We start from the raw sequence: 72,089 nt of genomic DNA, 5'->3' as shown, positions 1-72,089 counted from the left end.
GTAATAAAATTATAATTGCTAGAACAAAGAAAGTGACAAATCAACACTTCAGACCATATCTGAAGTATTACATTCAGTTCTGTGTGCCACATTTTTGGAAGGACATTGAGAAACTGAAGCATGTCCAGAGGAGAGTGTCAATGATAGAAGGAGGACTAGAAATCACATCATATGAGGATTAGTTGATAAAATTGAGGATGTTTAGTCTGGAGAAGAGTAGGAGGGAAATGATAGGTCCTTTCAAGTATTTGAAAGGATGTCATTGTGTCATAGGAAGGTTTTTAGATGTTCTCTAAGTAGTCTCAGAGAGCAGACTTAAGAGAAAATGAGTGGAATATACAGAAAGAAAAATTTTAATCCAATGTAAGTATTATGAGTGTTGCATATCGTCTACTGAGCATTGAGTTGACCTAGTCAATTCCTATCTTCCAAGTTAATATACACCCAACTCTTATGTAGCAAACATTGTGTGGTCATTTGATTCTCATCCTATAAGGGCTGAAGGTCTTGAGGGGCCCTTTATCAAAGTTGTGTCAGATAGGACTGGCGTACTAGGTGGACCATGAAAATGAGATGATTCCATCCTGTCTTTTCTTCTTTTAACTTCCCATGTGGGAAATAGCTCTCCTGTGAGAACATGAGGAGAAGGGAATACACATCTATATATAGCACCTACTATATGCCATTAACTGTGCTAAGCACTTTTTATAATTATTACCTCATTTGGTGCTCAAAACAACTCTGTGAGGCAAGTGCTATTATCCCCATTTTACAGTTGAAGAAACTGAGGTAAAGAGAGGTTAAGTGACTTGCTCAGGGTCACATAGCTAGTGTCTGAGGACGATTTTGAATTCAAGTGTTCCTAGTTCTAGACTTAGTGCTCTATCCACTGTACTACCAGCTGCCTTGCCTTCATGAGGGAAGGGCACCACCTTTCCCCTCACCCCAATAGCATGGTGTCTCCTGGTACATGGCAGCTAAATCAGGAACTCCAAAAGGTGAACTAAGCTTTGGACTTGGGCCCCTGACTCCCTTTTCTGCTTTTTATTTCTGTGATTTGGGGAGGTAATTAACAGCTTTCTTGAGATAATCATTTCCAGGCTCTGAGTCAGTCTTTGAGTTCAGCATTTTCAGAGATCCCAGGATGTTCATCAAGGCTGAATATATAATGGACCTCTCTATCTGCTTTTTGGCAAAGAAGATGGTTATTGACAGGAGGATGAGTCCAAATGCTGGACCAAGAAGGAATTATTTGAACATTTCAGAATTAAGGTGAAAAGTAAAATGTGTATGTATCAAGTATGATCCTATCACTTGCATAGTTATAAACTCTTCCCATAGAACATTCTATTCCATAGAAATAAAAAGTATATTTTTCCTTGATCCTCTACTTTGTTTATGATATGACCTTTTATATCTAGGTTATGTGTTCATTTAAACCTTAACTTGGTATATAGGGTGGGAGGTGTTGGTCTAAAATTAATTCCTTCAAGATTGCTGTCCAGTTGTCCCAACAGTTTTGTCAAATACTGATTAATTCTCTCTAGTAATGAGAGTCTTTGGGTTTATCAAACACTATGCTGTTGGGTTTGCATGGTTTGGTATATTGTGTACCAATATGTTCCACTGATCTATATCTTTTTTAACCAATACCAAATCATTTAAATAATTACTACCTTTTAGTACTGCTTTTTATTTTTAGGTGCTACTTATGGATCCCTTTCTTTCCCATTTTTTTCATTACCCTTGAGATTTTTGATTTTTTTTATTTCTCTATTTGAATTTAATTATTGGTTTTTTTCTGCCTTTATAAAATGTTCTTTTGAAAGTGTAACTGGTATAGCACTGAATAAATAAACTAATTTCCATAGTATTATCATTTTATCATATTGGCTTGATCTACCCATGAAAAATTGATATTTCTGCACTTATCTAGGTTTGCTTTTAATTTCTACAAAGAATCTTTTATAGATAGATAAATGTAATCCTTTGAATAAACCTTGGTAGATATACTCTCAAGTATTTTTTATCACTGCTGTGGTTATTTTGACTGGAATTTCACTTCCTATGTCACTTGCTAAATTTTGCTGGTTATAGATAGGAATGCTAATGATTTATGTGGTTTTATTTTATATCCTATGATTTCTGTGAAGTTATTAATTATTCCAAGTAATTTTAGTTAACTCTCTAGGGTTATGTAAGTATACCATTATATCATTTTCCCTTCATCTTTTTATTCCTTCCATTTTTTTGTCTTATTGCTACATTTAGCATTTTTAGTACTATTTTAAAAGTACAAGTGGTAATAAACATCTTTGCTTTACCCCTGATATCAATGGAAAGGCTACTAATGTTTCTCCATTATATACAATTTTTGCTTTTAGATTTAGATAAGTGCTATTTAACATATTACGGAAAGGTTCATTTGTTCCTATGATTTGTGGGATGCTTTATTTTTTTATAGAAATGAGTATTGGATTTGGTAAAAATCTTTTTCAGAATCTATTAATATAATAATATATGTTCATTACTTACATTATTAACATGATTTATTATTTGTTGTCATTCTTAGGTTGAATGAATATTGAATTCCTGGTATAAATCCAACCTGGTTGTATTGTAAACTTTTCTAATATATTACTATAGTCTACTTGATAATATCTTACTTAAAATGTTTTTATCAATATTCATTAAGAATATTGGTCTGTAGTATTTTTTCTTTGCTTTTTTTCTCCCTATTCTTTTGGTCTCCATTTACTTTTAAATTATTTCTTTCATCATTAAATATATGCATATTGTACCATAATCAGTAAATGATATTTCTCTAATATACAGGGTCAATTTTTGTAAAGGCACTGAAGTTGAGAGATATATAATTTCTTCTTATTATCAATTAATAACTGCGGGAGATCTATCATCTCCAATTTTTCTAAAGTTCTATTCAGTTCCTTAACTATTTCATTTCATATTTAGGTAGATTTGTATAGGGCTGAAAGGGGTACTATCATAGTTCCCTATCAAAGTTTTATCATATGGTTTTCCCTCCAATTTGATTAACTTTTCTTTTGAGTGTTTAGATGATATGTTATTAGGTACATATGTATTAAATATTGAAAGAATTTATCTGTGGTAGCTTTGATAAGATAATTTCCTGCTTATTTCATGCTATTATATGTATTTTTACTGTAGCCTTATCTAATATGATTATAATATTTATTTTGTGGAATTCATCTGAAATATAATCAATTTTGCTCCAACTTCTCTTCTTAGCTGTTTATGGATGTACGTATTTTCAATCTGTATTTGATTTTTTTAGATGCTGGAGAAAAAAAGTTGGAAAGCAGCCTGGCTGGAATTAGGTTTGGACCAATACTTTATGCCACATTACGCAATAAATTTCACAAATATACATGACTTTAAAGATCATACCATTAAAAAATTAGAAGAGAAGCAGATAATATACCTTACACAGAAAGGAATAACAGCTATATTCTTAACCAAATAATGGATAGAGGCAATCACAAAAGATAAATTGGATAACTTTGATTACATGAAATGGAAATGTTTATAAACAAACAAATGCAGTTCAGCTAGGATGAGAAGAGGCCAAATAGGAAAAGAAAACCTTTATATTAAATTTCTCAGATAAAAGTTTGGTACTCCAGATCTCTTTCTTAATACATATATATGTATTTATTACATATATATGTATATGTGAATAAATGTTTGCATATGTTATTTATAGATTATATGTGTGTGGTATATATGCATCATACGTATATATACACATCACATGTATATACATTACATACAAATGTCTGTAAATATGTGATTTACCTATGTTACATATAGGCACGCACATATGTATATGTATATGTATGTATATATAATGGGCAGCTAGGTGGCATAGTGGATAGAGTGCCAGGCCTGGGGTCAGGAAGACTCATTTTCCTGAATTCAAAGCTGACCTTTTTAGCTGTATGACCCTTGGCAAATCACTTAACCCTGTTTTCCTCGGTTTCCTTATCTATAAAATAAGCTAGAAAAGGAAACCACTCCAATATCTTTGCTAAGAAAACCCTAAAATCAAAAGTAATTCTCCAATGGACAAGTGACATAAGGGACCAACAGATTAAAAACAAATAGTTCTCAAAAGAAAACCTACAAGTTATTAACAATCTTATGAAAAAAATGCTTCAGATCACTAATAATAAGATAAATGGAAGTCAAAATAGCCCTGAGGTGTTAACTCATATCCTACAAATTGACAAGGATGACAAAAGATAGAAATAATCAATGCTATGGGAAGATAAGTACATTAGTGTATTGCTGGTGGACTGTGCATAAGTACAATAATTTTGGAAATCAATTTAGAATTGGACAAATGTGAATAAAATGTTCATGCCTTTTTACTCAAAGATTCCACTACTGGCTTATATATTGATAATAAGAAAGTCCCATATACATCAAAATATTTATAGCAGAACTTTTTGTGGTAGCTAAAAATTGAAAATGAAGTAGATGCCCATCTATTGAGAAATGGATAAACAAATTATGGTACATTAGTGTAATGTCACCATGCTATAAGAAAGACAAATGTGATGAATACAGAAAAGCATGGCAAGTTTTATACAATCTGATGAAGAGTGAAATAAGGAGAGCCAGGAAAACAATATAAACAATGATTAAGTTGATGTAAATGGGAATGACAGTCATAAAATAAGCAAATGTGAATGTTTCAAAATTATAAAGAATAATACTGGCTCCAAAAAAGAGATATGAAACATTCTATTCTTGTGTTTCATTGTACATATTTAGATTTACATGAGGTATTGATTAGTTTTGCTGATCTCTTCATTTTCTTTTTTTCTTTCTTCAAAAATATTATTTGTTTTATTGGATGATTCTCAACAAGGAGAAAAAATACTGAAAGAAATTATGGTGATAAAAATGAAAGATGCGATTATTGTCCTATACGTTGGACAAACAAACAGCAAAAATAGTCTTGATTAAAAGAAGTAAATCAGGAAACTACATTTTGCTGAAAATTACAATAAATGCTGAATTAATTTCAGTAATTCATATATGTGTACCCAATGGCACAATATCTAAATAAATAAAAAGCTAATCCAGTTAAAGGAAAAATGAAGAGTACAATTATAGTAGTGATGGTACTCAATGTGTCCCATTCAGTCCTAGATAAATCAAACTAAAAATAAACAAACAAACAAAAAGTTAAAATCCAGAATAGAATTTTAGAAAAGTTAGGTATGGTAGAAGTCTAGACATTATTGAATAAAAATTGAAAGTATAATACAATTTCTAAATTATATGTAACAGATTTACAAAAATTAACCAGGGTGTAAGAAGTACAAACAAATGAGGAAAAGCGGAAATAATATAAAACTTTTTTTATACTAACCAAAATGCAATGAAATTTATATTCACTAAAATATCACTGAAAAAAGGACTAAAATTAATTGGACACTAGATAACTTAATCATAAAGTATTGATAGGTTAAAGGACAAATGATAGAAATAATAATGTCATTAAAGATAATGACAAAAAATAAAACAATATACCAAGACTTTTTGTGATACAACCAAAGAAGTCCTTAGGGGAAAAACAATTTCTTTTGGTACTTTTATCAACAAAACATATCAATGAATTGGGCACATAAATTTTTAAACATTGTTAAACCTCAAAATAGAAGTTATAAAAATCAATTGAGAGAATAATAAAACTGAAAGTAAAAAATGAATCAAATAAAACTACAAACTTTAAAAAAATAAGAATAAACCATTAGCTAATTTGACTTCAAAAAGAAAGAGGAAAACCAAATTATCAACATAAAAATGCAGAAGGAGAATTCATAAGAAATAAAGGAGTTTATTCTATACTTTTTTGCCAATAAAACTAAAATAAATGAAATAAATGAATATTTACAAAACATATAAAATGTCCAGATGAACATAACAAAAATATATAATATTAATTTCGCAATTTTGGAAAAGAATTTGAACAAGCCATAAATGAGTTCCCATGGTGGGGGAAAACATGACTAGATGCACCATCAATTTATATCAATAATTCAAAGAAAAATTAATCATAAGATTACACAAACTGTATAAAAACAGAAAAAGTAGTCCTACCAAAAATTTGATTACATAAATATATTTTATGCAAAAAAAAATCAGAGAGGGTCAAAACAAAGAATGAGAATTATATAACAATATCCCTAAAAATATTGATGCAAATATTTTAAATAAAATAAATAAATTAAATAAAAATATTAAAACAAAATAAAATGAGGCTACAGCAATATATCACAAAGATTATGTATTATAACTGGGTAGGATTATATGAGGAATAGCAGAATGGTTCAATATTAGGAAAGCTAGCAATAGAATCAACCACATTATTGACAATAATTTGAAAAATTATCTTATTATATCGACAAATTCAGAAAAGTTTTTTGACAAAATGCACTACCCATTTCTGGTTAAACACACACACACACACACACACACACACAAGACATAAGAATAAATGAAACTTTCTGAAATAGGCTAAGAGCCAGCATTACACATAATACATATAAACAAGAATTTTTTCCAGTAAAAACAACTATATGCATTATCATCACTACTATTTTACATAGTTCTAGAATATTAACTATAGCAATAAGACAAGAAAAATAAACTGAGATAATAAGCATACTCAAAGAAGCACAATTATCCCTTTTTGCAGATAATATGATGATTTACTTAGACAACCTTAAAAGATATTTTTAAAAAATTGAAACAACAACTTCAGCAAAATTGCAAGTTCTAAAAATCTTTAGCACTTTTCTATATTACCCACAAAACCCAGTAGGAAGAGATAGAAAGTGAAATTAAAATTAAAATAACTACAGAATGTCTAAAATACATGGGTCTCTACCAAGGAAGGCACACAGAAGAACTCTATGGCTATTACCTCAAAATTTTATTTATAGAAATACAGACCTACATATTTGGATAAATATTAATTCCTTGTGTGTAGCAGAGCCAATATTTTTTAAATTACAAAACTGCTTAAATTGATTTGCTTGTTCAGTGCCATACCACCCAAACTACAAAATAATAATGTAATTCATCTGGAGGAACAAAAGGTCAAGAATCTGAAAGGAAGTAATGAAAACATGGAAAAGTGTTGTTGTTGTTGTTCAGTTGTTTCAGTCATGTCTGACTCTTCGTGACCCCATTTGGGGCTATGTTGGCAAAGATACTAGAATGGTTTGCCATATCCTTCTCCAGGACATTTTACAGATGAGGAAACTGAGGCAAACAGGGTTAGGTCACTTGCCCAGAGTCACAAAGCTAGTGTCTGAGGCCAAATTTGAACTCAGGTAGATTAGTCTTCCTGATTCCAGTCCCAGCAATCTATGCACTGTGGCATCTACATGTCCCATTAGGGAAAGGAAAGAGACCCAGTATTACCAGATCTCCAATTATAAAACAAAACATTATCATCCAAATGTTTTAGAACTGATAAGAGAATAGAGAGATCAATCAGTTAAACAGATTAGGTATATGACAAATAGAAATAAACAAATTTTGTTCCTCAGTGTCTGATAAATCCAAAGATAATCTCAGGTCCTAATCCATGAGGCAAAGATTCACTATTAAACAAAAACTGCTAGGAAAATTGGTGGACATTCAAGTAGAAATTAATTATAGACCATCACCTCACACCATATATTAAGATAAGCTCCAAAGCATACAAGATAGTTATAAAAATTCACAACAGAAAAACATTACAGGAGCAAGCAAGAAATTACTGTTCTGATTTATGGATAGTACAACAGTTCATGAACAAACAAATGACAGAAAGAGTAATAGAAAATATAGTTTGAATTACATATAAGTAAAAAGATTTACAAAAACAAAACCAATACAATTCACATTAGACAGGAAACATTTAAATGGAAAAAATATTTGCAGCAAATCCATATGACAAAGGTCTTATGCTCAAGATATATAAGGAATCAATTCAAATTTGAAAAATAAGATCAACTTCCCAAATGGTAAGAAGGATATATAGAGTCAATTTTTAAGGGAAGAAATCCAAGCTATCAAGTAATAATCATATGGGGGAAGATATGTTCCAAATTAGTAAAAAATCAGAGAAATAAAAATTGAAGCAACTCTCAAGTTCCTACCTTATATCTATCATATTAGTGGAGTTCACAAATAAAGAAAATAATAAAAGTTGAAGAAGTTGTGGGAAAACAGATATAACCATACACTGTTGGAGCTTTGAACAGTTCCAGTCATTCTGAAATTCAATTTGGAACTGTTCCCAAATGTTACTATATTTTGGATATTATTTGACCCAGCTATGTTACTGCTAGGCCTATAATGCAAAGAGATCAAAGAAATAGGAAAACAAACAAAATCTACCAAATTATAGAAGCTGTCTTTTGGTGGCAAAGTATTCAAAAGTAAGGGCTATACATCAATTGGGGTATGGCTGAAAAAATATGGTATTTTAATGCAATACTATGGTGCTGAAGAAATAGTAAAGGGACTGTTTCACAGAAACCCAGGAACATTTATATGAGCTGACATAGTAAAGTGAGAAGACCCTAGAGAAAAAAAATATGCAATAAAAATTGTAAAAACTAGAAACTTTGAAAGACTTAAGAACTCTGATCTATGCATGATATGATCCCAGATGATCAATAATGAAGAAGGCTACTACTACTACTACTACCACTACTACTACTGCTACTACTACTGCTATTACTACTACTACTACTACTACACCACACACACACACACACACACACACACACACACACACACACCTGACAGAGAGGTGATGGACTCAATGTGCAAAATGGGACATACAATTTTTTGTATATCTAATGTGAGAATTTGTGTTACTTTACTATGAAAATTTGCTACAAAGTGTTTTTTTTTCCTTTCTCAGTAGGAATGGGGAGGTGTGAAGGAAGGCATGTAAATGCTTGTTAATTCTTAAAAAGTGATTTCTAAATATCTTAGAATCTAATTCATCTGGCCTAGATAACTAAACCTCGTCAACAGCAGCTAGATGTTCTTTTTTTATTTCTTTACTTATCTTGGACATTAGTTCCTTAGAACTAATTTGTTTTATCCTTTCCACTCTAAACATCAGATTACTTGGCAGATATAACAGTTGAGAAGCTGTACTTTCTCTATGACATCTTTTACCTGTTGTCTCATCTCACCCTTCTAACAGTTGTTCTCACTCTCTATTAATCTCCTTTTTCCAATCCATCCTTCAAATGGCTGTCAGCAATATCTTCTCTAGTATCTTCTCAAAAACCTTCAGTGGCTTTTCATTGTCTAGCTCTAAAATTTTATCCTTTTGCCTAATATTTGAGACCCTCCACAATCTGAGCCTAGCCTTCCTCTTCAGCTTTATCTCATGTTCCTGCCATAGATTATACACTAGAGCCAAATTGGATTACTCTGTGAACCTGAATACTGACCATGCTTTCATCTGTAGTTGCCTCCCTTTAGCTTCTTTACATGTCTGATTTCTACTTATCCTTTAAAACCCAGATCAAATGATACCTCATGCAGGAAACCTTCCCTAATCTCTTAGTTCCCTGATTTCTTTGTCCCTCAGACTTGGAAATGAGATTAACCATTAATCAAATAAATGCTACTTTGATTTTTTACAACTCTTAAGTGCATTTAATATATAATATTGTATTTTGTGGTTCTCTATGTTTGCATCTTCTCCCCATCCCAACAGGCATTATGCTCTATAATGGCATGAGTCTTACCTAAAATGTGTATGTTCCCCAGCTTCAGATGGTGCATTGTTCCCCATGAACAGTGCAAGTGATTAATAAACATTTCTTTTTCACTGTCTGTTGTGGTAAAGATGATGGGTTTTGTGACAATTATCACTACGTTCACTATTTTCCTTCTTCTAGAAGCCAGTATAGAGTGTAGGATATTTCAGGATGCCCAGCTTTAAAGGTTACAAAGATCTAGGGAAGAGTGAGACATAGGATGAGACTGATGTATAACACTTCCTAGTTTCTGTGCCAATACCTTGCCATAAAAGTCTTTACCTTGCAATGCAACACTAAAAAGACAAGTAAACCTAATGCTGCTGTCTTGTGGAGGTGGTAGAAAAAGCCAGGAGTGCCTACCTGGGAGCCAAGACTAGCACTCCCTAAAAGAAACATGAGGAAGATGGTAGCTTTGAGACGTGAGTGCTGAGTGCTCACTTCTATTATTTGTTATTTACTTTGCATTCTATTTTAATTAAGTGCCCTTTGCTTTATTATGATGTCTTGCTTGGTTCATATATTCTGGCTTAGTTATTGGAAATTAGATGGGAATGAAGGCTCATGAAATATGAATTGAAATAGCCAAAAAGTCCAACCTGAAGCTATCAGGTTAAGAACCTAGGTAACACATCATCATCAATATCATCATCATAGTCATAACCATAGTCATAGTTGTAGTTGTTGTCATAGTTGTAGTTGTAGTCATAGTCATAGTAGTAGTAGTAGGAGTAGCAGCAGCAGCAGCAGCAGCAGTAGGAGGAGGAGGAGAAGTTGAGTTGCATTAGCCCTTTGAGGTTTACAAAGTATTTTCCTCAAATAATATTTTATTTTAAATATTATACAGATATTATTATCCCAATTTTATGGAGGAGAACATTAAGGTAAAGGTGGTAAAACTCTTGGCCCAAAATCACATAGCTAAGGCTGTGAACCAAAATTTGAGCCAGTTTTGCAAGTGACAAATCCAGGGGTCTTTCTACTATTTCTGGTCCCAGCTGACTAGTTTCCATAATAAATCTACCAAAAGGGTTCCTTGTCTCCCAGAATACTTCATCCATTCCACTGCAGTCTAAAATTCTGAATTTTTCCATGAAAATTTTATCCTCTGATAAATCACAGAGAGATAATTATTTCATAGTTACCATTTCTAATATTTGCCTCTCATTTATACCTTAAAATGACTGAGTTTATCAAATAAATTCTGAACCAGATAGAACAAAAGTGAAGTAATAGTGTCTTGCAGGCAATAATAAGATTAGCCCATGGTTTTGGGTTTGTTTGGGGGTTTTTTGCCCCTAAATTTGTGCTGTAACCAGAAGCAAGAAAAGTTTATCATTGGTAGCCATAATCAGCCAATGCTTCGGAAAGAAGCTACTTTTTGTGTCACTTGTAAGTGACTACCAAACTACTGTTTGGTAGTACTCTTTTTTCTTCTCATAAGATGTTTCATCAAAAAGGCTGAGTGGCTCAGTATAAAAAGTACTGTATTTGGAGCCACAATACCAGGGTTCAAATCTTTGTGTTGTTGTTAATTACTGGATGACCTTGAACAAATCATCTTGCCTTTTTGGGCCTCATTTTCCTTATCTATAAAATAAGGGAGTGGGATTAAGTGGCCTCTAAAATCCCTTCCAGCCCCCAGTCTGGCATCCTATGATCTTCATACTTTCTCCACCTAACCTCTTATGAAAACCACTTCTTTTTTAAGCTGATCTTTTATTTCCCTTATCATTTCATCATTAAATTAGTCATTACCTACCATAAAAAAGTGAGTGTTTGGGACCATTATTCCAGGTTAATGACACAACTATTCCTAGGTTTTTAAAACTATCTTTCCTTTTGAGAAACCCTCCAAACAGCTGTAGCTTTTTTCTTTGGACAAGAGTAACAATTGTCTCATCTTGCCAGGCCTGCAGCTGTACACATGCTCTCTAGTCTTGGTGATGACCATGTCCCTGAAAGTAGGCTACACAGAAACACAGATCAACCTATTTACTCAACTCAGTCCATAATGTTTGAATTACCTAATATGCAAAGCTGGGGGAAAACCCAGTCCTTTAAAAGTGAACAAGTTTTAAATATGCAAATAATTTAAATCAGTTCTGACCTACAAGGTGTTTGGGACTCAACAGCAAAGAAGTTAGTGAAAGCAAGTTATTTAAAGGAAAAATCAGTTAGACAAAAATGAATCACCTTTATATTCAAGTTAGTTCATATCCTGACCAAACTCTACAGGAAATGTATTTATATATTTATATTGGCCTCAACATTCTACCCGCCTACTTGGAACTTCAGCCAGTTTCTCAAGGTTATCCAAGCCTTGGGCATTTATATTTCAAACCCTGCTACTATCTACATGCAAACACCTTACATTGAATCCATCCGATATCTTTGGAACCATCATCTTACTTGCTAAATTCCTGAGAGACCAAATGTGTCTTCCAACTCCCCATGATCACCTGCCACCAAGACTTCCAAATAATTGCTCCCACCCACCCCTGTACCTTGCCAGCTTGACATCACCATTCTGCAAGCCCCAAGCTGCATTCACATCAAAAGACTGAATTCCCACGCCCTAGACTGCCAAATGCAAATGTATTCCATGAAAGTGCATGAGTCATTTGCTCTCTCTGGGTTCAACAGACACCAAAATACAGATAAGAATACTCACCACCAAGGCAATATTTGGGAAGTTAGCCGACATGGCTGGGAAGAGATTAATCACTCACAAAGAGACAAAACAAAATATTTGTATTAAGAAGAGAAAAAAAAGGATAGTGCTCTTAGTTATTTCAAACCAACTGACTAAATGTTTGTAGATGAGTCCATAATATTCACTTCCTGTGACCTCAGGAAATCACCTAACCTCTCTGGGCTTCACTTTCTCCAAAAAAAAAAAATGTTTAATCACATGGTCTATAAGGTCCTTGCCAAATTTAAACACTCTTAAGATAGTCATTCTCTGGTTGCAATTCAACATTTACTACTCAGATATAGTCACTTACTGTACTGCCAAATTCATAGCAGTCCAATCATAAATCTCTTACCTTTCAATTCCCAAAAGTATTTCAGAGTCTAACCCCTCACAATTACCTGCCACAAACAGAAACCATCAAAGGAGTACTCCCACCAGTTGCCGGTTTACTTATCCAGAGATGTAGAGTCCATCTGGAACATGTTACCTGACATTTATTTATTTATTTGCTTGTTTAATTATTTATTTGCTTATTTTTCTAGCTATTTTTCACTTCTTCTTATAAAGATATATCAATCTCCAAGGAGATCATTTTACTTCTCCTGAACTGACCTGCAAATTTTGGCTTGGTGGGCCTCTGAAGTCAACCAACTTCATCTTCTAAGTGGGTTTCTTTTAATGTGAAGACTAAATCTGTGCATGGGCAAATGATAAAACTAAACCTGAGTGAACAGATCAGTAAATACTGAGGGTTGTTATGAGGGGGAGAGATATCAAAGCTTTATTATTGTTGACAGTGAAACCCTGCTATTAAGTAAACCTCAACCTCCATGAAGCACATTACATGAATATTTTTCTCATTTTCAGGTCACTGAAATTGTTACCAGAGAATTCCTCTTTAAATAGTCCTAACTACTAACTTCATGTTTTCAGACTATGGAGACCCTTAATATCATTATACAAATATATACATATATATATATACATATATATATATATAATGTGTATATATATATATGTCACATGTATCTGTATGATAGAGAAGCCATAAGTTCTATTTTTAGAACTTCAGCTTTTAAAATGGTGGTGAAAGAGACTTAAGTAGTTGTTTTTACTGAAACCCAAATCTACCATTTGACTTGAACAGAAACCTACTATTAAGGCCAGAATTGGACTTTCTTTGTGTATTGACATGTTCAAAAAATAGAGGAAGAGAATAAAAAAGTAACTATAGTTAGAAAATGGGCACTCTGGTCAATAAACCAGTATGTTCCAGTTGAACGACCTGTTAGCCATTCCCTGTCCATGATACTCCATCTCTTGGCTCTATTACATGACTGATCCTTCATGGAACTATGAAAACCAGAACCTTCCCAAGGTTTGTCTTACTATATTGTGCTTCTCAAGAACTTAACCTTATTGAAAAGGTCTGAAAGTAGAGCAGGTATGGTGAACCTAAAGAAAGCATGTGGCCTCATATAGTGGTTCACACCCCTGATCCCTGCTTCCATGGAAGCTATATTCATTATATCTGTTGAGCTAGGGAGTTCAGTACTTCATTGTGCTAAGCATCAAAATTAACTGGCAACACTAAGTTAGATATTAATGTTGTAAGCCCCTGTGAGCGGTTTGGGGGAGAAGGGAAGGGCACCAGGTTGCCTGAGAGGCAAAACAGCTCAAGTTAGAAACAGAGAAGGTCAAAACTCCAGCACCAATTGGAGTAGGCTCATTGACCCATAAGTAGTTGGGACCTGGGCTAGATAGGGAGATGGGAACGAAGGAAGGAAGGAAAAGAACGAAAGAAAGAAAGAAAGAAAGAAAGAAAGAAAGAAAGAAAGAAAGAAGGAAGGAAGGAAGGAAAGGAAGAAAGAAATAAAGAAAAAGGAAGGAAGAAGAAAACATGGTGACAGAACAAGGAAAAGCACCTGATCTATGTAAAGTCCTTGTTCCTGTAATGTACCAGCAACATGTCAGTCCCTGTGTCTCTATAACTAGGCCTTTACCTGTCGGTCTCTTAACCTTATATCTTCCTTCATCAGCTTGGTAGGTTCCCCATTCATCTTTTCAAATCTGTTCTGCCCTCTGTGTTTTCGTGTTTCCAATCCAATTTTATGACTATTAATTAGTTGGCCATACCACACTTGTATGGAAAACATGGTTCTGAAACATACTTGCATGACCATCATCTGTTTCTTCCCTTAACACCACAAGTAACAAATATTTCCTTTACAACATGAGAAAAATATAGAATAATGAGATGTTTTTACAGATTGTATTCCCTAATCACCTCCTCAAGATAGAATCCCTGTCTTCTTTTTTTTAATTTATTAATAAATTTATTTATTTTTAGTTTTCAACATTTACTTCCACAAGATTTTGAGTTCCAAATTTTCACCCCATCTTGCCCCTCCCCCCACCCCAAGATGGCATGCATTCTGAATACCCCTTCCCTTAGTCTGCCTTCCCTTCTATCTCTCCCCCCCTTCTCTTATCCCCTTCCCCTTCTATTTTCCTATAGGGCAGGATAGGTTCTGGTACCCCATTTCCTGTATTTCTTATTTCTCAGTTGCATGTGAAAACATTTTTTTAAACATGTGATTTTAAAACTTTGGGTTCCAAATTTTCTCCCTTCCTCTCTCCCCACCCACCCTTATTGAAAAGGCGAGCAACTCAATATAGGTTATACATGTGCAGTTATGCAAAACACTTCCATAGTAGACATGCTGTGAAAAACTAACTCTATTTCCCTTAATCCTATCCTGTCCTCCCCAATTTATTCTATTCTTTCTTTTGACCCTGTCCCTCCTCAGAAGTATTTGCTTCTGATTACCCCCTTTCCCAATCTGCCCTCCTCTCTATCATCCCCCTACTCTCTTGTCCTCTTTCCCCCCTATTTTCCCATAGGGCAAGACAGATTTCCATACCCAATTGAGTGTGTATGTTATTCCCTTCTTCAGTCAAATCCTATGAGAATAAGATTCACTCATTCCCTCTCACCTTCCCCCATTTCCCTTCCACTGTAAGAGTTTTTCCTTTTCTGTTTTTTTTTGTAGAATCCCTGTCTTTCAAATCATATTGTTGTTCATCATTCATTTTCTTTTTTTAATTAATTTATTTTGATTTATCGACAATCACTTCCATATGCTTTTGAGTTTAAAATTTTTCTCCACCCTCCCCAAGATGGTGCACAATCTGCTATAGACTATACATTTACATTCCTATTGAACATATTTTCACATTAGTGATGTTGTAAGTAAGAATTAGAACCAATAGGAGGAACCACCAGAAAGAGGAAACTAAACTCAACAGAACAAAAAAATAGCAAATAGTATGCTTCAATCTGCATTCAAACTCCAGAGTTCTTTCTTTTGATGTAGATAGCATTTGGATGTCTTAGATCCTTGTATTGTTGGGAAGGGTTAAGTTTATCAATATTAGTCACTGCACAACATGGCTGTTATTGTGTACAATGTTCTCCTGATTCTGCTCACTTCGCTCAGCATCAGAACATACAAGTCTTTCCAGGTTTTTCTGAAGTCATTCTGTTCATCATTTCTTATAGTACAATAGTATTCCATTACATTCATATACCACAACTTGTTCAGCCATTCCCCAGTTGATGGGCATCTTCTCAATTTCCAATTCTTTGCCACCACAAAAAGAGCTGCTATAAATATTATTATACATGTGGGTCCTTTTCCCATGTGTATGATCTCTTTGGGATATAGCCTTAGAAGTACTATTACTGGGTCAAAGAGTATGCACATTTTTATAGCCCTTTGGACATAGTTCCAAATTGCTCTCCAAAATGGTTGGATCATTTCACAACTCCACCAACAATGCATTAGTGTTCCAATTTTCCCATATCTTCTCCAATATTTATCATTTTCTTGTTTTGTCATCTTGGCCAATCTGATAGGTGTGTTGTGGTACCTCAGAGTTGTTTTGATTTACATTTCTCTAATCAATAGTGATTTAGAGTATTTTTTCATATGACTATAGATGGCTTTAATTTCTTCATCTGAGAGCTGCCTGTTCATATTCTTTGACCATTTATCAATTGAGGAATGACTTATATTCTTATAAATTTGACTTCATTCTCTATATATTTTAGAAATGAGGCCCTTATCAGAGATACTGGTTGTAAAAATTATTTCCCAATTTTCTATCTTCGTTCTAATCTTGGTTGCATTGGCTTTGTTTGTGCAAAAACTTTTCAATTTAATGTAATCAAAGCTATCCATTTTGCTTTTTGTAATGTTCTCTATCTCCTGTTTGGTCATGAATTCTTCTGTTCTCCATAAATCTGATAGTTATACTATTCCTTGCTCTCCCAGTTTGCTTACAGTATCAGCCTTTATATCTAAATCATGAACCCATTTTTTACTTTATTTTGGTATATGGTGTGAGATTTTGATCTATGCCTAGTTTCTTCCATACTCTTTTCCAGTTTTCCCAGCAGTTTTTGTCAAAGAATGGGTTCTTATACCAGAAGCTGGGGTTTTGGGGCTTATCAAATAATAAATTACTATAGTCATTGACTACTGTGTCTTGCATACTTAACCTATTCCACTGATCCATCACTCTATTTCTTAGCCAGTACCAAGCAGTTTTGATGATTGCTGCTTTATAATACAATTTAAGATCTGGAATGGCTAGGCCACTTTTCCCTCCATTTCTTTTCATTAGTTCCCTTAATATTCTAGACTTTTTGTTCTTTCAAATGAATCCTGTTATTATTTTTTCTAACTCTATAAAATATTTTTGGTAGTTTGATTGGTATGGCACTGAATAAGTAAATTAGCTTAGGTAGAATTGTCATTTTTATTACGTTAGCTCGGCCTACCCATGAGCAACTGATGTTTTTCCGATTATTTAGATCTGACTTTATTTGTGTGAAAAGCGTTTTGTAATTGTGTTCACATTGTTCATTTTCAAAAAGGACAAAAGACATCACAAGGCCAATGTCCTGACATGCGTGTGAATTGTACCACCTGAGGTACTATTCCTAATTCCCTCAGACATTTGTGCTTTCTGCCTCTCAAAATTCCTCTATGGCACTTTCTTTTTACTTATCTATGTGTATGCCTCATTCCCCAATAGAATGTAAGTTCCTTGAGGGCAGGAACACTTTATCTTCAGCACAGTACCTTACACGCAAATAGCAAGCACTTAATACTCATTTGCTAAGTTGAATCAAATTGAATATGAGAGGAAGGCATAATTTTAAATTACCTAAAGTAGGGGGAAGGCCAATATAAATGGTGTTACAGAAGGGGTTTTCACTGGGACACAGCTAATGCAAAAAGGATTTCTTCTAGATGCCTCACAAATGAATGGAAGAAGTCAAAAGGCAATAATGCCATAAGACTAAATTCAGTATCATTTTGATTGTCCCTATACCTAAAACACAAGTTTTAAACTCTTTTATCTAGAAGTCAAGGTCAAGCAAACTCTGCCACTACTCAGCCTTGCTAAAATTCTTCTCTCACTGAACTCTCTATTCAATCCAGAATAGCCTAATTATTCACCCTCTTTCCCCCAATTCCCCATGCTCATTATTGCTTCTGTGCCTTTACTTACTCTACACCACCTTCCTAGAATGTCCTCTCTTACTTCCCTGCTTATCTAAATATTATACATCCTTAGGACAACATGGTAAAAGACGGAGACAGTATATGGGTCAATAAGAACAGAATTCAAGTACTACCTTTGACACATTACAGTTATGATATCCTAGCTTGGTCACGTAACCCCTTAGTGACTCTGCCAACTCTTACAAAATAGTTGCTCAACTCCATTGGTAAAGGAGAGTTTTCCCCATTTCCACACCATTGGGAGTTCCCTACATCAATTAACTCTCAGATTCAGATGAGAAAGGGAATTTAGTAAAATTTAGTTTTGGTCATATTAATTCCATAACTCACTATGTTTTCTAATCATAACTTTTTATGTATTAGTTACATATTATTTTGTGTTTATGAAAATATGTCCCTTCTCCCTAACTAGATTTGTAGTTTCCCAGAAGCCAAAACAATGTCAAATGATACTTTTTACCCCAACTGCACTTTGTATATTTGTAGATAGAGGATGGCCAGTATATATTTATTGATGTAAATTCATCATGATACTTGGAAAGATCCCTAGAGTGAAGAGATCCAAAAATGATAACTGAAACAACCATATCTAATTGGACCATCAAAAATGAAATAAACAAAGATTGGAAAATTAGTTGTCTGAATTAGTGAATGCTGGTGGAACTATGCATTGATTCAATTTTTCAATTCCATACTTGTATAAAATTTGAAATTACACAAGGAAAGTCAATAAATTCTTCATTTTTTGGCCCAGAAATATCACTGCTGGGACTATAGTAAAAGGGGTTATTAATAGCAAGATAAAACACACATGAACAAAAAATCTATAGAAGCTTTATTTATGGTAGCAAATATGCTAGAAGCAATACATATATATATATATATATATATCTGTCCAAAATAAGTTCTCTGTCTCTCTCTTTCTATCTGTTTCTGGCTTTGTCTCTCCATCTCTGTTTCTCTGTCTCTGTGCCTCCCTCCCCCCACCTCATTCACACACACAAAAAAACATGCAGACACACACACACACACACACACAAACACATAAATCTTTTCAAATTAACTAAAGATTTATGGAAACTATTGATTTTTAAAATGAGGTTTGGGTTTTTTTTGTCTATATCTTGTCTACACATAGTTGTTTGCATATTGCCTCCCCTACTACAGCACCATTACAGCAGGGACTATTTTCTGTTTTCATTGCATCTTCAGTGCTTAACACAGTGAGAGCACATAATAAGGGTTCAATAAATATTTGTGGACAACTTTACTACTCTTCCTCCTCATTTTGTGTATTTTTATATTTCTATTTTTTCTGTATATATGCAGGAATCTACGCATTTAAGGGTGTTTCTTGTGTGAAGAAGAATGTTTTGTCTTATTTTTAGTCTAATTCATCCACAGAAACACAGAATCTCAAATTTAAAAGAGATGTCACTGTCCATTTAATTAAACCTATACTAGAATAAGAATTGCCCTCCTCCATAGCATACCTCAGAAGAGATCATCCAGATTTTGATTTGAGACCTCTAGTTAGTGGGAACCTACTGCTTCCAAGGGAAGTCTTTTGGATAGCTCTAATTCTTAGGAAGCATTTCCCCTCTTATGTCAGGCCTAAATTAGTCTCTTTTCAAATTCTACCAGTTGTCAATTTTTCTGTTCTCTTTGACCAAATAGAACATGTCTATTATTTCTTCCATATGACATTACTTTAAATATGTAGATAGATCTAATGTCCCCAACCCCTAAGTTTTTCTACAGGTGAAATATCACCAGTTCCTGTAACTATTTCTCATGTGGCATGAACTATAGACCTCTAACCATAAGGTGTTACCTCCCTATGAATGATTTCCAATTCTTCAATATCTTTGTCTTTTTTTAATTAAAAAACCCTTTGTATTCATTTCATGTTGTTTTGAGATTACAGAAATTAGGTGAGGGAAAAACCCAAGGGGACAAATATAACTGAAGAGCACAGCACCCCCCAAAAGTTCTCAGCTTTCACAGGACTCTGGGGACAGAAAGGAAACAAGAATATACATCATCTACTGTGTAACTTACTGAGGGGGAAACCCAGGTCCAGGCAGAGGCCTAGAGCAGCTCACCCATGACCTCAGCTCTCCTCATGAAAGGACTCTGGTTCCATCCAAACCCACTCTCTTTCCTGCCAGTCATTTTCTGGACTGTCCAGTTCTGAATCCTCTTGAATGCTGTCATTGTGCAGGTCTTCAGATGAGCCACATCTTTGCCTCTATGCTGTCCTTCCTCTCATTCTTTGTCCTCATCACTCTTCTCCTTCTGGATTGTGGACTCACCATTCACTGGAGCTGAGAGATCAGCATTAGGCTCCTACCATGTCTTCTCTTGGGGGGCCTCTCCCACTGCCTTCACTCTTCTCCAACTCTGCTTTGACCTTCTCCAAAGCAGGTTTGTTAACTTTCTGATTTGCTTCAACTTTTGGTCCTAGGATACTCAATTTGAGTCTACTGCAGACTTTTTTCTGCTTTCTCCATCACTTCGTGGTTGGATTTATAATAGTGAATCTTTTTTAATGTGGTCACCACACCTGCGTTCTTCTGGAGAATCTAAGAGATCACCTGCAGGCCCTCCAGGTCCTCCAGGGCATTGAGACATCTTTTTACATATGGATTGTTAATCTTCAGTGCAAACTTGATATCACTGTGCAAATTCTGCAGCCTCTCTTCCATAGATGGCTTCTTCTTCTTTTCAACCCTCCTCTCTGGAAGCACCTCCAACTTCTTCCTGGCTCACTCTACTTTCTTTCATAAGCTTGGCTTGAGACTTCTCCTCTGGGAGGCTTCTTTTCTCCTTCTGGTTTGGTTTCTTCAATATCTCTAAGGATTGAGATTTTGGTTCTTCACCTCCTTCTCTAGCTCTGGCTCTGAATCAGAGTAGGAAAAGGCTCATCTTTCTTGCCCCTTTCTCCCCTCTTCTTGATGTGCTCATTGTCTTTGACTTCAGCCTCACTGCTGTCACTGTTGGGGTGTGTGTCCTCCCTCTTGGCCCTTTCTTTCTTCAGCTCCTCTTCATCCTTCATTGAATATCCTTCTTAAAAATTAGGATATGTATTGAATACCATACCCCATATATATCTGAAGCAGTATTACAGCTAAATTATCCCCTTCCTTTCTTATGCCTTTCTTAATGTAGACAAGATTGCGTTATTGAATCTTCTTATAATTTCAACACATGACAGCCTTTAGTTTAGGCTTTTTTTTTCAGAGAAACTACTATCTAATCGAACCTTCTGAATTTTGCATTTGTAAAATATCTTTAACTAAGGTGTACATCTTGATATTTATCCCTATTAAATTCCAATATTACAAATATTTGATTCAGTCCTAAATATTAGCCTTTCAATATCTTTTTCCTGTTTATACTCTATTATCTATTATTTGACTATCCTTCCCAGCTTTGTGTAATCCTCCAATTTGATAAGCTACCTGTGTCTTTATACAAATCAATTATAAAAATATTTACTATCATGGCACTATGCATACATCCCTGGGACATTTCACTAAAGACTTCCCATCATGTTGATATCAAATTATTAATGATTATTCTTTCAATCTATCCAGTTTCTAATCTACTTAAATGAATTACCATTTGTCTTCATTTCTCCATATTTTCTATTGACTGATTAATCAAAACTAGATAAAATACATACAGAATCCCTTTGATCTACAAGCTTATTGTTCATGTCAAAAAGTGAAATAGATCTATTCTTAATTAATATATGCTGACCCTTTGCTGCCCTTCCATTTCATGAGGGAGTTTATTCCACTAAGATTCAAAGTGAAAATTCCTCCATTCACTTTTTGATCCACCAAAACATATTATATGATCTCTCTCTTTAAATTAAAAATAGTAGCAGGTAGCTGAAGCATTTTTTGCTTAAAAGAATATAAACAAAATCTCAACTTCCCTTTATATGTACCTACCCCAATCTAGATAAAAATTATTGAATTTTATCATTTTAAAAATATTCAGATCTGTCCTGTGGTGCAATGGCCTACCAAACTTTTCCTTCCCTTACTCTATCCACATATGAAGACAAATCTATGCCTCTTCTTTGATCTAATTTGATTTTTATTATTACTTGGTTTTTATATTTCCCTTGTCTCACATTAAAGTAAGTTTCATAATAATACGTTTACACACACACATACACACACACATTTCCTGAATTTCAAAAATATTAAGTCCATTTTTCTGCCTGTTTTCTCTATCTATAGTCCTTCTTTCTTAATCACCTAATCACAGTAAATTATCTTTCTATGTTTCTGAATTATCCATACCCAAAGTAGAACTCCCATGTCAAAAGAGTCTTATATACTCTTTGTAGTATGTAAATAATAAGCCTTTTCAAGTTCTTTGGAGTTTTCTTTTTCTTAGATTTCTTATGTCTGCTGCATCTACACTTCAAAATCATAGGTCAGTTTTGATATTTGCAAAAGTATTCTTAGAAATCATCAATTCTGGTAAAAAGTAAAAATTTCCTTTATTGTTATGCTCAGTTTTATCAAAATAAGTAATTTTTTTAGTACAAACTATTTTCCTTTGTATTTCTGTGTATGATATCCCTACCTTTATTTTAATTGCTGATAAGTAGTACTGGGAAACAAAGATTTTCATGCCTTGATAAATATGTCCTATTGACTGCTTAAAATGTTTTTTTTCTCTGAACCATAAGCCATGGAGAATGGTAATATCACTTGTCAGTAAACTAAATATAGGGTTCCTTTCTTCCAGTTCCTTACTTATAACTTATATTAACCTTTAATTTTCTTTTAGTTAAAATGATTTGGGGGGAAATTGCTTTTATGGTGTCTTGAAATATGGCACTTAGATTTTTGGTGTATGATTAATTTGGGGTTTTTTGTTATTATTTTGAAATGATTATTAGATAGTTCCGTTGATCTCTGCCTTCAATGTTAATTGATTATTTTGCTGAAATGTCACTTTTTAAATTTTCTCTCTTTTGACTTTCCTCAACTATTGCTTCTTGCTTTTTGTCATTTTTCAACTTCACCTTTTAATTTTTTTTCTTCCACAGTTCTATGACACCATTAAAACATTCCATCTTCTGTTTTAAATAATCAATTATCTTTTCAAAATTTTCTCTAAGCACTCCAATTTCACAGCTTATCTCTTACTTTAGTTCTTTAAAGCCTTTGAACTCTCTGGAGTTTTTAGATATTGTTGCAGTCTCTTTTCTGAGGTTGTAATTATAGTCATTACCATATTATTCCTTTCTCCTTGTGGGAATGTCTCTTCATATTTTGTGCCCTATAGTATTTCTTCATTGTATTGGAGCTATTTTTTGCTTAGTCATTTCTTCAGTCTCTCTCATATGTTTTTCCCCCTGTGGTACTTTTGCTTGTGAGCATTTCTGTACTTTCCTCTCTTTTCGTTGTTGTTCTATTATTTTACGTGCGATGAAAAGCAGCTAGGTTTAGACATAACCACTCATTCAGCTATCTTTCTAGAGGTTCGCATATGGCATTACTTTGCAAACACACTTTGACACTTCATGTAATTTCCTCTTTGGTATAGGTTAGGACTAGTCCCTGGCAGGTCCTTCTGTAGGCATTCAAGCCACAGTTATGGAGAATAATTCTACATGAACATTCCATGTCCACAGTTAATAGAGTGATGTAGCAGTTAAGATTTTTTTTTTAATTCTGAGTAATTACAGGAGAGTAAATTGTCTGTTAGTAGTTTTCTATATTATTCCAAGGGGAACTGAATAATAGCTAATGTTTGAAACAATCAGGCCACTAGTAGAATTCCATCCATTCTTGTGGATTCCTCCAAAAGCTGAGATTAGAAAGGATATACTAAAAATGAAATTTAATATGACTAGCTAAAACAAAACTCAAAAATCACATTAGGATGCGGGTCAGATCATTTTTAATGATGCATTTGATTCTAGTATTCATTTGCTGCCTTCTTTGTTAACAAAAAATGATTCTTACATTTTAAAAAAGTACCTCCATTTCAGAGTAACATCATTTCTCTATAATTGCTTTCATTGCCTCCTATCATTTGCTCACATTAGAAATGGACAGGCTTCATACTTTAGATGGTCCTTCCTATTAGGTTTTTATTCCTGTTAATGTTACACTCAAATGGACTAGGAAACTAAATTGTCTGAAACCAAGAATGCTGCCCATTTGAGTTTATATTCCCTGCAGCTCATTAAATGGAGCATCCTAAACTTGGTTTCCCAGAGAGTGATTTTAAATTGACACAATTTTTCTGAGAAAGAAAAAAAGTTGTAAAATCATGTTCCCTATGGAACACTAAAGTTTAAGTGGCCTTCCAATTCTCTAAACATTTATTTAATGGAAACTTCTAAATTGAGTAAGAAAAGGCAACCTTCCTATTTCAAAATTATAATTTGTATCCATTTCTAAAAATACAGAATGTGCTACATTTACCATCATCCAGTCACATAGGCTCTAGCCAAGTTTTTGTAGGCTCTCAGATTATTCACCAATAGTTTTCAGAGTCCATATCTTAGAATACCTTAGGCCAAATTTTCTCAGGCCTGAAGATTCAAGCCTATCTAGTATTATTATACCATCTCCATTCTATAATGAGGTTTATTTAATTAAGTTTTAATTTAATTACCATTGAATGAACTTTGCTTTTAATTCTAATTAAACTTTATGTGAAAACTTAATAAAAATTTATTAGAATATTTTCCTTGCTCTGTATTTTAGTCTATTTTTCCTAGTCAATGCTAATTGTATAATGGAAAAAATACTTTTCTTGAGCTGAGGTCTTGAGTTCAAATTCTACCTCTGGTACTTATTAGGTCTGGGATCTTGGGCAAGTCATTTGTCTGTCCTATAAAATGAGAGAGTTGATCTAACTGGTTTTTGAGCTCCCTTCTATTATGACTTTAATTATTAGTGAATCTTCACTTTCTATCCTGCAATATATTTATAAAATGTCTTGACATTTTTTTTTACTTTTTTAGATCATGACACTTTTGGTGATGTCTTAGCTCCTTGCATTGCTGAGAAGAGCTAAGTCTATCAAAGTTAGTCATGGCACAACGTGGCTGTCATTGTGTACAACGTTCTCCTGGTTCTGCTCACTTCACTCATCATCTGTCCATTCAAGTCTTTCCAGGTTTGTCTGAAGTCGGCCTGTTCATCATTTCTTATAGCACAATAGTATTCCATTACATTCATATACCACAACTTGTTCAGCCATTCCCCAGTTGATGGGCATCTTCTCAATTTCCAATTCTTTGCCACTACAGAAAGAGCTGCTATAAATATTTTTGTACATGTGGTTCCTTTTCTCATTTGTATGATCTCTTTGGGATATAGCCCTAGAAGTACTATTACCGGGTCCAAGGGTATGCACATTTTTATAGCCCTTTGGACATAGTTCCAAATTGCTCTCCAAAATGGTTGGATCATTTCACAATTCCACCAACAATACATCAGTTTTCCAATTTTCCCACATCCTCTCCAATATTTATCATTTTCCTGTTTTGTCATGTTGACTAATCTGATAGGTGTGATGTGGTACCTCAGAGTTGTTTCGATTTCATTTCTCTAATCAATAGTGATTTAGAGCATTTTTTCATATGACTATAGATGGCTTTACTTTCTTCATCTGAGGACTGCCTGTTCATATTCTTTGATCATTTATCAATTGGGGAATGACTTGTATTCTTATAAATTTAACTTTGTTCTCTATATATTTTAGAAATGAGGCCCTTATAAGAGACACTGGTTGTAAAAATTCTTTCCCAGTTTTCTGCTTTCCTCCTAATCTTGGTTGCATTGGCTTTGTTTGTGCAAAAACTTTTCAATTTAATGTAATCAGAATTATCCATTTTGCATTTCATAATGTTCTCTATCTCTTGTTTTGACATAAATTCTTCTGTTCTCCATAAATCTGAAAGGTAAACCATTCCTTGCTCTCCCAGTGTGCATATAGTATCAGCCTTTTTATCTAAATTGTGAACTCATTTTGACTTTGTTTTGGTATATGATATAAGATTTTGGTCTATGCCTAGTTTCTTCCATACTATTTTCCAGTTTTCCCAGCAGTATTGTGTCAAATAGGGAGGGAACTAGTCTCTGTGTGACTGATTGACTTCTCTCTAACTATCTCCTCTTTGGTTGTATCCATAGTTATCAAGCTCTCCAAGACTAGTTTTCACATTCTTGTTTTAAAGAACAAGACCAAGAGTTTAGCCCAAGTGCTCTCAAACTGGCTGTGAATCAATCAGTCTCCCCAAAGTGATGTCAATAGATCAAAGAGTATCCAGGGCAAGGAGAAGTCACTCCACATCAAGGAGACTTCATCAAACCAAAACAGAAGCCTTGTCTTGTTAACCTTATTAACAAGGGCTTTACCTCATCAAAGGATTAAAACCTGCTCAGGAAATGCAAGAAGAGATACCAACTCTAGAGAAGAAAATAAAGTAGCATGCACTTCATATGCAGGAAACCTAATTTCTGGAAATAAATATGACCCTAAAAGCACTGTAAGAATAACAAATAAGAGTTGTATAATCCAATCTCTCATTTTACAGATAAGAAAACTGAAGCCTATAAAAATTAAGTGGCTTGCCTGGTATTACATAGCTTGTAAGTATCTGAAACAGAATTCAAACTAGGTTCTTAATTCTAAGATCTTTCACTTAATTAAGTCCTAGCTATAGACAGGAGCTAACTCTAATAAAATAGACAGGGTAGAAATAATAATGGAGGTAGCTGGGTTGCTTAAGGGCCATATGAAATGATTGGTTATGGCCTCCACAGATCAACAGAGTAGAGCTCAAGAAGACATGCTGGGTCACATCCTTATGTGCCTAACCCCAAATGGTGAAAGAAAGTTCTAATAAATGCTTGCATAATGAAGTATCCACTCTATGTAATTACAGAAGACCAGGACCACTGGATGTGTTGAAAGTGGTAAAAACTTGGGGTGAAACTTGAGAGAGAGGGGAAACTCTCCAACTTCCACTAGTTGCTAAATTTGCTGAAATCTCAAATCAATTAGGATACCAGGACTACTAGAGTCTGAATGTACCCACAAAGTTGAATCACACAAAATAACAACACAATTTAAGTATATAATAGGTATCATAAGAATACAGGTAAAGTTTTAGCTTAGAAAAAACACACCAATTTTATATAAATTGAAATGTCAAAACTCATGAGAATCACTACCTTAGCAAAGTACAAATCTATTAATATTGATTTCTATATAATAAACATGAAATCTTTAACAATAATTTATTAAATATGAGGCAAAAAGAGGATTATCTTTCACACAGGCAAATAGGCATATCTAAAATACATCAACATGGACCTTGCCTAGGAGAGACAGATGGCCAAACAGACAAGAGAAAACAATGCAGCAAAACCAGGTCTCTCTCACTTTCTTATGTTTGATTGGAAGAGAAAAGGCCCTGAGTTTTACACAAAGGCTGTTCTCATCACACTTAGGAAGACAGAATGGAAATATCAGAGTGGAGTTCCCAGGCTCCTACATCATTAGCAGCAAGCAAGGAATAGAGAAATAGGAAATGAGGTCAAGGGCAAAGCTCCAGAATTCATACCTATTATTTTTTTTTGATAAAACTAGGTCACACACTGCTAGTCACTTTTGCTCCTCGACTCCACCTTCTTAGAGATGATGCAGTGTTAATCATGTTGGAAGCTCTGCCAAGAAAAATCCTGTTTGGAGTGGGGGAAGGATGAGGTTTTTGTAATGCTTACTTCACAGAGTTATTATAGGAATCAGATGAGATACTATATCTGAAGTCACATTGCGGTCAAGGTTCCCTGAGCCTCTGACTCAGAAATGCCATAAGAACAGCAGATACTGCTGACAATGATCTCCCCTCACCCCAATAATTCATGTACTGATTCTAGGACATTCATTGTAACTGAGCCCAATCACTAGGTGTAACTTCAAAGTGAATAGGCATAAGGACTGGATCTGTAATTTCACCAATATAAGGAATTTCCAGGTGAAGAAATTCCCTCCACCAATAAAGGTTGGTAATTTCCCTGCAACTAACTTGTAGAGTTAGAGACTTGCCTAGATCACTGAGAGACTGAGTGACTTGCCCTGTCAGTCAACTAGCATTTAAGCACCTACTATGTGCCTTGAACTGTGCTAAGCATTGAGGATGCAAAGAAAGATTAAAAAAAATCTAGCTCTTATTGTCAAGGAGTCCATGATGAAATGGGAGAGACAACATAAACACAAGATGAAGACATTTTCTCTAATTCTTACAATCTCTTAAAACTCTCTAAAACAGAAACTATGTGTCAAAGGTAAAGCAATGCCAGCTATCCCCCTGATCTAGGAGGCCAAGAACCCAAAAGAAGGTAAACATTTTATAAACTAATACCTAATCCAAACTTACTCAGCACACCCTCCCCCACCATGCTCCCAACAACAAGGCTACACTAGTCACCCCACCCATGGGCTTGCAGCAAATGTAACTCTACATTCTGATACCGCCTCCCTCTTTCCATTGCCATGGGCTAGACTTCAATGCTGACCCAGCATCCTCCCATTTTGGGGAATTCACTTTTCACCCTCCTATGTCCCTAATCAAAGTAACATTTGACAGGAAGGATACCATATAGATTCCAGTACCCTTTCCTTTAGGCTCAGAAAAGCATCACACAGTGGTAACCTATCCCAGCTCCTATATTCTTCAGTTCTCTGACTGAGTTGAGTCAATATCTGCCACTGTTTTTAGGCTTAAGGAAAGGTGAAGTGGGTGGGTATTCAGATCAGAGTTTCCGCCTCCTTGGGTTTCCTTAACTTAGGGGCCATACCAGACATGGTATATACCATCCCAGGCTTATATCTACCCCTTGCTCTCTATATGGCTGGGCAGATTAGCAGTCCACTGCTTGTTGCAATGGAATGCAGGGATAGCAGAAGGGGAATGGGGTATATGCTAAGAGAAATTACTGAATGATTCTCAAAATGATTCTCAAAAGGGTAGGTGGGTTGGTCTGTGTACTCCTGGAGTACACAATTGATAAGAGGACTGGTATTGAGTAAATGGTAGGCATTAGTATTCTCTACTATTAAAACATAAAGCTTCTTGCTATGCTTCTTGTTTTCTACTCCTGTGGCAACAATTATAATTGCTCTTTTGTGGCTTTTTTGAAAGTTGATGGGGAATAGAGAAATTGTCTAGTCCTCCATCTTGTTGGTTATGTCGCCAGCATAGTTTTGTGATTTCTCAAGTCATATGCCTTAAGATAAAGGTTCAAATCCCATACTACTTAGTAGCATAAAAAGGATGCATATTTCAAATACAATTTCCAAATCTCATCTATGACATACCAATGAATTGTCCTTGCTTTACCATTACACCAACCTATGGGATTTGGGCAAATGATCAGGGCAGGTCTTGATGGAAAGTTGTCCTAGAAAGACCAGAAAATATCTGCGTGTGGGAGTGGTTGTTGGCATCAGGGCATGCTAGCTAAGAGAAAAAGAAAAAATGTCTTGGCAGATACCAACTTATGAGAAATTACACAAGAAAATTTCTCAGAAATATTATAATCAAGAGATAGATTGGAGATGAACAGTATTCACAGGAATCCAAAAGGGATTAATCCTTGATTAAACTCACTTTCAAAATGATAACATCAAGAAGATGATTTTATAAGAAGCAGAGAAGAAATACATTATATTTTAAATAGTACCTACACTAATAGGACAGGATTTTCAACTGAAGATGAAGCATGATCAAAAAAGCAAAAATATGATGTGCCAAACTAAAAAAAAAATTGAACTTCATTCTCAAATCAGCTCATTTTCAAAATTGAGACTACTTTTCAAAGAAAAATATTGATTGAAGACACCACAAAAAATTGTATCTACTTGAATAATGAGTGATTATGTAAGGGGGAAAAAAGGATGAAAACCACCAAAAATATCAAGAGGAATAAAATTGAATTAAAAACCGAAGTACAGGGAGAATCTTGTGAAAAATTACATGGGAACAAATGGCAGAATTTATGACCTGCCCAGCAAAAATAATTAGCAGAATAGAAAATAATCATAGGAAGGACAAAAAGTATAATTGAACCAAACAATTTTGGACACAAGGACATTTGTGCAAAAGACAGTAATTCTTCATCACTACTTCTTTCATTTGTTACTACCTTGAAGTATAAGGAACATTAAAAAAGGAAATTGAAAACAAGACCTACATACAAAGTAATATCATAGAAATTGTTTAGAAGGAATTCAAACTTGGTGTTTTAACAGTTTTAATTTCATAAAGGATATAAATAAAGAATAAAATATTGGAGTACACAAAAAGGTAAGAATACATGTTAAAAAGTATTTTTGGTAAAAAAAATGCAGAAAACAAAAATAATATTGCAGGGAGTAAAAGCAGTGATTTGCTTGAACTCTCCCCCAAACCCCTCCAAATACCTGTGAAAATGGCTGTAAACAAATTGTAGAGGAGCAGAAACCAGAAAAAGACAGATTGAGGATCCAGGATTCTTTTGCTTTGCCTTTTGCCATTACAAAAAGCAAAATGGATAACTTTGATTATATTAAGTTGAAAAGATTTTGCACAAACAAAGCCAATGCAACTAAGATTATAGGGAAGGTAGAAAATTGGGAAAGAATTTTTACAACCAGTGTCTCTGATAAAGGCCTCATTTCTAAAATATATGGAGAATTAAGTCAAATTTATAAGAATACAAGTCATTCCCCAAATGATAAATGGTCAAAGGATATGAAGGGGCAGTTTTCAGATGAAGAAATTAAAGCCATCTATAGTCATATGAAAAAATGCTCTAAATCACTACTGGTTAGAGAAATGCAAATCAAAACAACTCTGAGGTACCATATCACACCTATCAGATTGGCCAACATGACAAAACAAAAAAATGATAAATGTTGGAGATGGGAAAATTGGAACACTAATGCATTGTTGGTGGAGTTGTGAAATGATCCAACCATTTTGGAGAGCAATTTGGAACTATGCCCAAAGGGCTATAAAAATGTGCATACCCTTTGACCCAGTACTTCTAGGGCTATATCCCAAAGAAATCACACAAATGGGAAAAAGACCCACATGTACAAAAGTATTCATAGAAGCTCTTTTTGTAGTGGCAAAGAATTGGAAATTGACAGAATGCCCACCAGTTGGGGAATGGCTGAGCTAGCTGTGGTATATGAATATAATGGAATACTATTGTGCTATAAGAAATGATGAACAGGCCGACTTCCGAAAACTTGGAAGGACTTGTATGGTCTAATGAAGAGTGAAGTGAGCTGAACCAAGAGAACATTGTACACAATAACAGCCATGTTGTACGATGACTAACATTGATAAACTTAACCCTTCCCAGCAATACAAGTATCTAAGACATCTCCAAAGGCCTCGTGATGGAAAATGCTATCCACATTCAAAGAAAGAACTATGAAATTTGAATGCAGATTGAAACATACTATTTGCTATTTTTTTCTCTTCTGTTGAGTTTTGTTTCCTCTTTCTGGTGGGTCTTCCTATTGCTTCTAATTTTTACTCACAACATCACTAATCTGAAAATATGTTTAATAAGAATGTATATATATATCAGCCTATATCAGATTGTGTACTGTCTTGGGGAGGGTGGTGGGGAGGAAAGGGAAGAAAAATTTTAAACTCAAAAGTATATGGAAGTGATTGTTGATAAATCAAAATAAATTAATTAATAAAAAAATGTTGTAGCAAAACTAAAAAAAAAAGATCTCTCTTTGACCCTTAAGAATGACAAATCTTGCCCACATGTAATTTTAGCTTTACGTCTATATCATAGTCATTCTTGGCCTATCCTCCCCCACTGCTGAAAAGAGCTTTGACCAAAAAAAAGACCCATTGGAAAGGATGAATGTAACATTTAAGATAAGGAGGTGATGATTAATAAAACAAGATCCCAGAGGAGATGAGAGGTTATAGGAACAGAAGTAGTTAGAAGAATTAGGCTTAAAATTCAAAGCAACATTTCTTAAAAGAAATGAGGAGATGAAAAGATGATGAGTTAAATTAAACAAGAACTTTGAGGTAGAGAAGAGAAAACCTGCACCATTTTGATCCATCACCTTGGGGGGGAAAATGTCATTAAACTAAGGTTAAAGTTCATTGGAGCTTGAAAACCTGTTATGATCTGTAAAATGGGGATAACAATAATGCTTCCCCAGAGTGTTGTTGTGAAGATCAAATGAGTTAAAATGCACAAAGTAATTTGCAAACTTTAAAGCTCCATATAACTACTAGTTATTATTTGGTGCTAAGAACACTTTTTCAGTACAACTGCAGTCATTTGTTGGCCTACCACATTATTCTTTCCTGGAATCAATTGTTTTCCTTGAAGTTTGCTTTTGTTTTTTTAAGTAAGTATCATTATTGCTTTCTGTCCCTGTTTCCCAAACAAAATGTCAGCATTTCATGCACCGAAGTTGTCTTGGTAATTGAAAAGAGTTCGTTTTTAGTTTCTCATAGATGTGTCCGCAATCATTTCCATTCTCAATGCATCTCAAAAGAAAGGTATGAATATATTTTGATGGTCCCTTGAAGGAGTTACCATCCTTTTCGTAATGAAGACTTAACCTAGGCAATTAGGTTGTGCAGTGGCTCCTAGACTTGGACCCAAGATGATCTGAGGTGAAATTCTGCCTCAGGTGCTTACCAGTTATGTAATCGGGGGCAAATCACTTAACATTTGATTGTCTCAGTTTCCTCAAGAATAAAATGGAGATAATAGTAATACTTACCTCACAGGGCTGTCCTCAGGCTCAAATCAAAACATTTATGCGTGTATTATATACATATATGTGTGTATAAATTATATATGTGTATATATGCATATATTTTAAAATGTTAAAGAAATTCTAGCTATTATCTATAATTATTGTCATTATTAGTTTAGAAGCTAAAAGTTCAACTTGATTATTGGATAAGTTAAAATTATGTGCCAAGTTGTTTAGGACTGCTTGAGTCATTAAAAGATCCTCTAAAGGGTAGCAGCTTAGTCTGAATGGAGAACACCTTACTGATCTGGTACTTTGTCATACTGAGTTTCATCATAACAATCTGAACTATTAGGATCATCTTCATAGAAATTCAAAGTCTCTAATGGATTTAACAAAATGGTTCTTTGATTTATAACTCCTAGTATATTTGGATATCATACCATATATTTAGCATTGTAGGCATCACTGTTATATTTACCAAGCAAAAAGAGTAATGTGTTCAACAGTCTCTTGTTCTTTCCAAATCATAAGACCAATAATGGAATGTGACAAGTTCTGTGTAAGGAGCCCGTAAGTGATCTAACACAGATGATATAAGCAATGGTGCATTGGTAAATGTTCAAAAGCCAGAATTCTCCCAAAAATGTACAAGTGACTTCCTTTTAAGTTTTTAATCTGAATTATCAACATTTTCTCCATCACTTTCTTAAGCCTAGAGAACCAAAAAAGCAATAAATCAAGCACTGATTTTTTTTTAGTTTGCTGATACCTGAGGTGTGAATGCTCACACTGAAAATTTAACAATCATTATTTTAATAAAATAACACTTTGAGCTGATTCTAGCATACCCCTAGATATAAAACAAATGAAGAGACCAAAATATGTACTATCATCTATTTTACACGCAAAATTGAATATGAGCTTTCTTTTCAAAAAATCTTTTGTTGATAGTTTTTTTGTTTTTAATCCACCTATGTATCCCATACCAGAGAGCTATTCCTGTTTTTTAAGGCTTTTTACTAAAAGGAGAGAAAAATATTGTTACAATATATTTATACATCCAAAAACAATCTGATATCAATGTTCCATACCTGTGGAATCTCCATCCCTATAAAGAAATGAAAACATGGCTTTTGATCTATTTTCTTTGGTACCAAGCTTGCTTTTTATTATCTTGTAACATTTATTTTCTCTTGTTTCATGTTTTTTCCACTTACATTGTTATAGTCATGTTGATTTTTTCTGGCTTTATTTTATTTTGCGTTATTTCATGGAAGTCTTTCCAGGTTTCCCTGTATTCATTATATTCATCGCTTCATACTGCCATCATGTAGTAACTACATACTATGCCATAATATGCCAATAAATTCATGTACCACAAGCTCAGTCATTCCCTAATAGATGGGAATCAACTTTGTTTCCAGTGATAAGCTATGATTTAAAAAATGCTGCTATAAATATTTTGGTGAATATTGGGACTTTCATTTTATCAATGCTTTCTTAACGAGAGTTTTTTCTCTATCGGATTAACAAGTTATCTCAATGAACATATATCAAAAAGTACAAGCATACTATGAATTTCAACAATGTATAACACTTCTATAAAATACAAAATAATGATGAAACAGGACTAGAAACAATAATATTTGTGAAATGATACCCAGCATACAACTGACAGATTAGTCTGTGCTACATATTGCTGCATATTAAGAATTTCACTGCATGACTGAACACATGTGAACACTTTTCATATTATTATCACACAACATGGAAAAATAATCCAACTTTTAACTTTTATCCATTCCTCCCTGACCACTCCACTTTACCACCACAAAGCCCAAACACACTTCACTTCATATTGCATAATTTATATAAGATACTACTCTCACTTAATAACAGTAGGTGATAAAAAAATTCACTTTATACTTATGAAAAATGCTGATTAAAAATACATTTCTATGTTTAAGTTACTTACACATGCTTATCACTGATACAATTAATTGTTCTGAGAATCATATTATTATGGTTTTAATAAAGAAAACCCCCAATAATGTATTTTTTAATAATAAGTCATGTTAATAAAACTTACCAAAGCTATGTAAGTTCTAGCAATTTCCTATTTTCATTGTTTTAAAATGTGAGAGTTAATATTTTAGGGCAAAAAAAACTAACTTTTTAATGTATGGAGAACATTATGAGCATTTAAGATCAAATATTTGTTGTATTCAATCTCATGTAGGTTTGGACTTTTCCTTTCACATTTTGTGTTTCATAATAAAGGTTTGAATGAGCATGGGATATACATTAAGTGATAAAAGGTATTAATTTTTATAAGTATTTTTTATTTTTACTTTTGAAACAGTTGATATTTTGTTGGTGTACTTTTTTGATCAGTAGGCTGTGGAGTTATTTAGACTTTAATGATCCATTTCAAAGTACTGGCAAAGTTATGAATGGATGCAATCTTTTCAGAAAAGGGTAAGCCTTTTATACAAAGACCTACAAATATTGTCCATATCCTTTGGTTCAGTGGCTAGCACAAGGAGGTAGAAGTAAAGGTACAACCTATTTAGGATTAAAAATGAGGGAGGGAGAGAGAACTAATTAACTAGAAGTATTTTATAAAGTGATTGGCAGTCACTTCCCTTCACTAAAAGGCTTCCAAAACTAGAGGAACATTAAGCCTGTGGTAGAGGTGATTCATGCTCAGTTTTCAGTCAGAGCTGAGAGACTCTTAGATCCTTTCTAACCCTGGTATTTTGTGAGTCTGAGATTCTGTAACTCAACAAGAGATAAATACAAGAATTGCCAAGTAGCAGCAAGGGACCTGCTAAGTTTAGATGGCAAAATTTATAGTGGAACCAATCAGCATGGTTTCATGATTTTCTCCAGCAATGCTTAGCAACCTTCATGAGTAGACACAGAGAAAGTGAGAGGGTGGGCTCCCCAGGGGTTGGTATTTGAAAGCAGGAAATAACAAAAATAAAGGAATAAGGGTACTAAAGTGATAGAACATCATTAAATGACAAATCATGGGGTCCTGGCTAGATAGAGAAATGAATAAAACCATAATTGGATTGTAATTAAATGTGAACAACAATTCTAGGGAAATAAAATACAGAGGTTTTGGTTCACTACAAGTTCACAATATTTCAACAGTGTAATATGAAAGCCTATCCCAGTCTACATTAAGAGAGGCATGGTGTACAAAATGAGGGAAATGATAGCATCACTTTGTTCTGATGGTGGGACTACAGTGGGAGCAGTATGATAACTACTATATTCCAGGGCAGATCTATTTAAGTTCTAACAATTTCCTATTTTTGTAATTTAAAAATAGTGAAAGTTAGTATCTTAATGCAAAATAATGTTGATGAAATAGAAATAATCCAGAGTCCTTAATAGAAACTCTCCCATACAACTTCAAGTATCCATTATGTTGAGGCAAAGGAAATGCCATTCACGGGAAAAGAATCTCAGATATTATGACCCTATGTGTCATTGTACCAGGGGATGAAAAAGAAGAAATGATACGGAAAGTCACTTGGAAAACAGATGACAGTAAAAGACTAGGAGGGGAGGGAGGACATGGATAGAGGAGTCTTGGAGTATTCCAGAGTAGCTGGGGCAGATATCTACACTGGGTAAGGGTCTGTGATCTGCTGAGCAGGAGATGTTACTTCAACTTGTATACACAGTGAATGAGAACCCAGGAGATCAACGTCACGAGGAATAACCTAGAGCTGAGTCTAGTCCAACATGGCTTTAGTATAACTCTATACCAGTTGATGAGAGTACGCTGAGAGGAGATAGGAAGGATGAATGATAGTTTTCACCACTTCGTAGGAATAAACTGAAAGTTAGACAGAAAAATAACTACTAAGATCGTCTAGTCTAGCCTCTTCATTTCATAGGTGAGAAAAGTGAGGTTCAAAAAAAAAGTGACTTGCCCCACGTTACGCAAGTAATAAACAATAGAACTGTAATTAAAACCCAGGGCCTCCAAATCTAGCTGCTATATGATTTCCATTGTCTTAGGGAGTCTCACAAGGGATCCTCACAAGATCTTTATTCTCCAGTTCAAGAAGTATAGGTTGTACCTATTTGTGTGGGGAGTCAGGGAACAATTATGCTACCTGATTCTTTCTTCGTATTTGCATTGGGTTTGTCTTAATTAAAAGTTTTTGCTATTAAATTATTGATCTTACATGATCTAAAAACAGTGTTGTTTGATTGGGATCTTTGGCCATGGTTTGAAAACTGAATTATCCAGAACAGCCAAATTAAATGTGGGAAAAGTTATCAGGGACTCCAGAGCCAAAGTTCTCAGAACTTGCAAATATCATACAGAGAAGTCAATTTTTATAGACACAGAAAGATAATAAGGATGCCACAACCCCTTCTCCATTGGTAGAATAGAATATTGCTAAAGAGAATTCAGGGAAATTGTGGACTAACTTCCCAATTCCTTTTGCAAAAAAAATTATTGGCCTTTATGGTAGATAGTCTCAAGAGCAAGGGTTTTGTCAGGGGAAAGTCAGTTTTCAATTAAACCAAAAGGAAAATGATGAGACTTGTGCAAGAAATGAAGGATATAGGAGAGTTTGTTCAGGATAGAACAGAAGTCCCTCAGACACAGTAGGAGATGCTTGCTACAAGTTGGGAAAAGGAAGCTGTAACTTGGACCAGGTAGAAAGCCTCAAGCTGCAAATTGTTGAGACTATAAAATGAGAAACCAGGATGCAAGGGATTTGTTCATTTGTTATTTTTTTGGTTTTTTTTTGTTTGTTTGTTTGTTTTTGTGAAAGACACCCTAGATAACAGGGATAAAGGAAACCATTTAGGAGGTAGAGTAAAAGTATATGGTCGCGTGATTAATGAATTTTTACCACAAATCTAAATTTGTGTTGCAAATGACAAAAAATTATCATGAATATTAACACGAAATGCAGAAACTAACAAACCTGTCTTTATAAAGGTTTTGAAAAGAACATTTAAACTGAGTTTTCACTATACCATCCTATAAGACATGGAATCATAATGGTTTTTTCATGTAAGATAGACATTTTCCTGAATTCATACAACCTAGCTCATTTATTTTGATAGGCATATTCTTTTAATGTTTAGCATTTTCTCTTCTTATGATGAAAAATCCTAAGCTTGAAAATTATGTAGCATGGGGACAATTTAAAATTCTTGATGGGCTAAAATTAGGGATGATATGACAGTGAAGAGTGCTGACTCGAATCAGAGGACCCAGGCTCAGATTTTGCCTCTACTACACTTCCCATTAGATCCAAAGCAAGTCACATCACCTACCTTGGCTTTAGTTTTCTCAGCTGAAGAATGAGGGGTTCAACTAGAAATCTGAGATAACTTCCAATTCTAGACTGTGATCCATTTGATCTAATTATTCTCAAGAAATCTTTTTATAGACTTCACAACAACAAATATTCCTAAAAAAATTAGTAAAAAAATAAAATGTGAACTTCTTTTAATCAATAATCATTTTTAAAATCCAACTTTCTTTGGGAGGATATTAAGGGATAGCAAAGTATCATAATGTGCTTGTTTTCTCCCAGCCTTGTATTCATCCAGTTCCATTCAGATTTTGAAAGCCAACAGGATATGTTATATCCCTAAGAGCTTATGATTCCATTTTATTGAATAACTTGCTTTCCCTAAATAGAAAATTTACGTCTATGGAGCATTTGGGTTTAATCACCATCACTTAAGAGACCTCACTCAACTGAGTTTATGAGAAAGAAAATTTCAAAGTTTTCATAGGACATTGGCAATGTCTCTTGCTTCTATATATCACTTTGTTAAAATTTTTGACCAAATGTTTTTGACATATGAAGCATTTTGTTCTTCATTCGTATTATAAATTTCACATCATTCTATTCATATTTCACTTGCATACTCTACTGATTTTTTAAATAGCCGAAACATTCACCTTATTGGTCAAGAATACACATTACATTTTCTATGAGGCAAGGCTGAAAGCCTTTCAAAGATCATTACCACCCATTGAACTACAGTGAAAAAAAAATAAAATGTTATTTTCTCATTTAATCCCCAGGAGTCTAGAAAGAAAGACAAATAATATCTTGCAGTCATTCACACTTCTAAGTGGTGCAAAGCACACATAAAATACAAAATGCTTATGAAAATTAATAGGAGAGCATCAAAGCAGACCTATAGCTAGAAAGGCCCTTGATGACAAATGATGAAGACTGGAACAGTAGCAGATCACCAGCTTTCTCATTTTAGCAGCTGAGGCTACTCTCTGCACCTAATGAGAGCATCTGCTCACAATCGGGAAGCATCCTGAAGATAAACTGCAGGAGGAAGCTGGGAAATAAATAGCTAATGGCAAAGTTGCTGAGGAGTCAAAGGCAACTTAAGGGCTAAAGTTACAGAGAATTTTAATACAGATGGGGGAAACAAAAGTATATGATGAGTTGGGTTCTGGACTCTACAGTTTGAGAGGAGTGCTGAAAATGTGGAGAGGAGTCAAAAGAACAAGTGCTTCTCTGACTTGGAGAAGACTGAGTGAATAAACAGTATGATTTAAATATGTAAAGGATTATAATAGAGCGGAGATATAAACAATACTCTGGCAGTCTCTGCATTCCGAGGGGCCTACTAAAGGAAAGGAATACACACAAAATAGGTGTTTATTTTGCAACAGATCATGCATCAGGGCGCATTTCTGAAATGAATGCTTTACCTTAATTTCATTAATAGCAGAAGCAGCACAGCCTAGTAGACACTAAGAAAGCCTCAGATTCAGAAAGACTTGCTTGGGCTTATGTCCCACCTCTGACACTGCTGGTTCTGGAACCCTAAGCAAATCACTTCACCCTTCAGTGACCTGAGTAACTCTTTAAGACTGAATTGCAGAGAATGTACTGATCTTCATTGGTTGAAGTTCACAGGATCTCCCCACACTAATAAAATCACATATCCTTGGGAGACCCAATCTTTAAAAAAAATCACTAATAATTCCTGGCTCTTTTTTTCATTTCTATTAAACAACAAGTAAAATAAGATCAGACTACTGAATCAGAAGTTATAATTAGATTTATGAAAAAACAAGAATAATTGTTTTTAGATTAAGTGGTCATTAAAAGATGTGTTCCACAGGAGATCTTTGAAAAGAAATAGATTTTCATCAAATAGAAAAAATGAACAAATTTCATGATTTGGCCCCAACCTACTTTTCCAACCATATTTTCCCTTTGTCCCCTGTAGTATATTCCATATTTGAAAAAAATGAGACTACTTGCCACTCCCAGAACATGCCTGAAATTTTCCACACCTATGACTTTGTTCACATGTCTATCAGTTCCCTGAATCCCCAAGTTTTGCCTTTCCAATTCTTACTCATCCCTGAAGGACCAACACAGATGTATTCTCTGTGGAGAATCCTCTGATTCTCTAAAGCCAGAAGTTATCTCTTCCTCCCCTATATTTCCATGCTATTTTATATCTTGTATTATGTATAGTTCCCTACATGTCATCTCTGCTACTAAGCTACTAGCTTCGTGAGGACAGACTTCAGGCATAGGAATAAATATTTAAAGTTGCAAAGATCTTAGAGATAACTGAGTCCAAACCCCTTGTTTTATAAGTGGAGAAAGAGGCTCAGAGGAAAATTACTTCCCTAAGTTCATACAGGTTATAAAAGGCAGAATTCGGATTTAAACCCATGTCCTCTGAGTTCAAATCCAGCTCTATTTCCACTACACTAGACTACCTCTTTTTTAACCCTTTATATTCCCTATCTCTCCCAACACAGTGCTTTGAACACAGTAAGCACTTAGTAAATACACATTCAATCAAAATCATTAAAATGTTTAGATAATTTAGGTTTCTCTGATGACAGTGTGGAATGACCTAGATATATTTCTTTACATCCTGAAAATAAAATAGCATCCCTGAATTGGATAGGAAATCTCTTTGTTCTCCAAATATTCTCCAAATTCTCTGATGCAATTGGACTTGACATTAAAGAATAACCAGCACTTAACATTGCACTTTAATATTTGCACAGTGCTTTACAAACATACTCACAACAACCCTGGGAGGTGGGGCTATTATTACATGCACTTTTCAGTAAAGGAAATTGAGGCACAGAGAAGTTAGGTATGACACACCTAACTATAAAGTTATAAAGTGTTGAAGCTATATTTGAACTCAGAATTTTCCAATCCCAAGCCCAACATTCTCATTTCTAATTTCCTCATTTAATGACAGAAAAACAGAAAAAGGTTCATTAATTACTCCAGGAAAGAAATTGGTAATTGTGGTTCTAATTTTTAATAAAATACAAGTTCACCAAAATATAACACAAAAAGACTATGGAATTTAAAAACACCTTAAGATAATCACCTGAACCTTAGACGTTATTGAATTAATTCCAGGAAACACTGGTCAAAGGGCTTCCCAGGCAAGCAGGAAAGCATAAACTTTTTAAAATATCAGTATCTTGAAAGCAGTCATACCATACAGATGGCATAGTGAATAGAGCAGTAGGCATGGAATCAGGAAGACTGATCTTTGTGAGCTCAAATCCGGCCTCAGACACTTATTAGCCATGTGACTCAACAACATAGGACAGCACTGAACTGGAAAATATTTTTGCTTTTTATAAGCTAAGTGATTTTTTTTCTACACATGGAGTCCTGTCCAGGGAGAATATAGGTTAGAGCATTTTGAATATAGATTGTAACTGACCAAAGTAAGTATTTGCTGGTATGAATTTAACTATAGATATCAATTAAATTCCATAAATGTCTCTGTTGTCCAAAATATATGCAATTTTCCCCTAAAAAGGTATACCTGAGAAGAGGCATTAGTACCTATCATATTCTTAAGGATTCTTAGAAAAGTTGTGAAATATTTATCTCTAATAGTATGCCATTAGTAAGACTGATATTCCAAGTAGACATTATTCTACATGACATAATTTGAAAGGCCCTGAAAATGGCCCTAAATAGCTCCACCGTGCCTAAAATGCTGAGAACAATTTAATACTTTAAAAAAGAAGGGTCTTTACTAATATCCTCTTGCTTTATACATTATCTGCCTAACATGTTAGTGTCAATGAATTTATCAGTTCAATTTCTCTCCACTGATAGAGCCCAGAGCAAGCAGGAGAGCACTGAAAAGCTGAATTGGACCCTGAAGGGGAAGAGAGGGCATAAAAAGGTGAGGAAGTACAGACAAACTTCCACTACTTCACTATTTTTCCTAGATTTGGCCTTGGTTATAATCTTTCCTTATGTGTTATGAATCTAGATTTTTATTTTGGGAAAGCTGTGAATTTTTCATGATGATATGTTAAGTTACCAATGTCATCACCTCATATAATCTGTTGTGGTGGTCTAGAAGGCTCTAAACTTTCCAATCAAATTTTACACATTTTGGATTATGCTGCAATAAAAATACCAAAATGATATCCTATCTTGATCCTGATTTACGAGCAGAAATGGCAGTGTAGTTGTTCCCAAATTACTGAACATGATGGAACCTTAAATCCGTTTGTGTTACATCTCCATAGTGATGGCTAGAAAGATGTAGACACTACAGTGAGAGCATATTTGGTGGAGGTGAAAGCGGAAAGAAAGACCAAATGACATCAAATTATTCTGCAAAATAAAAAAATAAAAAGTTAATATGTGCACACACCCCCATGCCAAGCAGTCGGGTAAATGCCAAGAACTGCTCTGTTTAAGCTGGCACCGTACTTCTGCAACTTTGACATCTTTGACAGATGTCCATGACAGGAGATTTCAAAAAGAAGTTCAGATCCTGTTTAAGAACAGCATGCTTAGATTTGGCTGCAGTTTTACCTATCCAAATGTTGTAAAAACCTCCAATGTTCGAACTGACTACAATGGAGAGAATTCATAATTGTTCCCTGGGAATATGTGGAGAGCCAGGACAACAGATTGGAGCGGCCTGAGAAGCTTTCTAATAAGAAAGATAAGCCATTCATAGGTCTTGGCTTTTCCTGTCTTTAACAAGCATTTATTCAAAACGAAATCTTCCCCTGCCCACTGGTAAACCTTGCCAATGGAGCTTCCTTCCTTCTATGAAGTAAATCATTCCAGTGTCATAAAAGTTGCAGATTCTCAGGGGCAAACAGAAATCCAGTGAACTTCAACTCATATGACCACATAAATCATCCTGAATCAACATTCTTTGGGAATTTGGGAAACAAATCTTTCATAATGCCTAATAAAAAATGTAAGTAGCATTTACCTCTGGGTATCAGGAATGAAGATTTATGCTGTTTTACAATTCTGGAGACAACGGGATCATTACCATCTCCAAGAGTGCATTCCCATGCATAGTACTTGTATTCATATGGGCTAATTAAATTCAATACTTCAAGGACTACATTAGTTAACACAAAAGACAGGAAATAACTTTCTCCTTCATGTTCAGCTCTGCAAAATTGGCCCACTCGATTAATGATGGGAGTTACCTTCCTCCCAAAACAACAGATGTTGGTTAAAGCCTGAGGCAAAACAGACTCAATGAACCAATAGTTTGGCCCTGCACTACTATCTTTATGTCTCTATCTGTGTGCTCATATCCACTGTGCCATAAATGTAATCTCTTTCAGAGAAAGGATTTTTTTGTTCGAGTCTTTGTCGGCTCAGTACTTAGAACAGTGCCCAGAACAAGCCTTGCAATTAAAAATTCTGTATGGAATTGAATGTATATGTCACACTACATTTGTGACGTAGATTCATATGTATCATGCACTCATTATATTCTATTCTTCCTAATTTTTTAGACCTCACTGAAACATATTATGCCACCATGCATTCTACTTATCAATACCCTCCATCTCTTACCCATCCCTCTCATCTCTCTATCCCTTCCTAAAGTCTTTATTCTTCAGTTGCCCAGTTTTACCATGTACTCACCAGTCAGTTTTTGTTTGGTCTGACACTGAATGAGAGAGAATACCCCAGGGGACTTAACACTTTCATCTCCAGAACCCTTCCCTAGTCACCTGCTACTCTGAGTGGCTTACATTGCTTACTATTTCAGGAAGGCTCTAGCCATGCTCCACCTACTCAAGGGACACATTCTCACAAGCCATCTTGCTACCCATATGCTAATGTGCAGTCCCACACCATCCCTCTCCCAACTTTTCCTGGTCTAGAACCATAATCAAATCTGGTTCCTGAAAAATGTGTGTCAATCTAAAACCCTGTAGCTTCACCATCCCCATAACTTTCTAAACCCAAATGCTCTATAGGATTCAGCTCCAACTTACTAGAAAATTCTTTTATTTAGATCTAACACTGAAAATCACTTTGACTTCTTACACATTCTATACTCTAGACATACTAGCCTTCTTGCTGTTTTTCATGCATATCACTCTTCCAATCTCCATGACTTTGTAGTGGCCCTCCATATCTGGAATTTTCTCTCTTTCCTCCTATATAGTTTTTAAAAGTTGTTGTTGTTGTTGTTGTTACTTACATAGCACTTTAATGTTCCCAAAGCATTTTATAAATATCATCTCATTTTATCCTCACAAAAACCCTAGGAGGCAAGTACTACTATCATCCCCATTTTACAAATGAGGAAATTGAGACAGTCAGAGATTAAGTAACTTCCACAGGGTCATACAGCAAAGAAGTATCATCTGAAGCCAGATTCAAACTCAGATTGTCCTGACTGCAAATTCAATGCTGCACCCCAAGTTACCTAGAACCCTTACTTCCTTCAACATTCAACTCAGCTACTATCTTCAGTGTTAACTTTCTCGATCCCCAACAACTACTGTCCTTCCTCTCTAAACTTCCCTGTATGTATTCTACATATTCCTACATATGTACATGTAGTTACCCCAGATAAAATGTAGGTGCTTGGAGAATAGAGATTGTCCCATTCTTGTCTTTCTATCTTTGGTGCCTAGCACAATAATATTGTGTCATTAATATAATATATTTAAACAAATCATACATAATAAAATATATTCAATAATTATCCCAAAGTATGCTTCTCCTGTATGTTCAGGTAGCTAGAAATGATTAACATTGCTTCATTTTACACTGGTACAAGGTGGGGGAAAGATAGGGGCAGCTTTCAACCTGCTTTCCATATTAATTTCATACTATTGATCCTCATTCACTTTATGTTCCATGTGGCTTACTTGCTGATCTCTGTACCTGACCTCCCACTTGTATAAGCTATCCTTGCTTTGTCTGAAATATTCTTTCTCCTCACCTTTGCCCCCTGGAATGCTAAACTTCCTTCAGGACTCAGAGCAAATACCAGCCCCTACACAAGGACTTTCTTGACCTACCAAGTCATTAGTCTTCTTTCCCTACCCCTTCCTCTGAAATATCATTCTGTATATATGCCATATTTTGTTTGCGTTTATCTGCATATGTGCTGTTCCTCCCTAATCCACAAACCCATTTTTAGAAGGTATAACTTGAATAGGTGATAAGACATGCTGAATACTACAGAATTTCAGAAGAGAGAGAAGCTTTGATCAGCTAAATCAAAGGATCATATCTTAAGGTTGTAGGTGAAGAGAAAATGAAAATGTCTTAGGTTTTTGTCCCAAGAAACATTTCTGATACAATGCATTACAAAATCACTTGGATTATTCTGTGGTTACCTTAAATGGGAAGTTTAGAACTCAAAAAATCCCATGTGAAAAATGACCAGCTAGCCAAGAACAATATAACCACCCCCACTAGAAATGGTACAAATCATCAGCGTTCTTATTTGAACTATTCAGGTTTTTTTAAATAACCAGGGGACCAAAACACAAGAAGTTTTTCCTCTTGTTTTTTCAAACCGGTGATTTTTGGTGTAAATGTAATCCATCTGTTCCTGATTTACTTACACTTTTCTCATTGAAATTCTATTTTATAAGAATTACTTGTTGTCCAACAAATCCTTTGAGTCCTCTTTATGAGTGTCATTAGGCTCTCTTAGAAACAGGTTCTTTGGCCAAAAACAAGTAAACTTGTATCCCAAAACATTCACATTTAGTTGAAAATAGAAAAATAGAAGATCAAGTTGGTCCTACACTTGGAAAACCATCTTGATTATAGCATCTATATTATACTCTTTAAAAGTTCTTATTAGGTGATCATCAGAGTTTCCTCAACTCTACAGGTGAAGATTAATTAAATGCACACTTAAAGAATTAGTATTTTTAATAAAATTCACGTAAGTGAAATTTTCTATATTGTAAAAATTAACTGAAATTCATATTACCTAAATAAAGTCATATTTTATAGGTATCTTCTGCAGTGATGTCATAAAAAATCAATAAAAAGACATAGCTTTCACCTTCACTGAAATCGTGCTCTGACATCTCATCATGATTTGGAGGTGACACTGGTTTTGTGAAGGCTTTGCCAGTAGAGCATGACTTCTGGCACATTCAACCATATTGGAAAAGCTTGGAAAGTTTGGGCCTGGCAGCAAACTGTATGTCTATTGTTTAAAGACCAGCATAAGTTTGGAGGAACTTGTCAACAGGTTGGTGCTAAGAGGTTTAATTTCTTGACCACAGCAATTTATGAAGACCAGGTGTCAAGGACAATCACATTGCCAATGATTGCTTTACTTCCTTTTTGTTTCATCTTTATTTTTCAATTAACAAGCTTTTATTTTTCTCTCCTTCCCATACTATCCCTACTCCAATTTAAAAGAAAACTATACATTTATATGCATGTATGTATTATGTATGTATAAAATAAATATGCATTGTCAAGCTAAACAAATTCCCTATATCTCACTTTGCATCTTGAATCCATCACCTCTGTTCCAGGAGATGGGTAGCATAGATCAACATCAGTCCTCTGGAATCATGATTGATAATTTCATTGACCAGAATTCCTAAGACTTTCAAAGCTGTTTGTCTTTACAATCTTGTAATTGTATTAATTATTCTCGTTTCTTCTCCCTTCACTATGCATCAATTAATGTAAGTCCTACAAGTCCATCTTTCTCTGAAAAGGTCCATTTTGTCATTTCTTAGGGTATAAGAGTATTCTATTACATTCATATATCATAATCTGTTCAGCCATTGATAAGACTGTATCACTATTCTAATATGATATCCTGGCTTAGTTTGCTATATACACAGTGCTACCTGTTTCTCTTCTCCAACCACATGATTCTCTCTCTCTCTCTCTCTCTCTCTCTCTGTCTCTCTCTCTCTCTCTCTCTCTCTCTCTCTCTCTCTCTCTTCCTCCCTCCTTCATGAGCACTTACACTACAGAACTACAGAATCCTATTCTTTTCTAAATAATATGAAATAGGACTTCAAACAATCATTCTCATTGCCTTAATGAGGAAAAAGGAAAGGAATTGCAAGCTCTGGAATAATAGATCAATGAGCATATATGATGACAGAAAAGCTCTTCAGAATTCATAAATCACATTATGTCAGTGGTTGCCTACACAGACTATCACTGTAGGGCCAGCCTTGATAAGAACCTTTGAAATTATTTGAAAAGCTTTAATAGACAAGGGGTTTTATAAAGCAATCATCTAAACTAAGAATCTCTCATTTTTATGCAGTTCCCTTCAGAGAACTCACTGTTTGCAGTTTTGAGTCAAGTTCAAGCTCTTTTAAGGTCCAGCTTAATTTTCAACCCCTCTGTGAAGATTTCTCTGATCAAACTGGTTCAAATGGGCAGATCAGTCCTTTGACTGTCTCAGACATTTAGTTGTATTTCAATCTTTCATGCATGATTTTGTCTTATTTCTCTAATTAAGCTCTTGAGAAGGAAGGCAAGGGGAGACAGGGACTGTGATTTGATTGATATAGGTAACTCCAATGTGAGGGGACACCTTATACTAATGCAGGTTCACAACTACTTTAGAGCAGGGAGAAGTTAAGTGACTTTCCAGAGTCACAAAACTCAGAATGTGTCAGAGGTGAGATAAGCCCAGGTCTGCCTGGCACTGAGACCAAAGCTTTATCTCCTATGATATGCTGCTTCTACATGTAGATATGTGACATAGATAGATAGATAGATAGATAGACAGACAGACAGACAGACACATATATATGTATGTATATATACTACATATGAATATAAGTGTGTGTCTACACATGCACATGTGCAAATTCACATATCCTGGCACAATTAAATACATAATATATAATATATATAATATAAATATTTGTTATTTGATTCATTATAATAAATTAGAAAATAATATTTGAAAACTTCACATACTCAAAAAAAAATAAACAAAAGCCCAACTGCCTTAAAATTCTTTAAATATTAATATATTTTCCTTTTGTTGCCTACCATAATGTCTTATCATACTGTGGAAATGACCCTTCCTGAGTTTTTCAAGCCTCGTACAAGGGTGAACAAATACTTAGAATGTCTAACAACTTAGAAAGGTTTGAGTTTGAGCCTATCAATAGAGTGTGCCCTAAGAACTTGCTAAATAATATCAAAGACACTCATTACTAGAATACTAGTCACCAAGTGATTTTTTTTCTTGACTAGACATAAAAAAAGACAAAAAATGTAAATAGCCTTCAGATCTCTGGTGATCTGGTGGAAAAAAGAAAGAAGAGACAAAAGGGCACTATGAATCACATTGTTTATAGACTATCTAAAAAGATGGACATACTACTTCAACAAATGAAATTAACATTCCTGCTATAAATGAAACCAAAACACAAAAAAGAAAGTTTAGCTAAATGAGAAGAGAATACTAAGAATTGTCTCACATTACATCTAAAGCTAATAATAAATATCATTTCTGGAGATACCAAGTCACTTTATCTTTCAATACTCATAAGCACAAGCAAGCACCTGACTGTGAAGGTGATTACAGTTTATGTAACATCATATACTGAGGATAATGAAGAAGAGACATTTTAGTTAAAAAGAAGTCAAAATCCTCTAACCTCTCATCATAGACCTTAGTAGTTTGTAATTTCAATGGGAAAAGGAGACATAGAGATGATGAGGAAATGTATTTTGGAAAGTGTGGCTCAAGAAGCTAAATGGAAAGAAGCCTATGCTTCATGAATATCTTCTTTAAGAAATGAGTCACAGGGGTAACTAGGTGGCACAATAGATAGAGCACCAGCCCTGGAATCAGGAGGACCTGAGTTCAAATTCTGCCTCAGACACATAACACTTACTAACTGTGTGACTCTGGGCAAGTCACTTAACTCCAATTGCCTCACTAAAAAAAAAAGAGTCACAAAAGTTTGTATGCTAAAATCTCCAAGTGGAACCACAAAAATGAAATACATCTTAGAGGAAAATGACAGATGTATCAATCATTTTAGAATCATCTTTATCTTCACTTTCAGATCAATAATTAAACAGAAAAGCATTTATTAAATATTGGCTGTATACCAGGAACTAATCTAAGCACTGAGGATACAAATGAGAGAGAGAGAGAGAGAGGGATGGAGGGAGGGAGAGTATGTGTCTGGCCTTGAGAAGCTTAAATTCTAACAGGGGATGACAATACATATAAGTAAGATGTGAACAAGGAAGAAAATTTTGTTCTGAGGAGAGAAAGAGGAAGAAAGAGGTCAGACCAAACAGATGGTCAGATGGTCTGGTAGAATGGCTAGATTAGATATGAAGATGAAGTGTGGTCTTGTGTCTAGGTCCAGTTAACAAACACATACACACACACATACACACACACATATATGTGTGTTTGTGTATGTGTGTGTGTGTTATACACTATATTTTGTGTGTGGGTGTTACATATGTATTATATATTTATCATATTACATAGGTTGTTATTCAGTTGTGCCTGACTCTTCATGGGTCTTCATTTGGGGTTTTCTTGGCAAAGATACTGGAATGGCTTGCCATTTTCTTCTCCAGCTCATTTTACAGATGAGAAAACTGAGACAAAGTTAATTAACTTTCTCAGGGTCACACAGCTAGTAAGTGTCTGAGGCCAGATTTGAACACAGGTCTTCCAGACACTAAGCCCAATGCTATATCCAATATATCACCTAGCTGCCTTCATATTACACACATATGACATGTACTATATTATGTATAAATATGTGTGTGTGTGTATTGACACACATATATATACACACATATACAATATTATGGTATATGTAATGGATTAGTTTGCACATACTCAGTCATCAACTGGGTATGATCCTAGGATAGGTACTCCAAAGATAAATACATTTAATTCCCCCAGGACTGATGTATGTATTCAGGAAGAAAGATTCACTTGCAGATGTCTAGTTTTCAGGACAAATATGAAGGGTATTATTCCACTTGGGAAGAAGCAGATCAGCAACAACAGGCAGATGGTGAGATAGCTTAGGTGAATAGCTGAATGACTGGAAATGATGTGAAGTTGAAGTATGGGATACCCATAAATATAGTGAGCTAATTAGTGCACACTCATTCCCAATGAGCTGGAGAGGAATGTAGGACAGTTGCTTCAAAAATGAGCAAATTATTTTCCCCTGTGCCAGGACCTTGGATCATATAGTAGTCAGGAGTGTACGATCTTGAGTTAGACAAGCTGGGTTCAAATCCCACCACCAATGCTTCCTACCTATGTGACCTTAGGTAAATCACTTAGCTTTCCCATATACCAGTTTTCTCATCTATAAAACGAGGGGTTAGATTAGGTGGTAGTTAAGTTCCCTTCCAGCTACAAGTCTATGATCTTATGAGGCCCTGTGCATTGAAGTCAAAAATTGATTAAAGCAAAGGTCATATACATCTTATTTTAGAGGTGGAAAGAGGATAAATAGTACAGTAAAGAGAGAACTGGCTCTGAGGTAAGATTACTTAGGATGAAATCTTTTCTCTCATTCTTTCTACCTAAGTGACTTCCCTGTGCTTCCATTTCCTTATCCATCACATGAGTGGGCTGGAACAGAGTGCCTTTCAGGTCTCTTGCTGCTCTAAATCAATGGTCCTATTCTCCTGAGATAAAGAAGTAACCCTTCCCTGGAAATTATAGCACTTCCATTTTGACCTATTCTATTTACTCTGAAAAATGAAAAATGAATAAAAGTTTATATAACCATATCACTGCTTCTTTTTAACCTTTGTAAAATAGTCATCCCATTGAGGAGGCAGAAAGTGCCTCCTCATTTGAATTCCTTATGAAAATAACAGAGTAATAGAGTAGGAAAGCATCGTAACATTGGAGAAAGGGGAGATTTGAGTTCAAATACTACTTCTGAAACTTGCTAGCTATGTGACAGGAATTTAGCCTCTCTGAGGCTATTTCTCTACCTGTAAAATAGAGTAATATCTTTTTTTAATGAAAGCAATGGTAGGAAGAGACAGAGGGTATACAGCAGAAATTAATGTTGGAGCAACACAATTTTAAAGGTAGCTGGGTATCAATTACCCACATACCTTCACAAGGAAAAGATTTTAAAAGAATAGAAAGTATCATGTTCTCACCACCACCCAAAAGACAACCTAGATGTTATGAGAAATTTATTTGCCATCTTCCCTATCTCAATTAAACTTTTATGAGAATGGTCTATGAACACAATGTGTTTATTCTTGATGAAAATATGAAAATAGACTTTTACAATATATTTCTGTAACAATTCATATTGACAAAAATGATATGTACAGAACACAAAACACAGCTATATTGATTGTATGACGATTTTTTAAGTATTTGACTTAAGAGAACAAAATGTAGCCTGAAAGTTTTTCCTTAAGCAATATGCGCATAAAAATTTGTAAAATATAATGCATGACAAGTGTAGCTACTGAAATAACTTTCTTCTCTGTTTATAGTATGTATTAATATTCTTTTAAAAGGAATGAATCTAGGAAACATGTTTGCCTAAGGTACTCAAAAATGTCATAGTAGGCATCCTATACAGATTCTAAACAAAAGAAGCATTCCATAGAAATGATTAAATTCTCCAAACGTTCTTAACCATAGATGACATTGTGCTAATCGGGGTGAAGAGGCCTTCTTAGAAAATAGCAACGCCAAAGAGAGGAATCTACCTATAGTAGAAAAACAAAATATATAAAATGTACATTGTCCAAAAGCATAAACTTCATACATATATACATATTTATATATGTATATAGGTGTGTATGTCAGTTTAAGGTTTTCAAGCATCTTGTAATACATTTGAACTTTACAACAAACATATGCAGAAGATTGGGGCAGCTAGGTGGTAGAGTAGATAGAGCACTGGATTTGAATCCAGGAAGACTCATCTTTCAGAGTTCAAATCTGGCCTCAGACATTTACTAGCTATGTGACCCTGGGCAAGTCACTAAACCCTGTTGCCTCAGTTTCCTCATCTATAAAATGAGCTGGAGAAGGAAATGGTAAACCACTTCAGTATCTTTGCCAAGAAAACCCCAAATGGGATCACAAAGAGTCAGACATGACTGAACAACAATGAGGGAGGTGCTGTTACAGATGAGGAAAATGAGACTTAAAGAGATTAGATGACTTGCCCAAAGTCAATACCGCCAGTAAATGTGTTAGAAGCAAAAATCACTCTGCCACACTATCTCCACAATGATATCCCTAACATATTAGGAGAACAAGAGAAAGGCCTCCTCAGCATGTTGAGCAGATTCTTTGCAAAGATTGATAGAAATGCATAAATAGCAGTTGTATAGGATAAGAATGCATGGGGTAGCTATCTTCATTTGGATAAGGTATGTACATACTAATGAAAGTATGGATCAAAATATTGAGTACAACCCGTTGTATAACAGGAAAAAATACTGTATATGCAAATAACCACAAAAGAATTCTTGGGTGGAGTCCGGGCGCGGAGCTGGCGGTGCGGGCCGCGGGCAGTTCGGCGGTGCCATGTCAGCCTGGGTGGCGTCGGTGATCTCGCGCTTACTGGAGGAGGACATGAGCACGACGCCGCATAGCCTGAAGCTCCTGGACGCCTACCAGCTCTACATCCTGCTGACCGGAGCGCTGCAGTTCGGTTACGGTCTCCTCGTGGGGACCTTCCCTTTCAACTCCTTCCTTTCAGGCTTCATCTCCTGTGTGGGAAGTTTCATCCTGGGGGTCTGTCTGAGGATACAGGGAGATCTCCAGGGCATCTCTCCAGAACGAGCTTTTGCTGACTTCCTCTTTGCTAGCACCATCCTATACCTTGTCGTCATGAACTTTGTTGGTTGACTCCTTCCCAGTCACTGAAACAAGGAGAAATAAAGAACAATGTTTTCACTTCACGGTTTCTCAGATAGAAATGACATCACTTGAGGACAAGCAGATTTCCATACTTCAGACTTAAAACTTACTGCAGATATCATTTTATTTTGAAGTTCTAGGTGGGAAATACAGGGAAGATTCTATGACGTTCTTCCTCTGAAGTACTTTGTAATGAGCATTGAACACCATGACTCCTGCCATCCCCTCACTGTAATAACCTGTTTGCCTTCCAAATAAAGTGCTTCTTGTTAGAAAAAAAAAAAAAAAGAACTTTTTATGTTTTTTTTTTACAAATATGTCTCCATCAATCATTCAGAATGTGCACAGCTGCAGTGAATGTAAGAGAGATGGGAACTTGTGTGATCAAGGCTTGTGCATAAAAATAGCCTATGGATGTTCAAATGTTCCCCGAGTACAGAAATTTGGTCAGTAGACTATGACAGCTTCACAACTTGTTTTCTTGTGGCTTGGTTTTCCCATGCCTAACCATTAGCTCCAGTTATCTGATAATGCTTGCTAGATCTCCTTCATTGAAAGCCTACATCTGACTTTGTTGATTTCACCCAGACTGATCTCATCATTATGACTTGCATTAAAATGAGGCCCTATATGTCACACTATCTGAAACTCATGATGGCGATGAAGCAGTTCCTCAGCCTCCCTAGACCACAACATCCATGACTAGGTTCAGGCTGAATTCCAGGGAAACACTGTCCTTTCAAAGGGAAAATTTCTCTAAGAGGACTGAATTCTTTGCTGCTGGTGTTGTTGATCAGTAAAGACAATCAGTGCCCAAATGGCTATGAGTGCCAAACATAATATGGAATAGAAACTATATAAAAAAATGGAACAAAACTAAAAAGAATTTATTACCAGCCATTCCAATCTGTAATAATAATAATGAAAACCTTGAGTATTTCCAAGCATATTAAGCAGAGAGGAAACAAAAGTGTCTTCGTCCAAGATAGGAAGGATGACACGCAATGCAATAAAATTGATTTATTCACTGAGGCACATTAAAATAGCAGCCTTCAAGTTGTCAGGCTGAGACCAGCTAGCTCAATGTTTGACTCAAAGAAAAGGAAAATATTTCTGGATAATAAACCTGGGATTTATATATGTTAGCTCTCTCCAGGTGGCTGACCCAGAAACTCCAGCTTGGAGACTCTAATGAAATGAGCCATCATTTGCAACTTTTAGCGTAGGACACATTTCTGTGCGATATCAATCCATGAGCTAAAATTTGCAAATTAAATCCAGGCATGACACAATGCAAGATAAAACAAATATTTTAAAATCCTGAAATGGCATGCCAGCTTCTCAGAGTGGATAACTTCAATGATATAAAATATAGAGGTCATATCTACATAGCCTATTATGAAACCTTGCAATATTCCACAACCCAAATTTTAGGTTACAGAAGACAAAAGTAGAAAGAATATGAACTAGATCCAATTATTGACAATCCTTTGGGAATTTTGGGTAGATGTGAATCATTCTCCATACCAGATTTCTAAGCACCATAGGATCATAGATTTAGAAGTCAGTCTAACCCCTTTACTTTACAGATGAGGAAACTCATCTGAGAAAGGTTAAGTACTGGAGTGTGCTGGAATTCATATCAGCTTACAAAAGCAGATTATTAACAGTGTGAGCACTTATGCCTCCAAAATTTGCAAACACTACATCATGGCTTGATTTATTATTTAGTTTGTTGTTGTGGTAGTTGTTTTTGTTGCTGTTTGCCCTTCATTTTTGAAGGGGACCAATGGCATCATGGAGTAGTCTTGACTTTCAGGTGAGGCAATGTTGTACAAAGTAATCAGTCTCACTCTCTCCTCCTGAGTCATCAAAGTCCAGCGGCAGGACAAAAGTCAAGATGACAGGAATGGCCAAGGATGCAGTGGATGACCTTGGCACCTTTGATGTCTGACCAAGCTCTAAGAGCTCCACAGCACCTACTTTGGCCTCCTTCATGGCCATGGGAACCAATTGTTCTTATCCACCCATTCTTTCATTGAAAATCTTCATGTGCTTGGGGGAGACATCCTGATGGGTTTGAGGTCTGTTGGTCACCCTCAACTTGCTTTAACCAATATGCCAAGATGGTTTTACTGAGGTATGGCTGCTTTCCATGCTACAGCTTCTGGGAGCCACAGGTGAGAGTTGAGTGAACCAGTTGGACACCAAAGATGGATGAGCAGCCCTAAAAAGGACTCTGCAAGCCCTTACACCAGAGGTTCTAGTCCTCCTGAACACCCCATAGATTGAAGAAAGGGATAGAGAAAAGGTTAATAATTCAGATTAAACTTCAAAGTTTGTCATGTACATTTTTTGGAGAGCCGGTTGCTAATCCTTTACCATCACATCCCCAGTTAAGTGCCTAGGATCCCATATCTACTAAGTGTCAGAGGCAGGATCAGAATTCCTGTTGTCTTGACTCCAAGTTCAGTTATCTCTCCACTAGGCCGTGTTGCTTTTTATTATATATTTTCTGAGGACATGCTAAGTGTCATCTTTACTTCAGTTCTAGAAATGTTTTTGACCATACTCTATGCAACCACCCAAAATCTGCCCACTGATAAATTCTCTAAGGTATTGATTAGTGTAGCACTGCACTGATGAGGTCCTTATGAATCCTAATGGCACATCTGGACTATGCAGATGCAGTCATATGTAGACAATAACTGAAAAGAGAAAACAAGTGGAAAAACAGAAAACATAAAATCCAAGTCTTTCTGCCAGAGTCAATTGGAGCTGTCAGAGATGTTTAAATCTATACAGAAGTGATAGAGTGATCGGATACTCACTCCTGTTGTTGTCAACACTTTCCCCCCTACATATTTATAGCCCTAGGACTTTCTTGTCTAATTCTTTTCTATCCTATCCTTGTTTTCTTTATCCACTTCCTAAAGACCATCACCAAAACCTCAAAACTCCTAGATGTTTTTCTGAACAGGACTTAAATTTCCCTTAAATAGCAATAAAATTACAACTGTACACCAAAGCAAATGACAAACAAATTTTTAAAAAGTTACTGGAGCTGTCCTATGGCATCCTCATAAAAATAGTCCGTGCTACATTCTCAGAGCTATAAAATGCTTCACCAGATCTGCATCAGATCCTTGGAAAACCACACATAATAGCTGAAATCTCTTTTACTTAAAAAAAATCCCATGCAAAGTGGTTCTCTTAAAAACCCACATTAATGATATTATCTATTAAGAATACTGTGAGTTCGAAATAATTTCTCTTAAAATTCCAGAAAGCAAGCCAGACCACAGAGTTTGATTTCCGATGACAATCTAGGATGACTCCCTTTCTGCTTTCTATTAGTCTCTGCATTGACCCCACTTCAGATTCCTACTCTGATGGGCACTGATCAGCCTCTCAGTGCCAAGACAATAGCAATGATTTCCGGGCTCCTCCTCATGTGCACCAATGCTGACACTGACATTGTTGACATTTGAATCTGCACCCTGTCCTCCAGGCCAAGTGAAGGCAGCCCATTTTTTTAAACCCTCAGTATCAGGCCATCTATTTATATCATTGTTATTGAACAGTGTGATATATTCTACCAGGTGAAAAGAGAGGATCCAAAAATAATTAAGGTCTCCTTTGCATCATTCCCTGCTTTCTTTAGTCCAAAGGCTTGATGAAACATGACAAAATAATAAGGAAAAAATGCAATCCAAATTTCACATACTCCCAAATTCACTAGTGTATCGAGATCATTGCCAGCTCTAGTTTTCCAGTTCTAAACAACATGTTCTTTGAGGAAAATGTTTGATCCAGTTTGTCATCAGATGTGAATGAAAAACTCATGACAGAAAGATATTTTCCAGATTCAGGAGACTTTGCTTAAAAACTTTTTTTTTATTTTGCAGTGAATACTAGCTAACAGTGTTTTGACATATTTTGTGTACACATACACACACATACATTATATAATGCATACACATGTATATCTATATCTAAATACACATCTATAGATGTGTATGTAAATACATTATCCCCAAGAACAAGAACAAGTTTCTCCCTCAGATTGTGTAAAATATTTTGTTTCATGCCTCTGTGATACATATATCATGTATAAATGTGTTTCTATATATGTCCTATGCTCCTATTACAGAGTAAGCTCCAAGGGTACAGGAACTGTGTCTGGGTACAAGAGGATCTAGGGATTTTTCCTTCTCTGACTAAAGGGGCCCCTAGCTCTGGGATCATATGTATGGACTAAATTCAGTCCTAGGGGTGCAATTTCTCTAAAGAAAAGGATCAGACTTTTTTTCTGGACCCAAGGAGAAAAATCACTTAATCTTAGGTTTAGCTCATGTACAGGATCCCCCCAAAGGGAAGTAGAAAGGTGGTCAATGTATAAGATAGGTCAAAGACAGGACAGCTATTTATTTCCTTCACTAAAAAGAAATGCTTAAAATACAAAAGGCGTGCAAGTTTGCATTGACAAAGACTTAAAATATGATACATTAGCCCATAAATCCTGTTATACTTTACTTGGAAGCTGATATTTATGACATTAAAACACAGAGCACCTAATAGAACTGTTGAATAGACATTTCACCTTCACCTCAGCTTTGTGCTGTTCAAACAACTTCATCAAAGCTCATGTCTTCTGACCAGCCAGACAAGGGCTTGGGCTCATCATCCCTTTATGATCATATTCTTCAAAGAGAATGCAGTTGCAAAAACTTCCTTCTACCAAACAGTCCTGATTGAGAGACATAGGGGTTTCCAATTTCTCTAACCCTCTTCAGTCCATTAACTATAAAATCCCCTATGCTCAGAGGAAGACACAGAAACAGAAGAGGCAACCAGGGGCTTGATGCCCAAGTTAAGGCTTACTTAGGCAATAAGTGTATGTGCTACCATAGAGGATTAGCTGCTACAAGTGTCAGAGGGGCAGAAGGACCCCTTTCCCCCTAAAATGGAAAGTCCAAGAGAGAACGAGTTCCATACTACATGTTCTAAAGAGAGGAAGGAATGGGCAAAGACAGAAATTGTCTTTTCTTTTTAAAGTCTACTTGGCAGGTGGCTTTTCATGGCTCAGTGGATAATCCTCTTTGACATTAGCAGCCATGACAAGAATAATAGAACCAAAGGACTATTATGTCATCCTATAAAATCAAGTCTTTAAGTGTTAAATGTCATGCATGACCCAGTGAAAGTAACCGAGTTTCCCGTAGATACTTTTTGTTTTGTTTTGGATGAGGGCATCAATTATCCCAATTACATACCTAAACTTTTATCTCTCCCAATAGTTAGCACACAGTGGTCATAAATGTTTGTGGAATTGAACTGAACTGGACTGTATTGTTATAAGATATTTGACTGACACAAACAGCAGAGATATAAACTCAGGTTCATTCTTAATGCGTGTACATTGTTTTTATCTTTGTTTTTATTTATATATCTATTAATGTGGGGGAATGGGGTTTTAATAACAGGGCTAAAATACAGAGCACAATGTTTTCTAAAAGACAGAAAAATATTGTTATTCTAAATAGATAGATAATAGATAGATAGATAGATAGATAGATAGATAGATAGATAGATAGATACCAAATACCACTTTGTTATATTTGGAAAGAAATATGGAATGAATTGCAGGATAAAGATGACTGACAGATGATTTTTTAAAAGAACTAAATTAATTCATATCTGATTATATCTATGTAAGGGGACAGGACTATTCAAGGAATTCCCCAACTGATTCGATGAGTTGCCCAATTGATGATGAGAATATGTTCTTTGAAGTGTGCACTCACTCAGTTGAGAGTGAAGACATAACCATTGGTTTTTGTTGATTGGTTTCAATTCCTGATTGTTTTCAACCTCTTAGCACCACTTCCAAGATGATTGGCTGACTGATTGAAGTACTGTGAGTTTGAGTGGGGAAAGCAGTTGGGGTGGGGGATAAAGATTAACCAGAATGGCAAACTGTTATACCAATAGCAATGTCAAGTTCTTTTCCCTTAGAGGAGGAACCAATGGGCTATCAAAGGGTTTTATGCAGTTACAGGTTTCATGTATCTTTAAACACTTTTTTGGGTCTTTTATATCTTATGCATTTTCTGTTGGATTAGATAAAGGCTATTTAATAACATATATGTATTCATGTACATGTATATGTGTGTATACACACATGCGTACACACATGCACAAACACAAGCATTTGGGGGAGCTGAAGAGTTTGTTGAGTTTGTTGCCCACCTGTGGGAAGACCAAAACATGAGATATACCATGAGTATTTTAGGAGATTTTCCCAGAGTAATTGTAGGTAATTACAATGAACCAAAGAGAGATGAGGATCCTTTATGGGGTCAATTCTCAGGAACAAACTAAGCCCATGTGAGCCCAGAGTGAGGCTCTTATGGAGTCCTCAATCAGGGATTACTTATATATAGGACCATCATGTTTAAAACTGAAAAAGGTCTTAAAGATCATCTGGTCTAAGTGTAAATAAACTGGAGTCCAAGGGTATGATTAAGGCAGTCTAAGAACTTGGATAAGGAAAAAAAATATATCTTTATTTTCACTAAACTTTGCTTTCCTTTGTAATCTTTTTTATTTTATTTGATGTCTTTAAAAACATTATCCTGAGAAGAGATCTATAGGCTTCATCATACTGCCAAAGGAGTGCATACCACAAAAAGATTAAGAAGCCCTGATTTAGCTTAATCCCTTAATTTTGTAGATGAAATCTGTGGCCCTCTATGACTTGCCCAATGTCATGCACATAGTAAAGTACAGAACCTGTATCATAGCCCAAATCCTTTGCTTTTAGGTCCATCCCTGTTTTCCTGATGTGCCATCCACTTCCAGAAGACCATCTCTCACACACTACTCACTTCCAAGTTATTGCCATAAATAATCTTATCCCATCTAAGGAAGCTGTTTGATACAGTGGAAAAAGTATTCATTCCAAAGTCAGAATATCTGGAATCAAATCTTGTCTCCAACATTACCAATGTCATGCCCTTGGGCAAGTTGTTTAGCATCTTTGGGCCTCAGGTTCCTGGTCTGGAAAATGAGGAAGCAGCACTAGATGATGTCTGAGGTCCTTTTGAGCCCAGATCTCTGATCATTTGTTTATGTTGTCCATGAAAATATTGTGAACGGATCTTAGCTTGACATGGTTCCATGAGTTGTCATCAGACTTCACCCCTGACCCTATAGTGAATGTTTGTTAGAAGGACCTTAGAGATCATCTCTTCTAACATTCTCTTTTTTCAGGTAAGGAAAATGAAAGGAAAAGCAATGGGCCCAAAGTTACACAAGTGGTAAGTAGCAGAGTCAAGATTGCAAATCCCAGGTGAATACTATTATTATCTGTTTATGATATGAGTCTAGTCTTCCACACTCCCTTAGAATATAAAGTTAGGCAAATAAAGTTGAGGGCAGCTAGATGGTGCAGTGGATAGAGTCAAGAAGACCTGAGTGCAAACCTGATCTCATATGCTTACTAGCTATGTGACCCTGGGCAAGTCACTCAACCTTGTTTGCCTCAGTTTCCTCATCTGTAGAATGAGCTGGTGAACTAAATGGCAAAATACTCCAGTATCTTTGCCAAGAAAACCCCAAAAAGGATCACAAAAAGTCAGACACAACTGAAAAGGACTAAATAATAACAAATAAGGTTGAAGAATTATAGGCAAGGGCATCTTATATTTTATTCTACTGACAGATCTATAGACCAAAGGGATCACTGTTTCAGTTTATTATCTTTAAATATAATTCTGTGTGTGTGCATGTGCATGTGCATGTGTGTAATTCAGTGGATAGAGTTAAAGACCTGGAGTCAGGAAAACCTGAGTTCAAATTCAGCCTCAGACACTAACTGTATAATCCTGGGCAAGTTACTTAACCTCTGTCTCCCTAGGTTTTTTCATCTATAAAATTAGCATAATCATGGAGCCTACCTCCCAAAGTTGTTGTGAGATTAAAATGAGATCTTTGTAAAGGACTTTGCAAACCTTAAAGCGCTATATAAATGATATTATAATTATTATGATTGTTATTATTGTAAGCAATATCTTTGTCTTATCATCTAGTGGTATTCCAAAGCATGAGCTACTCTATTTTTCTACAAAAATACAAAGCTGCTCTGAGACATTCTTTTGTTCTTCAACCAAAGGCATATCATGGGAAATGGCAAAGTGCTTTATGGAAGGTAAATGATAAATTCATTTCATTTCAGAGACCTGCACAACAATAGAAAATTCTGCTAGTATGATTACAGTGATAGAAATGGGTAAAAACTTGTAATTCTACCAACATAGGAAAAATGGTATACAAATCATAATAAATACAGAGGCCCCAGTGGAAAGAACATTCATTTTGACCCATGCTTATATTCCCCCAAAAGGGAATATGAACTAGTCTGAAGCCCAAAAAGCCTTCTTAGAAGAACTCAAGAAGGATTTTAAAAGTCAAATGAGGGAGGTAGAGGAGTCCTTTAAAAGTACAATTGGCCAATTGGAAAAAAAGTACACTGAAGAAAATAAATCCCTTAAAAATACAATTGACCAATTGGAGAAGAAAGTACAAAATCTAACAGAAGAAATCAATATGTTAAAAATTAGAATTGAGTAAATAGAAACTAATGACTCTCTGCGAGAGCAAGAATCAGTCAAACAGAAACAAAAAAATGAAAAAATAGATAAAAATGTAAAATACCTCATGGGTAAAACAGCTGACCTGGAAAATCGATCCAGGAGAGACAATTTAAAATTTATAGGCCTTCCTGAAAGTCATGATGAAAAAAAGAACCTGGCAATATCCTTCAGTAAATCATAAAGGAAAACTGCCCTGAAGTTCTAGAACCTGAAGGTAAAATAATTATAGAAAGAATCCAGCACTCCCCACCTGAAAAAGCTCCCAAATTGAAAACGCCAAGGAATATAATAGCTAAATTCCAAAATTACCAGATTGAAGAGAAATTACTGCAACCAGCCAGAAAGAAACAATGTAAATATCATGGAATCACAGTCAGGATTACACAGGACCTTGCAGCCTCTGCATTAAAAGACCATAGGGCACGGAACATGATATTCCATAAGGCAAAGGAACTTGGAATGCATCCAAGGATTAACTACTCAGCAAAAATGAGCATGATTTTTAGGGGAAGTAGATGGATATTCAACAAAATAGGGGACTTCCAAACATTCCTGATAAAAAGACCAGAGCTCAACAAAAAATTTGATCTTCAAGTACAAGATTCAAGAGAGACAGAAAAAAGGTAAATGGGACAGAAAGATACAATATGTTGTTAATAATGGCAAAATGTTTACAGCCCTACAAGGCAAGATGATACTTGCAACTCTTGAGAGCTGTATTGTTATTATACCATGTTAAAGGAGTATACATAAAGGGGGTGGATATAAGTTGACTTTGATGTAATGATAAAAAAAAATTTTAATCAAGTGGGTTAAATGGATCTAAGTAAGTGGATTAGTCTGAGCTAAGAAAATGTACTGAGAAAGGAAGAGGCAGAAAAGGGTAAATTTCATTACCAGGAAAAGACACAAAAACCTGTTAGAGCAGAGGTAAAGAAGGGAGGGGGATGAGCATTGTTTGAACCTTACTCTCATCAGATTTGGCTCAAGAAGGGAATAACATAATCAGTAAGGTATAGAAATCTAACTTGCACTATAGGTAGTAGGGGAAAGGGGAAAGAAAAGGGAGGCGGGATAGAAGGGAGGGAAGAAGCAATAAGGGTAAAGGGGAAGAAAAGGGAAAGGGATAATAGAAGGGAGGTGGGACCGAAGGAGGCACTGGTCAAAAGCAAAACACTAATGAAGAGGGGAAAGGAGAAAGGAGAAAGAAAAGCATAAATGGGGGGGGAGAAGGATGGAGAAAAAGACACAGATAGTAATCATAACTGTAAATGTGAATGGGATGAACTCTCCCATAAAACAGAAGTGTATAGCAGATTGGATTAAAAACCATTATCCTACAATATGTTGTTTACAGGAAACACATTTGAAAAAGAATGACACATACAGGGTAAAGGTAAAAGGCTGAAGCAAAATATATTATCCTTCAGCTGAAGTAAAAAAAGCAGAGGTAGCAATCCTGATCTCAGACAAAGCAAAAGCAAAAATAGATCTTATTGAAAGAGATAAGGAAGGAAAACTACATCCTGCTAAAAGGCACCATAGATAATGAAGTAATATCATTACTAAACAAATATGCACCAAAAGGTTTAGCATCCAAATTCTTAGAGGAAAAGTTCAGGGAGTTCCAGGAAATAATAGACAGCAAAACTATACTAGTGGGGGACCTCAACCTCCCCCTCTCTGAACTAGATAAATCTAACCACAAAATAAACAAGAAAGAAGTTAAGGAGGTGAATAGAACATTAGAAAAGTTAGGTATGATGGACCTGTGGAGAAAACTAATGGAGATGGAAAGGAATGTACTTTTTTCTCGGCAGTACATGACACATACACAAAAATTGACCATGTACTAGGGCATAAAATCCTCATAATCCAATGCAGAAAGGCAGAAATATTAAATGCATCCTTTTCAGATCATGATGCAATAAAAATTATATGTAATAAAGGGACATGGAAAGATAGACTAAAAACCAATTGGAAACTAAATAATCTATTCCTAAAAAATGATTGGGTCAAAGAACAAATCATAGAAACAATCACTAATTTCATTCAAGAGAATGACAATAATGAGACAACATAACAAAACTTATGGGATGCAGCAAAAGCAGTTCTTAGGGGAAGTTTTATATCTCTAAATGCTTACATAAATAAAATAGAAAAAGAGGAGATCAATGAATTGGGCATACAACTAAAAAAAACTGGAAAAAGAACAAATTAAAAATCCTCAATTAAACACCAAATTAGAAATATTGAAAACCAAAGGAAAAATTAATAAAATTGAAATTAAGAAAACTATTGAACTAATAAATAAAACTAAGAGCTGCTTTTATGAAAAAAACAATAAAATAGATAAACCTTTGGTTAATCTAATTTAAAAAAAAGAAAGAAGCAATCCAAATTACTAGTATCAAGAATGAAAAGGGTAAAACTACCACCAAGGAAGAGGAAATTAAAACAACAATCACGAATTATTTTGCCCAACTATATGCCAACAAATTTGACAATCTTAGTGAAATGGATATATATTTACAAAAATATAAATTGCCCAGATTAATGGAAGAGGAAATAAAATACTAAAATAACCCCATCTCAGAAAAAGAAATTGAACAAGTCATTGATGAACTCCCTAGGAAAAAATCTCCAGGGCCATTTAAAGAACAATTAATTACAATACTATATAAACTATTTGGTAAAATATTAGCAAATAGATTACAGCAACTTATCACAAGAATAATACACTATGACGCGGTAGGATTTATACCAGGAATGCAGGGCTGGTTCAATATAAGGAAAACTATCAGCATAATTCATCATATCATATGATAATCATCATATGATGAACTAACAGAAACCACATGATCATCTCAATGGATGCAGAAAAAGCTTTTGACAAAATACAACACCCATTCCTATTAAAAACACTAGAGAGCATAGGTATAAATGGAGTCTTCCTTAAAATAATAAATACCATCTATCTAAAACCTTCAGCAAGCGTAATATGTAATGGGGACAAGCTAGAAGCATTTCCAATAAGATCGGGTGTGAAACAAGGATGTCCATTATCGCCACTGTTATTGAACATCGTACTGGAAACATTAGCTTTCCCAATAAGAGAAGAAAAAGACATTGAAGGCATTAGAATAGGCAAAGAAGAAACAAAGCTATCACTCTTTGCAGATGCCATGATGTTATACTTAGAAAATCAAGTAAAAAACTACTTGAAATAACAATTTTAGCAAAGTTGCAGGCTATAAAATAAACCCATATAAATCACCGGCATTTCTATATACTACCAACAAAGCCCAACAGCAAGAGATAGAATGAGAAATTCCATTTAAACTTACAGTAGACATTATAAAATATTTAGGAGTCTACCTCCAGAAACAAACCCAGGAACTCTATGAACACAATTACAAAACACTTTTCATGCAAATAAAATCAGATCAAAATAATTAGAAAAAACATCAGTTGCTCATGGGTAGGCTGAGCTAACACAATAAAAATGACAATTCTACCTAAGCTAATTTACTTATTCAGTGCCATACCAATCAAACTACCAAAAAAACATTTTATAGAGTTAGAAAAAATAATAACAAGATTCATTTGGAAGAACAAAAGGTCCAAAATATCAAGAGAACTAATGAAAAGAAATTCAGGGGAAGGTGGCCTAGCCATTCCAGATCTTAAATTGTATTATAAAACAGCAATCATCAAAACTGCTTGGTACTGGCTAAGAAATAGAGTGGTGGATCAGTGGAATAGGTTAAGTATGCAAGACACAGTAGTCAATGACTATAGTAATATATTATTTGATAAACCCAAAGACCCCACCTTCTGGGATAAGAACCCACTCTTTGAAAAAAACTGCTGGTAAAACTGGAAAAGAGTATGGCAGAAACTAGGCATAGACCAAAATCTCACACCATATACCAAAATAAAGTCAAAATGGGTACATGATTTAGATATAAAGGCTGATACTATAAGCAAACTGAGAGAGCAAGGAATAGATTACCTGTCAGATCTATGGAGAACAGAAGAATTCATGACCAAACAAGAGGTAGAGAACATTATGAAAAGCAAAATAGATAATTTTGATTACATTAAATTGAAAAGTTTTTGCATAAACAAAGCCAATGCAACTAAGATTATAAGAAAGGTAGAAAATTGGGAAAGAATTTTTACAACCAGTCTCTCTGATAAGGGCCTCATTTCTAAAATATATAGAGAATTAAGTCATATTTATAAGAATACAAGCCATTCCCCTCAGATTAAGAAATTAAAGGTATCTATAGTCATATGAAAAAATACTCTAAATCACTATTGATTAAAGAAATGCAAATCAAAACAACTCTAAGGTACCACATCACACCTATCAGAATGGCCAACATGACAAAATAGGAAAATGATAAATGTTGGAGAAGATGTGGGAAAATTGGAACACTAATGCATTGTTGGTGGAGTTGTGAAATGATCCAACCATTTTGGAGTGCAATTTGGAACTATGCCCAAAGGACTACAAAAATGTGCATACCCTTTGACCCAGCAATAGCACTTCTAGGGCAATATCCCAAAGAGAACACACAAATGGGAAAAGGACCTACATGTACAAAAATATTCATAGCTGCTCTTTTTGTGGTGGCAAAGAATTGGAAATTGAGAGGATGCCCATCAATTGGGGAATGGCTGAGCAAGTTGTGGTATATGAATGTGATGGAATACTATTGTGCTATAAGAAATGATGAATAGGCTGACTTCAGAAAAACCTGGGAAGACTTGTATGGTCTGACGCTGAGTGAAGTGAGCAAAACCAAGAGAATGTTGTACACAATTACAGCAACATTGTGTGATGACTAATATTGATAAACTTAACCCTTCCTGGCAATACGAAGATCTAAGACATCTCCAGAGGCCTTGTGATAGAAAATGCTATCCACACCCAAAGAAAGAACTATTGAAGCTGAATTATTATTTTTTTTCTCTTCTGTTGAGTATTGTTTCCTCTTTCTGATGGTTCCTCCTATTGGTTTTAATTTCTACTTACAACATCACTAATGTGAAAATATGTTTAATATGAATGTAAATATATAGCCTATATCACATTGTGTTCCATCTTGGGGAGGGTGGTGGGGAGGAAGGGGGAGAAAAATTTTAAACTCAAAAGCATATGGAAGTGATTATTGATAAATCAAAATAAATTAATAAAAAAAAATAAATTGTTCACATCTACCCATTCTGCCAGGGGAAGTCTTCACATGCTTGGGGTAGCCATCCCCCTAACTTACCAATATGTTTGAGACTGTTGGTTACCCTCAACTTGGTTTAGTCCATCTATCAAGGTGTTTTTTTTTCACCAGGGTGTGGTCACTGCCCATGCTACAGCTTCTTAGAGCCACAGATGAGAATTAGGTGACTGGTGGACACAAAAGGTGTATGAGCAGCCCTGAAAAGGGCTCCTCAAGCCCTCACACCAGAAGTGCTGGTGCTCCCTAAACACCCCATATACCCCAATCTCTACCTAAACACAGTTGGATAACAGATATATTTAATGGAGGAAGATATTTCATTATAAGTGGATAAGGAATGATAAGGAAAAGCAGGGTAAAAGGATTTATATACTATCCTTTCCTCCTGTAAGTTCCCTGAAATCAGGCCCTATGTAATATCTGTTCATGTTACCTAGCACAGTGTTTTACAATGTATTTAACATGTTTGCTTGAATAATACACTTTATATACACATACATATGTCTGTATATATACATGTAAACGTTTGTATAGTGATATGTGTTTATATATACATGTGTATTTACATATGCAGGCATATATACATATACATTATACATTATACATACTCTTTTCCAGTTTTCAAGATATATGTTAAAATGTGTTTGTAAATGATACTCAGGAAACATTTGGAAGACATTTGCTATCCTTTGGCTTAGAAAACAAAGCTATGAAATGCTTCCTCTAGTATTGAAGTTAAGTGCTAAACTGGAATAAAAGGAGAGCTATAGTTTGGCCTTCCTATTTTTTCTGGATAATTTGTCAAAATAAAGAGAATAACTGAAAATAAAAAAAAAATTGCTGTTATCACTGTAGTTAATAGTAGTTAACAGAAAGAAGAGTCAAGGCAATATGAAACATAGAGGATTCCTTTCAACAAGCAAGGACAAATAAAAATGGTACATCCATAGTTTTTTTTTAAATAAAGGAAAGGTCTTTTTATATGTTTCCTTGGTTGTTCCAGCCCTGAATTCACCAGATACTTCTCAACACATCCCTTTTTTTTGTCAGTGGATCTTATCCTCTACGTTCCCAGGAAAAAGAGGAAGAAGTATTTTGTTGTTTTGTTTTATTTCTGATGACCTGACAAAGAAATTTTTAAGATTGATTTTCCACACTCCAAACCCCAACATTGTAACTTAGAAGATATTCTATACCCTTGCTCATTTATCAAGTGAGAATGCCCCTTTTTTGAATTATATAATCAAATGTGTATACTAGATGCAAACGAGCTAGATATATCTTAATTGAATCGATCAATTAGGTTTGAATAACCTAGTTAATCAAGCAGAGAGAGATTGAAGAGTCATTGGATAAAATCAGATGACAAAACACATTGGGAGGGATGGAAAGAATGAGACACACTTCTAGCTCAAGTACAACAGAGGAGATTCCAGCAACTATTTTAAGAGTTAAGCTCTGAGGCCACTTTTCAAAATTACTTGTGCCTGTAACCACAGGGAATCAAGGGGTTGGGAAAAAGGAGGTAGTGAGCCCAGAGAGAGTGTCCCACTCCATCCTCTATTAACCATATTTATCTAAGAACCTGGACCAGTAACAAATAATCCAGCCATCACACAGCTGAGATAGGACAAACTGGAAATATAGAGAAAGGCAGCTTCAGGGAGTATAACCTATTTGGGCAGATAAAAAGCAGATTCAGATCATTATATGGTTGCTTATTCTTGGATCAGCAGAAAGCTATATCCACCAAGAGTAACTCCATAAGAATTCCACAGAGAAGGAAAAGACTTTCATTGAAGTAGGATCTAACCCTTTTGCCACATTGCACCCTATGATGGAGCCCACTTTTCCCTGAACTCTGTATGTGCTTGAGAGAAGAGTGTGTCCCAAACTTTTAGAAGGTAATATTTTGCACACACTGTTCTTTCTATACTACCTTAGTGAAAAACATTTCTTAAAGCTAATTAATTGGCTGGCTAATAAATAGTCAAAGGGGAGCACACTAATAACTCTAATATAAGCAACTATATTAGAAAACTATCCCTAAAACTGCAAGGTCACCTCTAGAATTCTTTTTATAGAATCCCTACCTGTCATTACCGATGGAAAGTAGAACAGTCACCCAAGAGAGGGAGCTTAAAAATTATTAAAAGAAATGACATTTGCTGTATAAATGCCAACTTTCATTGTGCCATTTGACAGGATAACTAGATGGCCATATTTTATTTCCTATAATCTCTAAGTCTGGAAGTGTTAGCAATATTCAATGCTTACTACCTCCATAGATTATACCAATTAAGGAATTAGTATATATGCCATTTCCAGTTCTTTCTTGACTTGCCATCCATGATATGGGTTTATTTTCACAGTGTTGTTCAACAAAGAATGTCTGTGAACTACAACAAAATTTGACAGTTCACTCCAATAACAGGATGGTTGAAGTCCCAGGAACAGGATTTTAATGACCTTAAAACAACCAAGTCAGGCAGTCACAATTGCCTGAGAACTCCAGAGTTTCCACACACAGTTTATTCTTGTTGATGCAAGCTCTGTCAAATACTTTGGCAGAAGTCTGAACATGAGGGCAAAGGGTTGAGAGCAGATATTTTTCTGCATGTAACTCTTTGTATCTGGGTTTTTAAAAAGAAGCTATTTATAAAAATCATGGCCTAGGGCGGCTTCATCAAATCCCTTTCCCTGGACCTAGTACAAAGTAAAGACTTGTCAATGGGGACTTTTCCCCACTCTTCTTTACCTATGTCCATACAAAGACATGAATAGTAACTTGGATGAGTAGATACATCCTCCCCCAGAAGGAATAGCCTTCTGGTGATTGTTTGCGAGCTCATTAGAGGTTCACAGAGGTAAGAAGCAGTTTATCCACACAAACTTTGAGAATGAAGCAAAACCCAGATGGTTGCACAGTGCTCAATCTATTGTTGTCAGTCTTCAAGCTATGAGTTAAAACACCAATAGATGGATATTCACTGGGTAATTAAAGACCAAGAAAGCTGCAGAAATTGAGGATCCTGCCAGCAACATCAGAAACTGTGAGAGGAAGAGAGTGTTGGAGGGACAAGGGAGGGGGGAGTAGAGGACCAGAAAAGCACAGAAGTGCTAATCCAGTTCTGAATAACAGTAGTTCAAAGTATGCCTTGAAAGAGGAAGTGGTAGCAAATAGTGCCTTCCCCTGACAAGCCTCCTCCAGATGAATGCTATAGATGCAAAGATTTGGAACTGCACTCAGCTCACTATGAATAGTGATAGGAGAGAGAGGAAGAGGAGGAAAAGAGAGGAAAGGACAGGACAGGAGAGGATAGGAGGGGAGAGGACAGAAGAGAACAGGAGAAAACAGGACAGGAGAGGAGCAAAATGATGGTAACAATAGCAGCAATCTCACAAGGTTGTTTTGAGGACCAAATGATGTACTATAGGCAAAGCATTTTTCAAGCCTTAAAGTGCTATGTAAAAGTTAGTTATCATTATCTCACACATGGGGCCTTGAAGAACTCAACATTTAATTAGAAATGGCCTTACTCTCATATATTTTGAATTTTTTCCCAATAGTGGTGATAGATTTGCAAAGAGCATCTATACTACCTCAAGCAATTTTCCTTGTAACAACTGGCATGCTTTTTGTGAAAGGGTTAGATAGGGTTAGAAACATGATTTATGGCCAGGGGACAAAGGGTTTCTCTGTAAAAAGGTAGATGGCCAATTTGAGAAATGGACCTCAATCTCACTGGCAACATGATGATAGGGACAAAGAAGATGGGAAGTACATGGCCCTTTGTAAGGTAATATGCTAACAGTAAGCCCTTCAGAAGAAGAGATTCTTCTATCTCTCCATTATACTTCATGCTTGCTCACTCTTCTACTTACTTCCCTACCTCCTAATATACTTAAACCCTTTCTCTGGACAGCACCTGCCCTGGCTCTTTTTAATGTGACATGCTATTGGCCATGGCAGCCATTGCTTTTCTTCCACAAGCAATAAAAGTCAAAAATCTGAGTCAGGAGGAATTGGAAAACAGTCACAGTCAAGGAATTCACTAAAGCAGTGGAGAAGCTGTGGCACCACTCGGGCTATCAAAAGGACAGAATAAGACTAAATCTCTGAAACTTTTAGAATGAGAAAGAGGATAAGGAGAAGGTTGAACCTTGGAAGGGCAGAGTAAAGTTTGGTACTGAACCCTAGGCAGCAACTGCAAGAGATGTGCCATCTGAGAAGCCTACAAGGACCAATGGAATCTGCAGGTGCCAGCTTACAACTTGGTTCTAATCCACTGAACTAACCAATCCAGACACATAAGTACAACATTCAATAGTCAATTTACCTGAAGAGAATAATAGGACCTTGGCTGATCTAAAGTAATCAGGTCAATGGAATTTTAAATGCTTCTGCTCTTCAAAATCAATGTTCAAGCTAGATCAAAGAGGAGGTGATTCCTGTACTCTACTATAAACTATAAAGCCAAGAATGGGATTTTTGAGCCTAAAATTACTGTTACTATGGGCTTTGTTATTTTAAAAGGACCGCTGATTCATGTGCTATTTGTAAAAAAATAATAATAATAATAATAAATAGCAATTTTTGCCAAAAGGGTGTTTTTTTCAATTTGGTTTATTTTTATTCCACAACAGATTAGATGTAATTACATGGATAAATGAGGTTCTCTTTTATCATTTGCAACAAGGCTGACTAAGCCAATAAATAGTTATTTCTTGAATTTAGTCAAATGTTTGGGTAATGTGTTCAGTCTTGAAGGCTGAGGTGATTAGCGCACTACAGAGGTGAGATGAAAGTATGGAAAAGTGAAAAAGGAACTAATTCTAGAGTCAGAGAACCTGGTTTTGAATCTCACTTCTGATGTTTACAATATATGTGACCTTGGGTGAGTCACAACTTTTCCACAAACCTCAATTTCTTAATCTGTAAAATAAGGGGACTAGGATAGATATTTTCTGAATTCCCTTCCAGCTCTATATCTATGAACCTAAGAATCTTAATAGTCTGCCACAGGAAGACAACCTTCACAAGGTGTTTAACTGTAATAGAAAACAGCCATGTTAAGACTATA

The 72,089-nt window shown here is 35.3% G+C and overlaps 2 pseudogenes; one reads left to right on the top strand and one right to left on the bottom strand.

The window, feature by feature from the left end:
• Positions 1-20,241: 20,241 nt before the first annotated feature.
• LOC114053854 lies at positions 20,242-52,768 on the bottom strand (annotated as a pseudogene).
• Positions 52,725-53,090, top strand: LOC114053729 (annotated as a pseudogene).
• The last annotated feature ends 18,999 nt before the right edge of the window (positions 53,091-72,089 follow it).

This window comes from Vombatus ursinus, unplaced genomic scaffold (genome assembly GCF_900497805.2).
Source record: "Vombatus ursinus unplaced genomic scaffold, bare-nosed wombat genome assembly UNPS02014812.1, whole genome shotgun sequence".
NCBI lineage: Eukaryota > Metazoa > Chordata > Mammalia > Diprotodontia > Vombatidae > Vombatus > Vombatus ursinus.
The sequence above is the reverse complement of the archived record's forward strand: the minus strand, read 5'-3'. Positions and strand labels throughout refer to the sequence as shown.